Source organism: Myotis myotis, unplaced genomic scaffold (genome assembly GCF_014108235.1).
Source record: "Myotis myotis isolate mMyoMyo1 unplaced genomic scaffold, mMyoMyo1.p scaffold_m19_p_3, whole genome shotgun sequence".
In the NCBI taxonomy this organism is placed as follows: domain Eukaryota; kingdom Metazoa; phylum Chordata; class Mammalia; order Chiroptera; family Vespertilionidae; genus Myotis; species Myotis myotis.
Window position 1 is genome coordinate 100255758 of NW_023416335.1, and position 62088 is coordinate 100317845.

At 44.9% G+C, this 62088-nt stretch overlaps 2 protein-coding genes and 1 long non-coding RNA gene across 10 annotated transcripts; 1 reads left to right on the forward strand and 2 right to left on the reverse strand.

Annotated features, from left to right (window-relative positions):
- Positions 1-26920: 26920 nt before the first annotated feature.
- On the reverse strand, positions 26921-52495 carry CCDC115 (coiled-coil domain containing 115). 8 transcript variants are annotated; one of them, XM_036297433.1, is made up of 7 exons: positions 52352-52495; positions 52172-52275; positions 52002-52084; positions 50647-50778; positions 32197-32318; positions 27410-27560; positions 26921-27164 (listed from the first exon to the last, which is right to left on the reverse strand). In XM_036297433.1, the coding sequence occupies exons 1-6, from the start codon at positions 52460-52462 to the stop codon at positions 27456-27458; spliced, it is 657 nt and encodes a 218-aa protein (XP_036153326.1). In that variant the 5' UTR covers positions 52463-52495; the 3' UTR covers positions 26921-27164; positions 27410-27455. The 8 variants fall into 8 exon arrangements, with proteins under 8 accessions (XP_036153326.1, XP_036153331.1, XP_036153327.1 ...); XM_036297436.1 differs by lacking the exons at positions 26921-27164; positions 27410-27560; positions 32197-32318 and adding exons at positions 47564-48596; positions 50379-50503; XM_036297438.1 differs by lacking the exons at positions 27410-27560; positions 32197-32318.
- LOC118649911 lies at positions 41944-45762 on the reverse strand. Its single transcript, XR_004965798.1, has 2 exons — positions 43025-45762; positions 41944-42925 (listed from the first exon to the last, which is right to left on the reverse strand). It is a non-coding gene; the product is annotated as an uncharacterized LOC118649911 (long non-coding RNA).
- Positions 52496-53072: 577 nt separating the features above from the next.
- On the forward strand, positions 53073-57061 carry IMP4 (IMP U3 small nucleolar ribonucleoprotein 4). Its single transcript, XM_036297430.1, has 9 exons — positions 53073-53229; positions 53371-53479; positions 55090-55173; positions 55859-55968; positions 56046-56178; positions 56265-56419; positions 56502-56596; positions 56717-56790; positions 56873-57061. Exons 1-9 carry the CDS (start codon positions 53227-53229, stop codon positions 56983-56985), a joined length of 876 nt encoding a protein of 291 aa, XP_036153323.1. The 5' UTR covers positions 53073-53226; the 3' UTR covers positions 56986-57061.
- Positions 57062-62088: the final 5027 nt, after the last annotated feature.

Here is a 62088-nt window from a genome sequence, read left to right on the forward strand (position 1 = left end):
AATGACTACTGGCGGAAAGCTGATTTCAAAGGAGCCACCTTTTGGCCTCTTGACCTTTTCTGGGAAGGTTGGCTAGCAAAAGGTGTAGCATTGAAATGCAAATTAACATTCCTAAAGATGGCTGCTGGCGGGAATTGGGTTACCTGCATGCTAGGGGAAGGGCGTGTCTACCCCCCCCTCCATTAAAAAAAGGGTGTAGCTTTAAACTTTTTAATGGCAAGAAAAGAGACCTTAAACTTTCAGAGCTTTAAATCTTAGGTAGAAAATTAAATACTTAGCATTTTTCAAATCAATACTTTTACATTTAAGGATACATTTCAAATAAAATATAAGGCATTTTCAATTAATAGATTAATTTCTATCATCTAGACTTCATACTAGGCATACTCAGATCAACATTTCAGTGTTATCAACATCTCAATACTTTTAGATGATTTGAACTTAAAAGTTTTAAGTTTCCAGCCAATAAGCCTGGCATAGCTGCTAAATTTCAAAATGGTCACAATTTTCCTGCTGGGGAAGTCAAGAAGCAAACCCATAGCTATTCACATGTAAACTTGACTATCAACTTCCTGGTGGTACTTGCCTCAGGGCGGGAAATTTCAAAAGAGCTACTTTAAATCGCCTTGGGAAACCAGCCTGTATTTCTTTCTCAGGTTCATCTCCACCATTTTTAAGGCCAAAACAGTCTTGGGTTTTTATTCTGTACACAGCAAAAGGTCAAGTTCAGCTCAAAACTATGCGCACTCGTTTTTAAACTGGCCTTTTCCCTTTACATGTGCACAGAAATCCCGGATGCATTTATGAATTTGTAAAAGCTTTAAGTCATTAGCTGGAAAAAAAAGGATAAAGATGGTGAAGATGAGGCAAAAAAGTGACTTTCTTGGGGAGTGATGTCCATATTGGATGACCATGTGAGCTTCTTTCCTTCCTTTCCCCCACATCCTGCTTTGGGGGAAGTTTCAGCAAATGACTCAGATGGTGTATTTGTTCCCAAAGTCATGCTTAATAGAAAAACAGATTTTAAAAATTTTTTTCCCTTTTCACTTTCCAAAGTAATAGCTAGCACCCAAGGTGACCTTGTCTAGACTTTGCAATTCCCGACATGTTCTCAGGTAGTTTTTAAACAGAACATTAAGTAATCTCATTGTGGGAGAGCTTATTGCTCTGCGCTCTCCTGCCACCTTTGAATCTCTCCGAACCAGAGAGAGATTTGGCAGCGGGGTTTCATTTCTTATTACAGATAGAATCCAAATACAAATTAAGATTTTAATTTGATTAAGAAAACACATTAAGATGACCATGGCACTATTTTTTCAGCCTGATCTAAAAGAGTACCTTTTTCAAGAAAAACAAAGATTATATTCTATAACAACATGCAAAAACTGTAAAAGATTACCTTCTAAAATTTTAATACTTTAAACATGCAAATCAAAAGCCTATAATAAAGTTTTTTACCTTTTTAAAAGCCAAATATACCTTTTTAAAGCAGAATCTAGCCGAAACCGGTTTGGCTCGGTGGATGGAGCGTCGGCCTGCGGACTGAAGGGTCCCAGGTTCGATTCCGGTCAAGGGCATGTACCTGGGTTGCGGGCACATCCCCGGTGGGGGATGTGCAGGAGGCGGCTGGTCGATGTTTCTCTCTCATCGATGTTTCTGACTCTCTGTCTCTCTCCCTTCCTCTCTGTAGAAAATCAATAAAATATATTTAAAAAAAAAAAAAAAAGCAGAATCTACTTTTTTAAAGCCAAATCCTGCCCCGTTTGTTAGCCTGGTTAAGAAAACGTTCTCAGTGTACTTACAGACCTGGGCTTCTGTAGTTGATTCTGGGCATTGCGTGTGGTAGAATTCCCCTCACCTTTTTTCGGTGAGTTTTCCACACCTTTTCGGTGAAAACTTCCTTTTCTCGCTCCAGCGAGGCCTGCACTTCCAGATTACCCGTCGGGCACCAGATGTCGAGTAAGATTCTCTCCACGTTCTGCTTGGAGTAGGGTTCAGTATCTGAAAGAGGAGCCGCACAACAAATGAGAGAAAAAGACACGAGATAATTTTGCAATATTGGGGGACCAGGCGGGCAAGTCCCGAAGGACTTCCACCACTGCTCAGGCTGCTCCAATCTTTTATTGATCTGGAGTAGCCCTTAGGGTAAGGAGGTTTCAATGACACACGGATCAGCAAACAATTTCCAGGAATAGACAAAGTATCTGATTAGCTCATCAATAGATTTCCAGGAGTAGGCAGAGTATCTGATTAACAATAATCAACAAGGGTCTACATAAGTATCTAAGGAATTAAGGGAACTAAGGTGGGGATGCTTCAACTATTATTACCTAAATTAACTGGGTGGTGCACAGTTCTGACCTTTGCTAGGACTTCAAATGTTACTAGCTTTTGGGGGGTCTCTGTCTAAACTCAGCTAGTGAAGACAATGAATGGACTCCAGCAGTCTTGTAGGATTTTTATGGTTTCCCGTTTTACATTGAAGTCCGTTAGCCATTTTGATATTGTTTTGGTGTATGGTGTAAGTTGGTAATATAGTTTCATTTTTTTGCATGTATCTGTCCAAATTTACCAGCACCATTTATTAAAAAGACTGATTTGACTCCATTGTTTGCTCTTGCCTCCTTTATAAAATATTGAGCATAATGGCTTGGGTCAATTTCTGGGTTCTCTGTTCTGTTCCATTGGTATATATGTCTGTTCTTGTGTCAGTAGCAGGCAGTTTTGAGAACCATGGCTTGGTACTATAGCTTGATACCTGGTATTGTGATCCCTCCAACTTTGTTCTTCTTTCTCAGGATTGCTGTGGCTATTCAGGGTCTTTTGTTATTCCAGATTAATTTTTGGAGAGTTTGTTCTAGATCTTTGAAATATGCTGTTGGTATTTTAATGGGGATTGTATTGAATCTGTAGATTGTTCTGGGTAGTATGGGCATTTTAATGATGCTGATTCTACCAATCCATGAACATGGTATGTTCTTTCATTTGTTTATGTCTTCCTCTATCTCTTTTTTCAATGTCTTGAAGTTTTCCAAGTACAGGTCTTTTACGTCCTTGGTTAAGTTTATTCCTAGGTATCTTAATTTTTTTGGTGCAATGGTAAATGGGATTGTTTTTTTCATTTTTCTTTCTGTGAGTTCATTATTGGTGTATAATTTCTTGGTGTATCCTGCTACATTGCCAAATTCATTTATTAGGTCTAGTAGTTTTTTGATTGAGTCTTTGGCATTTTGCACGCATTTCTCCCTCCAGCCTAGATCCCAGATCTCACATTTCCCTAGGCGATATCTGACCTCTACTTAATTCGCCAATTCTGGGTGTATATTAATCGATTCAGCTGTTCCTTCTCTCTGCTCTGTGAGAAGGCGCAGGGCTGGTCCGCATATTCGCACCACTTTGTCTCCTTCTAGACAGACTTTCTAGGCACCCGCGGTTGGAGAGGCTGGAGTCTTGGTATTCCTGGGTTCACAGCTGAGGCAGCTCGTCCCTGGGGGTTGTGGTTGTAGGGTCCCGGGAGGTATCTGAGGTCCCTGGTTGAAGGTAAGGCTGGGCTTCAGATTACTGACACCCTCCCTTCAAGATGGCACAGTTTCTGCGGCGGAGCCGGCTGCTCTGGGAGAAATTTCAGCAGCAGTAGAGGCTACCCGGCCAGGGGAACCTGGTCCGGCAGTCCCCAACAATTCCTTGGAATATAACTGCCCCTCACTCACAAATACAGACACTCCCCGCACATCTACACACACTCTTTTCGTTCTTTCACTCACTCACTATCTTGCAGCTTGCCGTCCTGTTGGCAGCCATATTGGATCCTGCACATTTTTTAGATTGGATTGTTTATCTTTTTTTTGTTAAGATGTATGAGTTCCCTATAAATTTTGGAGATTAGGCCCTTATAGGATACTAGGGGCCCAGTGCATGAATTTATGCACCTCAAAAGGAACTGGGGGCCTTGCAAGGCTGTGGTGGGCACAGGGACAGGTCTCAGCCCATCCTCTGCACCCCCACTCAGCCCCTCCCATCATTGCCCACAGTTCTCTGTCTGTTGGCAGCTGCGTTCCCGCCACCACCACAGCTACTGCAAGGTGCTGAGAGCTCAGGTCCTGCTCAGCCCTCAGGAGCAGGGGGAGTTTCAGAAGCCCTCAGGGGCTATCAGGGCCAGCAGCCGCCACTTGCACCTACTGATGGCGCCAAGTGATAGGGACTGGCGCCAGGCACTGGAGGTGGATGTGAGCTGTGGCTCCGATGCTGGCAGCTAGTGTGAGTGGGGCTGGTGCAGACAGCAGGAGAAGGCACCTGGCGAAACTGTAGTGTGCAAAGCAAAGAATTTTCAGTAATCACCGGAGGCTAGCCCCAATGACAGTTACTGGAGCCCTGCCTTGGTCTGGCACTCCTGCTAACCTGCTCCACCATCCCTCTGTGGCTGATGCCACGCTCTGCCGCCTGCTGCCAACACCCACCACGTTCCACGTCTGCCCCCTGGTGGTCAGTGCACATCATAGCGACTGGTTGTTCAGTTGTTCTGCCTTTCGGTCTATTTGCATATTAGCTTTATCTTATATAGGATAACGTTAGCAAATATGTACTCCCATGCAGTGGGCTTTCTTGTAGTTTTGTTGATGGTTTCTTTTTCTTATTTTTTTTTAAGGTGGGTACATGGATGTTTATTTTCTTGCTAAATTCTTTTTTTTAAATTAAATCTTTATTGTTGAGATTATTACAGTTGTTCCTCTCCCCCCTCCAATAGCTCTCCTCCACCCAGTTCCCACCACACCCTCTGCCCTTACCCCTCCCACTGTCCTCATCCATAGGTGTACGATGTTTGTCCAGTCTCTTCCTGAATCCCCACACTTTTTCACCCCAAGAATTGTTAGTCCACTCCCTTTCCATGCCCCTGGTTCTATTATATTCACCAGTTTACTCTGTTCATCAGATATTTTATTCACTTGATTTTTAGATTCACTTGTTGATAGATATGTATTGGCTGTTCATAATTTTTATCTTTACCTTTTTCTTCTTCCTCTTCTTAATGAATACCTTTCAGCATTTCATATAATGCTGGTTTGGTGGTGATGAATTCCTTTAGCTTTTCCTTATCTGTGAAGCTCTTTATCTGACCTTCAATTCTGAATGATAGCTTTGCTGGGTAAAGTAATCTTGGTTGTAGGTTCTTGCTATTCATCACTTTGAATATTTCTTGCCACTCCCTTCTGGCCTGCATAGTTTCGGTTGAGAAATCAGCTGACAGTCCTATGGGTACTCCCTTGTAGGTAACTGACTGTTTTTCTCTTGCTGCTTTTAAGATTCTCTCTTTGTCTTTTGCCCTTGGCATTTTAATTATGATGTGTCTTGGTGAGGTCCTCTTTGGATTCCTTTTGTTTGGGGTTCTCTGTGCTTCCTGGACTTGTAAGTCTATTTCTTTCACCAGGTAAGGGAAGTTTTCTGTCATTATTTCTTCAAATGGGTTTTCAATATCTTGCTCTCTCTTCTTCTGGCACCCCTATAATTCGGATGTTGGTACGCTTGAAGCTGTCCCAGAGGCTCCTTACACTATCTTCGTATTTTCGGAATCTTTTTTCATTTTGCTTTTCCTGTTGGGTGTTTTTTGCTTCTTTGTATTTCAAATCTTTGACTTGATTCTTGGGATCCTCTTGTCTGCTGTTGGATCTCTGTATATTATTCTTTATTTCAGACAGTGTATGCTTAATTTCTAGTTGGTCTTTTTTCATATCCTCCAGGGTCTCACTAAATTTATCGGTGGTTTCCATAAAATTCTTGAAAAACCTTATAAACGTGGTTTTTAACTCTATATCCACTCGTTTGCTTTCCTCCATTTCTGTCATTTGTGACCTGTTTCTTTGTCTCTGCATATTTTATGCTTCCCTGTGTTGGTAGAGTGGCTTTGTGTGCTAGGTGTCGTATAGGGCCCAGTGGCTCAGCCTCCTCAATTTCCTGAGGTGGACCCTCTTGGTGCACCCCTTTGTGGGCTTTGTGCACAGTCTTGTTGTAGTTAAGCATTGATTGTTGTAGGTATCACTGGGAGGAATTGACCTCCAGGCCAATTGACTGTGAGAATCAGCTGTGTCTGCAGTGGGATAACTTCTGTGCTGAAGACACCCTTCTGGGGCAAGACTTGCTTCAGTGGGGCTTTGGTGCTCACTGAGTCTGCCCCTGACTGTGTCCCTTATGGATCTGAGGAGTTGTAATCTGGATGGTCCCACTCTGACCACTGGGTACACTGGCTCTTGGATCTAAGGAGGTGCTAATTTAGCCTCTGTCTGAGGTTACCCAGCAGGAGCTACGAAGAGATCTGCAGATTTCCCTTCCTTTTGGGGGGTTTGGAGGTGCCCAAGTGAGGCCCAGCTGTGAAGCAATGCAAGCTGCTGTGGGGCCTTGGGCCTTCTCTTGGAAGTTCTGGGTCTGTCTGGCCCAGCTGCAATTTGTTAGGTAATTTTCAGATTGCAAAGGGCCAGGGCCTTCATATGCAAAAGCCTCTGCCGCAGCCTGGGTGGGGCGGGGTCTCAGGGAATCAACAGGGTGAAGCAAGCAGCTATGGCTCATCCTCAGCCCTGCCCTAAGGGGCCCTGCATCTCAGTGTCCTGGTAATTGCTGAAAGCATCTCTGAGGAAAAGCCGCCCTCAAGTTCAGAGTTCTGCCTGATGCCAGAAAGTCCAGTTTCTCCCCGTATGAGTCCTGGGTCCCCAGAGACTTCCCGGAACTGGAGTTCAGAGCAGTCGGGAGCTTGTGACTCCCTCCTGATTAAAAAAGACAGCCGCGTCCTCAGGTTCCAGGCCCTTTCCATGCGCGCTCGAGCTTCCGTACCTCTGCATTTTACTTCCGCAGCTCCTCTGAGTCTCAGTGTACTTTTCTCTTTCCTTCTAGTTGTAGAATTTCCACTCAGCCAGCCTTCCTGTAGTTCTGGATGATGTCCGTTTTGCCTTTTCATTGTATTTTTGAAGTTGTTGTGGGAGGCAGCAATTTCCAGTGTTTACCTATGCCGCCATCTTCGTTTCTCTCTGTTGATGGTTTCTTTTGCTGTGCAGAAGCTTTTTATTTTGATGTAGTCTGATTTGTTTATTTTCTCCTTAGTTTCCATTGCCCTAGGAGCTGTATCGGTAAAGATATTGATACAAAATATGTCTGATATTTTTCTTCCTATGGATTCTTCTTAATTTTTTTCCTGTATTGATTAAGGTATTACATATGTGTCCTTATCTCCCCATTGTACCACCACTCCACACCCCCCACTCATGCCCTTACCCCCCTAATGTCTGTGTCCATTGGATAGGCTTATATGTATGTATACAAGTTCTTTGGTTGCTCTCTCCCCTTTACTCCCACCCTCCCGTACCTTCCCTCTGAGGTTTGACGGTCTGATTTGTGCTTCTCTGGATCTGCTTTTGTTCATCAGTTTATGTTTTTATTATATTCCATAAATGAGTGAGATCATGTCATATTTATCTTTCTCCAACTGGCTTATTTCACTTAGCATAATGCTCTCCAGTTCCATCCATGCTGTTGAAAATGGTAAGAATTCCTTCTTTTTTACTGCAGTGTAGTATTCCATTGTGTAGATGTACCACAGTTTTGTAAACCACTCATCTTCTGATGGGCACTTAGGCTGTTTCCAAATCTTAGCTATTGTAAATTGTGCTGCTATGAACATAGGGGTGCATATATCCTTTCTGATTGGTGTTTCTAGGGATATAGTCCTAGAAGTGGGATCACTGGGTCAAATGGGAATTCCATTTTTAATTTTTTGAGGAAACTCCATAGTGTTCTCCACAGTGGATGCACCAGTCTGCATTCCCACCAGCAGTGCACAAGGGTTCCTTTTTCTCCACATCCTTGCCAGCACTTATCGTTTTTAATTTGTTGATGATAGCCATTCTGATAGGTGTAAGATGGTACCACATTGTTGTTCTGATTTGCATCTATCAGATGATTAGTGACTTTGAGCATGTTTTCATTTGTTTCTTGGCCTTCCTTATGTCCTCTTTCAAACAGTATCTATTTGGGTCTGTTGCCCATTTTTTGTGATAACATTGGCAAATATGTTCTCCCACGCAGTGGGCTTTCTTGTTGTTTTGTGTATGGTTTCTTTTGCTGTGCAGAAGCTTTTTATTTTGATGTAGTCCCATTTGTTTATTTTCTCTTAGTTTTCATTGCCTTAGGACAGTGATGGCGAACCTATGACACGCATGTCAGAGGTGACACGCGAACTCATTTTTTGATTGATTTTTCTTTATTAAATGACATTTAAATATATAAAATACATATCAAAAATATAAATCTTTGTTTTACTATGGTTGAAAATATCAAAAAATTTCTATATGTTACACGGCACCAGAGTTAAGTTGGGTTTTTCAAAATGCTGACAAACTGAGCTCAAAAGGTTCGCCATCACTGCCCTACGAGCTGTATCAGTGAAGATATTGCTTCAGCATATGTCTGAGATTTTTCTGCTTGTGGATTCCTGTAAGATTTTTATGGTTTCCCATCTTATGTTTAAGTCCTTTATCCATTTTGAGTTTATTTTTGTGTATGGTGTAAGTTGGTGGTCTACTTTCATTATTTTTTTTTTCTTAAATCTGACCAATTTTCCCAGCACCATTTAATGAAGAGACTGTCTTGATTCCATTGTATGCTCTTGCCTCCTTTGTTAAATTTTTTATTTCTTCTTTGATCTCTTTGGCAACAAAATCATTGTTTAATAACATGCTACTTAGCCTCCAAATGTTTGAGTATTTGTTGTTGTTTTTATTGTAGTTTATTTCTAATATTCTGCCATTGTGATCTGAGAAGATGCTTAATATAATTTCAATCTTCTTCAATTTGGAGATACTTTGCCTGTGTCCCAATATGTGGTCTATCTTTGAAAATGTCCCATGTGCACTTGAGAAGAATGTATATTCTGTAGCTTTGTGGTGGAATGTTCTGAAGTTGTTGATTAAGTCCTTCTGACCTAGTGAATCATTTAGGATTGCTGTTTCTTTTCTGTTATTTTGTCTAGAGGATTTATCCAGTGATGTCAATGAGGTATTAAAGTCCTCTACTATGATTGTATTGCTTTCACTCTCTCCCCTGATATCTTCCAGATGTTTTTTTTTATGTATTTGGGTGTTCCTGCATTGGGTGCATATATGTTTACCAGAGTTATATCCTCTTTTTGTATTGATCCCTTCAGAATTATGAAGTGGCCTTCCTTGTATTTTGTTATGGCCTTCACTTTGAGGTCTGTTTTGTCAGGTATATGTATTGCTACCCCTGCTTTTTTTTCATTTCCATTTGCCTGAAAAATATTTTTCCATCCCTTCACTTTCAGTCTGTGTGAGTCCCTTGTTCTGAGGTGGATTTCCCCTAGACAGAATATATATGGGTCATGTTTTTTTATTCATTTAGCTACTCTATGTTTTTTGATGAGAACATTCAGTCCATTTACATTTAATGTTATTATTGATAATTACTTGTTTGAAGCCATTTGTATTCTTTTTTAAAATTTTACATATATATATATATTATTGATTTTTTACAGAGAGGAAGGGAGAGGGATAGAGAGTTAGAAACATCGATAAGAGAGAAACATCGATCAGCTGCCTCCTGCACACTCCCAACTGGGTATGTGCCCGCAACCAAGGTACATGCCCTTGACCAGAATCGAACCTGGGACCCTGGAGTCCACAGGCCGATGCTTTATCCATTGATCCAAACCAGTTAGGGCACCATTTTTATTCTTTTTGCCTGTGTTTCTTCTTCCCTTTCTATTTCTTCTTTTTACAACAGTACCTTTAGCATTTCTTGCATTGCTGGCTTGGTAGTGATAAACTCCCTTAGCATTTTTTTTTTTGTCTGTGAAGCTCCTGATTTCACCTGCAATGTTGATTCATAGCTTTGGTGGATAGAGTATTCTTGGATTCAGTCCCTTGCTATTCATCACTTTTTATACTTCATTCCATCCCCTTCTGGATTGATGATTTCTATTTAGAAATTATTTGATAATCTAATGGGAGATCCTTTGTAGGTACCTCTCTGTCTCTCCCTTGCAGACCTTAAGATTTTCTCTTTGTTGTTAACATTTGCCATTGTAATTACAACATGACTTGATTTGGGTCTTTTGGGGTTTGTCTTGTTTGGAACTCTCTGTGCTTGTGTGACTTTTCTTTCTCATATCAGGGAATTTTTTTGTCATTATTTTTTCAAATAGGTTCTCTAGTCCGTGCTACTCTTCTTGTCCTTCTGGAACCCCTATTATATGTATGTTACTTCATTACATGTTGTCCCAAATCTCCCTTAGGCTATCCTCCTGTTTTCTAATATGTTTTTCTCCAAAAAAATGTTTAGATTGGGCTTGCTTCTCTTCCTTATCTTCTCACTCACTAAGTCGGTCTTCTGCTTCTTCCAGCCTACTGTTGAAACCTATCGTGTTTTTCTATTGTAGCTATATCACTTTTGATTTATTTCTGATTCTTACATAGGTTGTTGATTTTTTCATCCATCCAGTTTATGAACTGTATGACCATTACTCTGAATTGTTTTTCTGACATATTATATGCCTCCAGTTCATTTAGTTCTTTGGCAGGGGGGAGCGATTCCTCCTTTCCTTTCCTTTGGTCATTGTTTCATTGTCTCCCCATTTTGCTATCACTGAAGTGTCCAAGCACCCATTTGTGGGTGCCTGAGATGTGGTGGTGGGCTTGGTGGGGGCATCACACACCCTGAGAATCATGGGAGAGCTCAGGCACTGAGATACCTGGCCATGGTGGGTCAGCAGGAACCCCACGTGTGTCTGAGAGGCAGACTCACGGGTGCTCGGGGCCATGTGACGAGGCTGCAGCATGTTAATAGCAACCTCATGCACCCATGCCTAGAGGCAGAGTCATGGGTGTGCTTGGTGGCAGATGTTGTGGCCACCATGCTTCGACAGCAGCCCTGTGCACAGATGCCGAGAGGCAGAGTCATGGGTGCTCGGAAGCAGGTGGTGCAGATGCTGTGAGTTGGCAGCAGCAGCCCCGTGTGTGCACCAAGAGGCAGATTCATGGGTGCACTTGGGGACGGGTTGGCCGCAGTCCCGTTTGTGTGCTTCAAGTATCAGAGTCATGGGCACTTGGGGCCCAGGTGGAGTTGGTGGCACAGCTGCTGCACACCTCCTGTTGGCAGGAGGCCCGCTCATTCACCATGGGATGTGCGGGACATATTCCACTGCAGTGGATCAGCAGGAGAGGAACGTGTTCTGGGATTCACTGGAGCCTGTGGCTGGGATGGCTGATGTCTCGGTGTCCGAGGGTCTGCAGCTGTGGTAATAGGTCTGTCCAGAGAGGCTGTAGGGTCCTGGTTTGCGCCTGAGGTCAGTCTGGCTGGTGGTGAGGCTGGGCTCCCAGTCACAGCAGCTCTGCCCTTAAAGATGGCATGGCTTTTGTACCAGTGCCGGCCACCAGGGAGTGCCTGCAGCAGCAGTGGGGTCTTGCCATCCAAGACAGCCCAGTTTTCCAGCCCTCGAAAGTCCTGCAGGATCTATTTGTTCCTCACTTTCACACACACACACACACACACACACACACACACACACACACACACAATCACACACACACCCCACATGTCCACACACTCCCCTTTTATTCCCTCACTCTCTCACACTCTCTTCCTCACTGCCATCCTGCCAGTTGCCATCTTTTTCCCCCCAGGATGTTATTTTTAACAGAATGATTCAAGTGTTTCATCCTAGCTGAGACACTTGTGTTGGACTTAAAAGTGAACATTTGGAATATGGCCTATAGAAAACAGGGAAACAAATCCATATAAACATCCATTTTGAAAGAGATGAAAGTTAAAAATGCTATGTTTCTAAGATCTAACAATGTGCATTACAAGGTGGTTTTTTTTAGTAGGAAGGAGAATGTTAAAGGACTCAGCCAAAGGAGTACAATCATTGTAGTAACTGACACATCCTCTCCTTGCAAGATATTCATCCATGCTAAGTTTCAGAAGTCAGCCTTCTATAGCCACAGGTACCACATCCATGGATTCAACCAACACCAGATTGAAAATTTGGGTGGGGGGGGGGCGGAACCACAGGGAGGACGTTTTGTTTTTGCTGATGTGTACTAGGTAGTTAAGCCTCAGATGGTTGTATCTCTTTTGATGGCTACTTAGGACTACTGTAATGGAAGTTGTCTGGGTTTTACTTTTTAAAGAGCTGTGGAATGGAAACATATTTTTAAGGTGGGGAAGGTATGTGATCCTTTAATCTTTTAAAAGGAGCAGTGCTATCTTAAATGAACAAATTTAAAATCTCCCCTCATTTTATAGAGTTTTAACCCAATGAAAGAAGCATATCGGTGGCAAACTATTTTCCACAGAAATCCTGAATTAATGCTGCATGCTTTAGTTTCTTCTTTCCTTTCAGTATAAGAACCTTAAAGTAAAAGTTTGCAATCTTTCTTTGGATATTCATACTTTTAAATAGTACCTTTTAAGTAGCAGTGTGGGACAAGGCTTATAAATATTTTGTCTAAATGTTCCATTGTCACCTTGTGTGCATTTATCATTCTTCTAAATTTAACTTTGCACAAATAACCCACGTAAAAGATGTATATTTTTCAAAACTTGTAAATAAAAATAACCTTAAAATAAATAAATAAATAAATAAATAAATAAATAAATAAATAAATAAATGAATAAAGTGTACAGTTCTATGTTGCTTAGAGGTCACAGGGTTAACTATGCTACCACAATCTATCCCACTATTATCAGAGCTAAGTTTGATCATCTGGTTACAGTGATGACCGCAAGAGAAGACAGACATTTTAATTTCACAAAGATTTATTGAGCTCAATGAGCCTAACCCTGCATGGGGCACTAGACTCAGAAAGGTAGTAGAACTGAGCATTTAAGTGCAGCCCCAGTGGAGTGGTGTGGATCAAAGTTAAATCCCTTGGAGAAAGTGGGTGCTGGGGAAGTGGAGCTCCCACAAGACAGACTTAATTTGTGAGGTCTTAAAAATCATAGGAATGCAAATGGGCAACCAGCACGCCTTTCCTCTCCCTTCCATATACCTGTGTCTTGTTCTCTGTCCCAATGCTCATCTCTTCTAGCCTCTAACACTGTGGTTCTTTGTTTGTTCAGAGCAGTTTTACAGACAATCTCAGGAAATCTGAAGACCTGATGAGGGAATGAGAGGAAACCAGTATTTGCTGAGCATCAACCCCATGCCAGGCCCCAGCATGGGCTTTGCTCAGGTTACCTTGTTTAATCCTCACAATCACCCTGTGAGTTGGGTATTTTATAGAAGAGCAAACAAGTCTGCAGAGATTAAGTAATGTACCCAACGTTATACAGCAGGGGTTTTTTGTACATGAGACTTAAGTCTAAATATCAGTTTTGAGGAAGATGGCAAGGTTTTTCCTGTTCCCCCACACCCTCAGTCCCTATTCTTGGTCCTCCTAGGGGTCTTCAGTCCCTGGAACCCTTCTTTATTTCTCCCAGTCTCACAGCCCACAGTGGCCTCTCTTCCTTCTCTACACAGCCTGAATTCAAGGTTGGTCACATGGACCCTCATCAACATTGAGCCAGGCAGGCCATCTCTACTGATAGGGTTCTGGACTCTGGTCTTGATTACATGGATTCACCTGAGGTCAGTACATAAACAATGCACAGTTCCAGGAAATGCCATCAGTACTGGAATCTATGTGAACAGTGCTTCCTGACATTGTGCAGCACATAGCATAACACCTGAATGCCAGGTCCCAACTGAGGTTCCTTCCTCCCTCCCTCCCTCCCTCCCTTCATGCCTTCTTTTTTTAGTATGGAACCAGCAAACAAGATCTGGACAAGAGATATGTGAGATCAGGGTTATAGTCAATGCGATTAGACCTGGCTACCCGATGAATCCTTGTTCCTTATGGAGGTACCAGAGGCCCGGTGCACAAAAATTTGTGCACTTGGGGGGCGGGGGTCCCTCAGCCTGGCCTGTGCCCTCTCACAGTCTGGGACCCCTCGGGGGATGTCCACCTGCTGGCTTAGGCCCGCTCCCCGGGGGGGGGGGGGTCGAGCCTAAGCTGGCAGTCAGACATCCCTCTGGCAGCCTGGGAGCCCTCAGGGGATGTCCACTTGCCAGCAGGGAGCAGACCTAAGCTGCAGTCAGACATTCTTAGCACTGCTGGGGAGGCGGGAGAAGCTCCTGCCACCACCGCTGTGCTGGCAGCCATCAGCCTGGCTTGTGGCTGAGCAGAGCTCCCTCTGTGGGAGCACACTGACCACCAGGGGGCAGCTCCTGCATTGAGCGTCTGCCCCCTGGTGGTCAGTGTGTGTCATAGTGACCAGTCATTCCCAGTCATTCTGCTGTTAGGGTCAATTTGCATAGGATAGAGGCCTGGTGCATGGGTGGGAGCCAGCGGGTTTGCCCTAAAGGGTGTCCTGGATCAGGGGTCCTGCTGGGGTTCCTGGACAGCCTGGGTGAGGGGCTGAGGGCTGTTTGAAAGCTGGTAAAACCCCCCAGTGGGGACCCTCACCCCATGGGGGTGTGGCCAGCCTGGGTGAGGGGCTGAGGGCCATTTTCAGGCTGGCCACAGCCCCTTCAGGGTGGGGGGCCCTACTGGAGTGCTTGGCAAGCCCGGGTGAGGGGCTGAGGGCCATTTTCAGGCTGGCCACAGCCCCTTTAGGGTGTGGGGGGGTGTCCCACTGGGGTGCCTGGCCAGCCTGGGTGAGGGGCTGATGGCTCTTTTCAGGCTGCCCACCACCCCTTCAGGGTGGGAGTCCCTACTGGAGTGCCTGGACAGCCTGGGTGAGGGGCTGATGGCCATTTTCAGGCTGTCCACGCCCTGGGCTGGAAGCAGGTATCTGGGATTTACTTATCTTCTATAATTTAAACTTTATAGCCTTGAGCAGAGCTCAGGCCTGGCCAGAGCAGGCAGGAAGCTTGGCTTCCTCCATCACCGGGGCAATCCAAGCTCCCTGTTCACTCCAGCTCCGTGGCCACCGCCATCTTTGTGACGTAGTGAGGGAGTGACGGAGTGAGAGAATGACTGTTAATTTGCATATTACTCTTTTATTAGATAGGATACCTGAGATTCATTATTCCCAGCTATGTACATAGGAGTGAGAAATCTTCCAGGCCAGAGGTACCCATAGGCATAGATATACTGCTTTTTATACTGTTGTTAGGTTAACAGATACCAGGAACTCAGAACCTTCTCTTTTATACAAATCTCTAGTGGATCTACCTGTCAGTCAAGGTTGTGGTGGCCAAGCCATTCCTAAGCTGGTATAGTTCACCCTTAGCACTCCAGAAGGTTGGAATGTGTAGGTGTGTTTCTCTCAAGAGCCTCTGTTTACTAGGTAAGGACCTGGCTTATGTTTGCCTGATAGTCTCCTTGAAGTGTGCCTTAGCATGATGTTGTCTGTTTCCACATAGTTCTTTGAATATCCCTAGTCAACCCTCATAGAATGGGGCTCACCAAGTCACATCCTTCTGGCTCCCCCACTACCTGTGGGGGGTTGATGCCTATTTCAGGACACTATTGTAGCAAGATTATCACCAGGAGTAGTATGGGACACCCAGGGAGGTCCTTCTCCCCGCTCCCTGACATTTGATTCTCTGGGGCAATATATTTTTTTTAATTAAATCTTTATTGTTCAGATTATTACATTTGTTCCTCTTTTTTCCCCCCATAACTCCCCTCCTCCCAGTTCCCACCCCACCCTCTGCCCTTGCCGGGGTCCAACCCCAGCAGGTCCAGGGGTTCCCAAAGGTGTGGACGGAGTCGGCGAAGAAGGAAGGGCACGGAGACAGTGTTCAGTTGATCAGCAGCCTAGCCAGGATCTCCAGCCAGGATCTCCAGCCAAGTTCTGGTCTGGATCTCCAGAGAGGTTCTGCTTAGGATCTCCAGCGAAGTTCTGCTGTTTATTGTTTTGTTACATCCCTATTTATACCAGTTGATTTTAATCCTGTCAATTTCTATTACAAAGGTTAGGGCGTTTCTTATCTCCATTCCAGGGAGTAAAGATTATGTAGCTTAAGCATGATTGTTTGTAGTTAAAGTGATTAACTACCCGCCTGGCACTTAGTTAAGGAGTTTCAGCCCCTCCCTGACTTCAGGGAAAAATCCCTACCTGGGGAAACAACCTTTCTCAGAGACCTTGGTTAAAACACATAGTGCCAAGAAGGTGAGCAAACATATTAAGAACAGTATGCCATATATGCCAGGTCCCTTGAAACAGCAAGGATGGACTGGCTCCCGGCAAATTCCCCCTTTTTTATTTTTTAAAGGCAGGCATTAAAAAGAAAAACCTCAAATGCTCTCTTGTATCCATTTTAAGAGTAGGATTGGCGCTTTCCGCTATTACCCGAGTCCTGATCTATCACCCCAGGGAGAGCTTGCCAATCCTGCACTTTCCCAGGGTGGAAAGGCTGCAGTGGGGTTAAGGATAAGGCTCCTTGGGCCTACCTTCTCCCATGCCTTTACATTTACCTTTCCTTCCTTAGAAAAGCATGGACATACTTCTTGTATAAAACGTTCTGACTGGGAGTAACCTTAATTCCTCTGCTAGCAAGCATATGTGTTAAAAGATCAATACAGAGTCTATTTTCTTTAGACTCAGTATGACACATCTTCTTAATCTAAAGATCAATACAGAGTCTTCTTTCTTTGGACTCAGTATGGCACATCTTCTCAATCTAAGTTCTGTACTATCCACCTTCTTACCCTACTTATCCTCTATAGGGGGGTTTGCAGCACCCTGGTGGAGTCCTATCCGTCCCGAGTGTGGGGGTTCTCAATGGGGGGGGGGGGCTTACCTAGGGGAATCCTGTTCCAGGGCTTCCCAAAGGTGTGGATGGAGTCGGAAGACTATCCACCCTCTTCCTACGGTGGAGTCCTATCCATCCCGAGAGTGGGGCTTGCCTAGGGGTCCCTGTTCGGGCGCCAGATGCCGGGGTCCAACCCCAGCAGGTCCAGGGGTTCCTAAAGGCGTAGATGGACAGAGTTGGCGAAGAAGGAATGACACGGAGACAGCGTTCAGATGATCATCATAGCGAGGTTCTCTAGCCAGGTTCTGTAGCCATGTTCCCTCGCTAGGTTCTGCAGCCAGGTTCTGTCCAGGTTCTCCAGCCAGGTTCAGTCACCAGGTTCTAGTCAGGTTCTCTTGCCAATTTCTGTAGTCAGGTTCAGTCCAGGATCTTTTGCCATGTTCTCTCCAGCAAAGTTCTTCTGTCTGTAGGTTCTGTGTGGGTTCTGTCTTCTAAGTTCTGTGTGTAGGTTCTGTCTTCTAAATTCTGTCTTCTAAGTTCTGAGTTGTTACATCTGTATTTATACCAGTTGATTCCAATCCTATCAATCTCTATTCCAAAGGTTAGGGCGTTTCTTATCTCCATTCCAGGGAGTAAAGATTATGTAGCTTAAGCATGATTGTTTGTAGTTAAAGTGATTAACTACCCGCCTGGCACTTAGTTAAGGAGTTTCAGCCCCTCCCTGACTTCAGGGAAAAATCCCTACCTGGGGAAACAACCTTTCTCAGAGACCTTGGTTAAAACACATAGTGCCAAGAAGGTGAGCAAACATATTAAGAACAGTATGCCATATATGCCAGGTCCCTTGAAACAGCAAGGATGGACTGGCTCCCGGCAAATTCCCCCTTTTTTATTTTTTAAAGGCAGGCATTAAAAAGAAAAACCTCAAATGCTCTCTTGTATCCATTTTAAGAGTAGGATTGGCGCTTTCCGCTATTACCCGAGTCCTGATCTATCACCCCAGGGAGAGCTTGCCAATCCTGCACTTTCCCAGGGTGGAAAGGCTGCAGTGGGGTTAAGGATAAGGCTCCTTGGGCCTACCTTCTCCCATGCCTTTACATTTACCTTTCCTTCCTTAGAAAAGCATGGACATACTTCTTGTATAAAACGTTCTGACTGGGAGTAACCTTAATTCCTCTGCTAGCAAGCATATGTGTTAAAAGATCAATACAGAGTCTATTTTCTTTAGACTCAGTATGACACATCTTCTTAATCTAAAGATCAATACAGAGTCTTCTTTCTTTGGACTCAGTATGGCACATCTTCTCAATCTAAGTTCTGTACTATCCACCTTCTTACCCTACTTATCCTCTATAGGGGGGTTTGCAGCACCCTGGTGGAGTCCTATCCGTCCCGAGTGTGGGGGTTCTCAATGGGGGGGGGGGCTTACCTAGGGGAATCCTGTTCCAGGGCTTCCCAAAGGTGTGGATGGAGTCGGAAGACTATCCACCCTCTTCCTACGGTGGAGTCCTATCCATCCCGAGAGTGGGGCTTGCCTAGGGGTCCCTGTTCGGGCGCCAGATGCCGGGGTCCAACCCCAGCAGGTCCAGGGGTTCCTAAAGGCGTAGATGGACAGAGTTGGCGAAGAAGGAATGACACGGAGACAGCGTTCAGATGATCATCATAGCGAGGTTCTCTAGCCAGGTTCTGTAGCCATGTTCCCTCGCTAGGTTCTGCAGCCAGGTTCTGTCCAGGTTCTCCAGCCAGGTTCAGTCACCAGGTTCTAGTCAGGTTCTCTTGCCAATTTCTGTAGTCAGGTTCAGTCCAGGATCTTTTGCCATGTTCTCTCCAGCAAAGTTCTTCTGTCTGTAGGTTCTGTGTGGGTTCTGTCTTCTAAGTTCTGTGTGTAGGTTCTGTCTTCTAAATTCTGTCTTCTAAGTTCTGAGTTGTTACATCTGTATTTATACCAGTTGATTCCAATCCTATCAATCTCTATTCCAAAGGTTAGGGCGTTTCTTATCTCCATTCCAGGGAGTAAAGATTATGTAGCTTAAGCATGATTGTTTGTAGTTAAAGTGATTAACTACCCGCCTGGCACTTAGTTAAGGAGTTTCAGCCCCTCCCTGACTTCAGGGAAAAATCCCTACCTGGGGAAACAACCTTTCTCAGAGACCTTGGTTAAAACACATAGTGCCAAGAAGGTGAGCAAACATATTAAGAACAGTATGCCATATATGCCAGGTCCCTTGAAACAGCAAGGATGGACTGGCTCCCGGCACGCCCTCACTCCCCACCCACTGTCCTCATCCATAGGTGCACGATATTTGTCCAGTCTCTTCCCCCATCTCCCACACCCCTTCCCCCCCCAAGAATAGTCAGTCCATTCCCTTTCTATGTCCCTGATTCTATTATGATCACCAGATTATTTATTCACTTGATTCTTAGATTCACTTGTTGATAGATGCATGTTTGTTGTTCATAATTTGTATCTTTACCTTTTTCTTCTTCTTCCTCTTCTTAAAGGATACCTTTCAGCATTTCATATAATACTGGTTTGGTGGTGATGAACTCCTTTAGCTTTTCCTTATCTGTGAAGCTCTTTATCTGACCTTCAGTTCTGAATGATAGCTTTGCTGGATAAAGTAACCTTGGTTGTAGGTTCTTGGTATTCATCACTTTGAATATTTCTTGCCATTCCCTTCTGGCCTGCAAAGTTTCTGTTGAGAAATCAGCTTACAGTCCTATGGGTACTCCCTTGTAGGTAACTGAGTTTCTTTCTCTTGCTGCTCTTAGAGTCTCTCTTTGTCTTTTGCTCTTGGCATTTTAATTATGATGTGTCTTGGTGTGGTCCTCTTTGGATTCCTTTTGTTTGGAGTTCTCTGCGCTTCCTGGACCTGTAAGTCTATTTCGTTCACCAGGTAGGGGAAGTTTTCTGTCATTATTTCTTCAAATAGGTTTTCAATATCTTGCTCTCTCTCATCTTCTGGCACCCCTATAATTCTGATGTTGGTACGCTTGAAGCTGTCCCAGAGGCTCCTTACACTATCTTCGTATTTTTGGATTCTTTTTTCATTTTGCTTTTCCGGTTGGGTGTTTTTTGCTTCTTCACATTTCAAATCTTTGCCTTGATTCTTGCGCTCCTCTGGTCTGCTGTTGGGAGTCTGTATAGTATTCATTATTTCAGTCCATGTATGCTTAATTTCTAGTTGGTTCTTTATCATAACATTGAGGGTCTCATTAGAGTTCTTGAGGATCTCACTACATTTATTGGCAGCTTCTAGACAGTTCTTAAGAGACCTTAAAAGTGTGGTTCTGAACTCAATATCCACCATTGACAGTTTTGTCCTGTTTCTTTGTCTCCGCATTTTTTTTATGCTTTCTTGGTGCACCCCCTAGTGGTCTTTGTGTGCAGTCTTGTTGTAGTTAAGCCTTTATTGTTGTCAGCAATACCGGGGGTGATTTGACCTCCAGGCTAACTGGCTATGAGAGTCTGCTGTGTCTGCAGTGGGAGAGCTTCTGTGCTGGATCTCTAGGGCGGTGCTAATCTAGCATTTGCCTGAGGCTATCCGGCAAATGGCTCTGGGCAGGGCTTGGGCGGGGCGGGTCCCCGGGGATCTACAGGGTGGGCTGGAGCGAGCAGTTATGGCTGCTCTCAGTTCCGTCCCTAGGGGCTCTGCCTCACAGAGTCCCAGCAACCGCTGCAAACCTCGGAGAGAAAGCTGCCTTCGAGTTCCAACTGAAGCCAGACAGTCCCGTTTCTCCCGTTTGAGTCTGGGTCCCTAGAGACTTGCCTGGATCTGGAGCTCAGAGTCTGAAACTCCCTCCCGATTGAAAACAACAACCGTGCCCTCCGCCTCCAGCCCACTCCATGTGCACTCCGCACCTTAGTATTTCACTTCAGCACTGCGCCTCCTCTGAGTCTGGGTATGATATTCTCTTTCCTCCTAGTTGTAGAATTTCCACTCAGCTAGCCTTCCTGTAGTTCTGGATGATGTCCGTTCCGTCTTTTAGTTGTTTTTTGAAGTGGTTGTTCGAGGCAGCAATCTCCGGCGTTAACCTATGCCGCCAATTTGGTTTCTCTTTCTGGGGCAATATTCTCTCTGGTGGCTGATCCAATTGCCTTGCAGCAATTTTACCATTAGATTTCAACTCACATCATCCTTGATCTTTCTCAGCCACCTATCCTATATTCTCTCAATTCTCTGAAATTACCAGACTCCACTTAGTTCCCCTTTTTTTGTGTCACTTATTCGTTGGATATTGGTTTGGCTGAGGGCAAAAGACATCCAGAAGAATGTTGACTTAAACATTGTATTTCTTTTGCATGTAAAAGTTCAAATAGATATGGAGGCTCTGTTTTATAAAGCCATCAGCAGGCCAGGCTTCTTCTATCTTTTTATTGCACCATCCCTGTGGGAAGATCCTCCTCTGTGTCTGGGTATGGCATTTCCACCAGTGGAAAGGGGAGAAAGTAGTGGGGAGGGAGAGCCATTTCCATTTGAGGGTATGACCAAGAAGGTGCACACCTAACTTCTACTCACATCCCCATGACAGGAAAGTTTCAAGCTACAAGAGAGGCTGGGAAATGTGGTCTATTCAGATCATCTATATGCCCAGCTAATAATCCTAGTCCTATTGAAAAAGGGCAGTAAAGCAGTGCCTGCCACAGTGCTTTCAGAAGTTCCATTTCCATAGGTCATGGTTTGGGGGCTGGTTGTGAAAAAATACTCCCACTTATTTCCTATGGTCTGCATATGTCTCCTCCCACTATCATCCCTTGTGGGGCTGGAATTCAAGATTTGCCCAAACCATTCTAGGGGAAAGGAAACTTTTTTTTCCCCATCTCTCTTTTTTTTTAATCATTTTTTTTACAATATACAAAATAAATCTATTACCAGATTTTATATACAAAATAATTAGCCATTTACATGCAATAAACATTAATATATTTCAAGAAAAATTATTTAAAATATAATAATACTAGTAGCCCTGAACACGAATCTGTGCATGAGTAGCTCCCATAGCTGGTAGCTTGCTGCCCTGCCCTCCTGTAGCTCTCCGCCCACTGCCCTGCCCTCCTGTAGCTCTTTGCCCACTGCCCTGCCCTCCTGTAGCTCTGCGCAGCTTATAGATTGGTCATGATATTACAGCATACTGGCTAATTTGCATATTCCTCTATTATTATATTAGATTACATGCAATAAATATTAATATTTCAAAAAAATATTTTAAATATAATAATATTACCAAAACTGTACTAACATAGTAAAATATCGCAAAAGTTGTAGGAAATATTTAAAATCTGCAAATAACAGGATTACTTCTATGATATTCTAAAATATTTTTTTCCTTTGGCTCTATTTTTGTTCATCAGTTTATGTTGTTCATTATATTCCACAAATGAGTGAGATTATGTGATACTTATCTTTCTCAAACTGGCTTATTTCACTTAGCATAATGCTCTCCATGTCCATCTATGCTGTTGCAAATGGAAAGAGTTCTGGGGAAAGGAAACTTTGAGGTAATGGGATACTATGGTCTGTCCAGAATCCACATTCCTTCAGACAGGATGCTGGGCCTCAGCTTCATAGATCCCATAGTCATGCTGCTGAAATGAAAACAGAAGTACTCAATGGAATAATGTACACATCTACCACATGTCTACCCCTCCATGTTGAGCTGCATTAAGGAAAGGTTGAATTGAGGATACTCCTCTTTTCCTATTGATAGCTCCTATATGCTCTTCCTGCTTTGGTAGACAGCATGTCCTCTGACTTAGAGTGGGAGTGGTTGTGTGTATTTGCTTTTCTGGAAGTTTATTCCATCTTTTATTTACTTCTGCTGCCTCCTATAGATGGTATGATATGGAGAAAGTCCAGGTTGTGTCCTGAGGGAGGGCCAGTCATACACATCAAGAATGGTGACATGAGCCCTGGCCGGTGTGGCTCAGTGGATAGAGTGTCGCCCTGCAGACTGAAGAGTCCCAGGTTCAATTCCTGGTCAGGCACATGCTTGGGTTGCTGGCTCGATCCCCATTGTGTGTCATGCAGGAGGCAGCCTATTGATGATTCTCTCTCATCATTGATCTCTCTCTCTCTCTCTCTCTCTCTCTCTCTCTCTCTCTCTCTCTCTCTTCCTCTTTGAAATAAATAAAAATGTATTTTAAAATAAGAATGGTGACCTGAGTTCTTCCATCAGAGTAATAGTTGTGGTTTCCCACATGCTAACCCATGGTCATTGTTAAGGACCACAAAAGTTGGGGCAGCAGTATCTATTTAAACAAGACAGTGATGCCATGACATGAAAATGGTCTCTCTCAGTTATGGCCTATTGTTTGCATATATCATGCAGTTATGATATATTGTTGCTCACACCTACCAAATAGCTATGAGACCTATACATTATCATTAGTCAGATGAAGGCCCATTTGGGTTCTGGCCTTATGGGTGCATTATGAGGGTAGAACAACATCCAGGGTGTGTTTTGGCACTGTCACTGCTTTATTCTTTAATGTTGGATCATGATCTTATGTCCATAGCAACATGGTGACATACCTTCAATGTCCTGATTCTTTATAAATCATCAGTTGTCCAGGTGAGATGATCCACCTGGATATTTCAGTTGCTCAAGGAGTTGTCCTTAGTAGTGAGTATCAACTGGTTCTCTAATTTGGGGTATTGATTAGCTCCTACCCCACAAGGAATTCCCCTTGATGATCCACCTCTGAGTCTTCTAGACCCCAGATCTTTATTATCCCCACTGTGATGGCCCTGGAACTTTGAGTTATAATTTTTCTCTTGGCTGATGCTTCAGAAAATACCAACTTAATGTCTGGGGCCTCCATTTGTCAGGGTATATCCTTACTTACTCTTTTTGTTTTAAATCCTTACCAGAGGATATGTTTTCACTGATATTTTTTTAGAGAGAGACAAAGGGAGAAAGAAAGAGAGAGAGAAAGAGAAAGAGAGAGAGAGAGAAACAACAATGTGAGAGAAAAACATCAGTTGGTTGCTTCCCATATGTGCCCCAATCAAGGATTGAACTGGCGACCTAAGTATGTGCCCTGACTGGGAAGTGAACTTGCAACCTTTTGGTGTATGGGATAATGCTCCAACCAACTTAGCAACCAAGATAGGGCATCATTTACTTACTCATTCAGCTCCTTTAGGCCCTGGTAATACAGAGAACAAAATAGTCCTAAAGTGAACTAGTGTTACAAACTCCCTGCTCTTTTGTGTCTCTTCAAGGTGTATTCATGAGTGTTAACCACCTGGGTAGGGCAACTTGAGGGTTTCCAGGATGTCTTCCTCACCACACAGTGTAGGCCCCCACTCTGACACTATAAACTAGTACCACCTCCCCCAGGTACCCAGAATATCCACCTCTGCTGCTTTTTGGCTGGTCTGCTTCTGAGGGAGTTGCCCCTCTCTGTGCTCAGGCTTATGTGCATACCTCCGGAGTGAAGAAGTGAAAAAGTGTCCTCTAAAACACCTACTCTCATCAAAGGTTGGTCTTGAAATTGTGGTAGACAGTAAGACATGATCAGAGTACAGAAGACAATAGACCAGGTACAGAAGGTCACCAGGGCAGAATGCACCAGGTTCATAGCAAAGAACAATTGTAGGGTGGGACCTTTCTCTTAGGGCAGTGGTTCTCAACCTTGGCTGCACATTAGAATCACCTGAGAATCTTTTTAAAATCCTGATTTCTGGGCCTCATCCTCCGGAAATTCTGTTTCTTTGTTACTAATGTTGTGGCCCCACCCCATAACAAAGAAACAGAATTTCTGGAGGATGAGGCCCAGAAATCAGGATTTTAAAAAGATTCCAAGGTGATTCTAATGTGCAGCCAAGGTTGAGAACCACTGTCTAAGGGTGACTTTTCCTCCCCTAGCATATTTCTGGCATGCAGTTTGAACCCCCTGACCTTTTCTCCCTAGAGATAACATCTATGCCTCAGTTGTATTTCAGCTCAAGCACAGAAGAGCAACAAAATCTACCACAGCTGACCTCAGGACTAGCTGCATTGAATAATGACTCCCTGCCCTGGTGCCAACCAATCAGTGGAGAACACAATCCTGAAAGGACACACCTGGAAAGCTACTGAATATTCTTTTGAGTTCTTCCCCTATCTAAGGGAATACCTCTTTTAAATGAGAAGACCATAAACTGTGTTCAGCTGCCAGCCCTGTCCTTGTAGGTCAGTGGTTCCCAACCTTGGCTGCACATTAGAATCACCTGGGAATCTTTTTAAAATCCTGATTTCCGGGTCTCATCCTCCGGAAATTCTGTTTCTTTGTTGCTAATGTTGTGGCCCCACCCCATAACAAAGAAACAGAATTTCTGGAGGATGAGGCCCAGAAATCAGGATTTTAAAAAGATTCCAAGGTGATTCTAATGTGCAGCCAAGGTTGAGAACCACTGTTGTAGGTTGTCCTGATGCCCTGAGAGTGCTGTTAGCATTTAGTTCTCCCAAGTTGGGGATGCTAACCAAATGACCAATTCATAGAAAGCTCCTCCCAAAATGCAAAGAGCACACCTGATGAGAGCCCAGCACCTACCAGTCTGCTCCAAATCAGCAAGCTGCACTCTAGGAAAGGCAGCCCTGTGAATGTTCCCCCACATCCCATGTGGTTCAGGGTTCAGGATCTAGAAGCGGGGCCGCACGCAAATGAAAGAGACGAGACAAGAAATAATTTGGAAATATTGGGGGCCAGACAGGCAAGCCCAACTCAAGGGGAAGAACTTCCACTGGTGCCCAGGCCTCGCCAGCCTTTTATTCAATATTGAAACACATCTAGCTTTTAGGCAGGTAATTGCGGTAGCAGACAGACTATCTTAAAGGTCAGTAAATATTAGAAGGATTTACTCTGAGACTTTGATCAGGAAATAACTTGAGCCTCCATTGTCTGGACTAGACAATTGGTGCATAACACTGGCCCTTGCCATGGGTTCAAGGTTCACCAGCATTCCAGGATCCTCGTTTGCACTTCTCTGCTAGGGAAGACAATGGGCAGCTTCCTGCACAGCCCCTCCCTATTCTTTAAACCTCAGCTCATCTAAACTTCTGGGTCTAGTCCAGCCCACGTTGGGACACTCCCACTGGGCCCACCTCTGAGGGCCTTATCAGACCATCTCTGTGACAGGATGTTACAGGCTTTTGCTCACCTAGAACTTTCCTTGTTCCTGTCTTGAACCACAAGGTCTTTCTTACAAAATCCTGCCAACATCTTCCAATTGGGACCTGCCAGCCCAAAGGCTGGGCTGGCTTTGTTGAGAATTATGACAAAGTTGTTTTCTCTTCATTATATTGTCAATGCAGTACCAATGTTGTACAAAGGCCATTCACGAGGCCAGGATAGAAGTGGAGAGGGCGTTTGGGCTCCCAGTGCCTTCCTTGCTCCTGATAGAGGAACTCTAGAAATTCCATGGTTGTGGTAGCCTTAGGGAGGGAGGAACACACTAGGTCATATCCTCTGCCTCCTGGTTTCTGTAGCCTTCTTCTAACTCTCTGGACATTTGTCACTCTTCCTTTGTGCATTTTTCTCCCAGGCCCAGTATCTATGCAGACCTGGGAAACTGTCTGGCTGGGTGGTAGAAAGCAGTTGCTTTCGTTTGTTTGTTTGTTCTTTTTTTACTTTTTAAAAAAATATATATATTTTATTGATTTTTTTACAGAGAGGAAGGGAGAGGGATAGAGAGTTAGAAACATCAATGAGAGAGAAACATCAATCAGCTGCCTCCTGCACACTCCCTACTGGGGATGGGCCCGCAACCAAGGTACATGCCCTTGACTGGAATCGAACCTGGGACCCTTCAGCCCACAGGCCAACTCTCTATCCACTGAGCCAAACCAGTCACAGCTTTATATTTTTTTATAAATATATTTTATTGATTTTTTACAGAGAGGAAGGGAGAGGGATAGAGAGTTAGAAACATCGATGAGAGAGAAACATCTATCAGCTGCCTCCTGCACATTCCCCACTGGGGATGTGCCCGCAACCAAGGTACATGCCCTTGACCGGAATTGAACCTGGGACCCTTGAGTCCACAGGCCGATGCTCTATCCACTGAGCCAAACCGGCTAGGGCCCTTTTTTTTACTTTTATTTTTTTCATTGAGCAAGGTATAAGGGTGATTTCTTTCCCAGGTCTTGTCCAGATGGATTCAAAGAATGAAGCCACAGACAAAAGGTGATATGTGAGAAGTATAATAACTTTATTGCAAGCAAAAGAAACTTTATTGCAAGTAGATTAGGAAATCCCCAACTGCCACTGGGGACAGCGGGCATCAATTGTTCTGGCTATTTCCTACTGGACAGGGGTGATGATTGGGGCAGCAGTCAGGGTCCCATCAGAGGTGGGCGACTAGGAGTCCAAGGAAGAAGGAATCGGTGGCCTCCATCTGTGGTTTCATTTCCAGGACCATTTGCAGTTTCAGGGTTTCTAAGTGGTAGGATATGAAATATACCAAAAGGTTAAGTAGGCAAGGGCTAAAGATGAGTAATAAGAATAGTATATACAGAGGGCCAAGAAAGGGGGATATAAGTAGGAGTATTTTATGGTGTTTCTGTGTCCTAGAAGGGTAGAAAAGGTCTCCTCCAGGTACCAGCCTAGGGTTTCAGTGACACTCATAAAAAGACAGAATAAGAACTATTAGGAAGATGAAAATAATGATTATCCAGAAATACCAGAGCATGTTATTTATCTGACACTCGTCGACTCTCTAGGATTCTTTCAAAAGAGAAGTTTCCGGTCCTTCAAAGTCTCACACAAGTAGAAGTCCCATGATTCAGATGATGGCAATACAGCTCCATCCTCCTCCTGTGCTGGCGTCCAGGGCTTTATTCAAAACAGATGGATATTATTAGGTCCCATCCCAAAGTTAGTTTAACTGTCTCAGGGATCAGGAGAGCGATGGCTGCCACTGCCCATAAGTAGGAGGGCCAGTCCTTAGCCATAATATTAATTTCCTTACTTAGATATCCTATGGCTGTTGGGTCTGTCCTCTAAGTTGAGTCAGGACTCCCAAGGCTACCCCCCTTTTTGTTATATATAGGTTGAATTCCTGGCCTGTTGGGAAACTTAAAGCTGGTGTCTGTAAAAGGGCTTTTTTTTTTTTTTTTTTTTTTTTTTTAAGTTGTTTAAAGGCCTGTTTGGCCTCAGGTTCCCAGACTAAAATAGAGAGGCTGTCCTTCTGTGCCTCTTCAATTAGTTGGCACAGTGGACGTGTTCATTTTCCATAGCCAGGGGTGCATAGTCTTCAATATTCAGTGATGCCCAAGAAGCCTCTCAATTGCTTTAGGGTCCAGGGCTGAGGGAAGCTGAGACTAGGGCCTATCTGGTCCTCTCCTAAAACTTGTGTTTTCTTTGATAGATTAAGGCCAAGGTATTTAACTAATCAGAAACACAACTGGGCTTTGTCTTTGGAGACCTTATAGCCTTTTTCCACCTGGAAATTTAGTAAAGCCTTAGTCCCTTCCTCAGAGATTTCCTCCAATGGGGCACATAGTAAAAGGTCATCTACATACTGGGGGACCTTAGTGCTAGGGAAATTAAACTGCCCAAGGTCCTTTGATAAGGCCTGCCCAAATAAATGAGGGCTATTCCGAAAACCCTGGGACAGCACTGTCCATGTTAGTTGACTGTCCTGATTATTGGGATTTTCAAAGGCAAATAGAAATTGTGGATCAGGATGCAGGGGTACACAGAAAAAGGCATTCTTGAGATCTAGTACTGTAAACTACTCTGTGTGCTCCAGAATTTGTTTTCTGACATTATTAGGAAGGCATGGGAGAACAGCTCATCCCAGTTATACCCTAAAGGTTGAGATAAATATTTCTTTATTGGCCTTTCAGACACATCTATAATGGTTATTGCCTCTGAAGATAATTGACTAGGGTTAGAGAGAAGTATGGAGAAAGTGGTTCCTATGTCGAGGAGGAAATTAATTTTCTTTCCCTCAACTGTCAGGCTTACGTGGCTCCTGGGTGAAAATGACAGTCCTATGAAGAGCCAGGTAGGGAGACCCCAGGCCCTTTAGTCCTGTTGGGCCAGCTAGGTTGCTGCCCTGCCCCAAAGGACCTTCATCTCCAAGGGCAGTCCAACTTCCAGTGGTTTCCTTGACAGACAGAACAGAAATTGGGGGGTTCACCATGCCCCTTGGGGCAACCCAGCCCTATGTCCAATCTGGCCATAGTTGTAAGAGGTGCCTGGGACTGACCACCTGCCTCTTGGCTCTGACTGGGGGCCCTTGTTCTCCTGAATCATGGCACAAAGGACTTCAGTTCTTGTCTGGTTTCTTCTGTCCTTTCTGTCCTCTTCCTCCTGGTCTCTATTATAGAACACAGAGGTGGCGACTTTCAGGAGATTTCTAAGGTGCTCTTGGACCAATAACCAATTTTTGTAGTTTTCTCCTGATGTCTGGATCTGATTGAATGATAAATTTATCTTTTCTTAAAAACATTTTTTTAAATATATTTTATTGATTTTTTTTACAGAGAGGAATGGAGTGGGAGAGAGTTAGAAACATCGACGAGAGAGAAACATCTATCAGCTGCCTCCTGCACACCTCCTACTGGGGATGTGCCTGCAACCAAGGCACAAGCCCTTGACCGGGATCGAACCTGGGACCTTTCAGTCAGCAGACCGATGCTCTATCCACTGAGCAAAACCGGCGAGGGCTAAATTTATCTTTTAAAATTAACTGCCTCTCTAATGAATCTGGGGTTATATTGGTGTGCTTAATCAATGCCTCCCTGAGTTTTTCTAAAAATGTGCCGGGGTTTTTATTTATCTCCTGGATGATGGTAGTTTGTCTGGAGTAATTAATAGGCTTAGACTTGCTTCTCCTGATGCCTTTTATTATGTACTGGAGGCCCGATGCATGAAATTTGTGCAAGGGGCTCAGCCCTCGCAGCCATGGCTTTGTCTGGAAGGTCGTTTGGCTGTTCGGTCTAATTAGCATATTACCTTTTATTATTATAGAAGCCAGACAGTGTCTAATTTTCCACATGTTAACATCAGGATCCCACTCTGGGTCTGCAAGGGGAACTGCCTGAGACCCTGTCAAGTATTTCTCTTTCTCTTCAGGATTTGTGATGTCTTGTACACAAGAAACATAATAATTATTGCCAAAGTTTGGAGCCTCTGCCAAAATCTTCTCCTCTGTGTGGGACAAGCTTTGCTCTAGAAGGAGTATTAAGTCCTGGTAATATAGGTCAAATATTTGATTTAGGCTCTGAAAGACCTCAATATAACTATCAGGACTATGTGAGAATTTACCCAGGTTTTTCTTTATTTAGCTCAGGTCCTTAAGGCTGAAAGGGGCCTGTACTCTGATACACCCAAATTCACCCACTTGTTCTATAAGGGTGTAGAGGCCTCCTGGGTGATTCTGTGTAGGGACAGTCTTGAGTGTTAGCTTTTATGCTGGTGGAGGCACTTTTTCTGAAAGTCCAAGATAAGGGAGACGAAATAATTCACATGGGGATTCAGATGGAGGGCAAAAGGGCTCTGGTGGTACTGGAGCCTTTTCATTCTTCTTTTTTTCCTCTGGTGGGTTTTGGGTTACTATTGCCAGGAGGGAGTGATCAAGTTTATAGTTCGTATATAGATTTGGCTTTTCCCTTAGAGCAAAGGAAGCCTGGACATATGGGACTTCTGACCATTTCCCTCCTCTCCTACAGAAAAGATCTAACTACAGGATGGTGTTATACTTAAGGCTTCCCTCTGGGGGACAACACTCCCCATCTGAAAGATGATACTGGGGCCTGGCCTGAGTGCAGAACATCTCTTCTTTAACGTTTGTGAGTAGAAATCATCCCAGTTCTTAAGAATACACCCTAAGGGTCTGTCTTTATGCAGTGTGGACAACACACTTCCCATCTATAAGGAAACACACAAAAGGACATTCAGCATCCTTTGTGACTCTCCCTTTGCCCTGAGGGGGATGCCCCCTTCCTGGCTAAGGGTACAGGGAGTTCCCACTGGCAAGGAGTAAAAGATTGACTCACTATGTAGGGTCGCAGATGAGGGTCAGGCAGACTTATCCATACTTACTCTCTGAACATAATTATTATGTTTCTTGTGTACAAGACATCACAAATCCGTGCCCATGCCGAGCCATCCTTTCTACTCTCCTTGTCCTGAGGGAAGTGGTGCATATCCAAGTTTGCTTTCTGCTGTGTGCCCAATGATAGGAATATTTCTCTAACACCCTCAGGCCTTCTTGTAAGGCTGATATTAATATCTGCTGCATGCAGATTACTTGGAGTTCCAACCCTAGAATTCCAAGGGGTCTGGAGAGCCCTTCTGAACTTAAACTAACCCCCACCGGGATGCTCCCATCAGAAGGCATTGGTCATTAACCTCCTGCAGGATTGTGCCTTTATCATGCCTAATGAATCAAGTACCCTCTTCCACCTGAGGAATTGGCCCCTCAGGTGCAATAAAACCTCTAATTCTGTACACAGTAAAACTGCCCGGGAAAAACCCGCTTGGACTGAGAGTAAATACTTAAAAGACTAAAACCTTCATAGGGCTAGTGGCAGAAATGACAGAGACCTGTAATTAATTCCTGGTATGCCTGCCGAGAAGATTCAGGGCCAGGATCACATGCTAGGAGTGGGAAGAAGATGGCTGCCCCCCAACTGATGTCTTGGGGAATATTTACCTCGCCTAGGAGATTTCGTAGGACTCTGACTCCCTCTATATCAAAGAGGCTTGTACAAATGGAGACTGAGAATTTAGACTTAGTTGGGTCTGGACCGAGGAGACAGTGGTCATACTGGGGGCCCAACTGGTTAGGAACAAAGGGATCCTGGCTGGACCTAATACCACTGATAGAAACCAGAAGAAAAGGCTGAGTGGGATTGTTATGCCCAGATTTCAAGATCCCCCAAAGGACATCACCAGGGAGCGCCAAGTCCGATGCAAAAGCATAGAGTCTATTCAAGCCCGGGGCTTGGTCCCTCTGCCTCCCCTACCAATGCAGCAATAGGGTGCGAGAGAGCCCGGAGTTCCAAGAGAACAAGAATTTATAGGGCTTGGGGTCGGAGGGGGGGGGGGGGCACACTCTGACCACTGATTTGGCCGATTGCGGTTGGTTGAGTGAGGGCCATGGGCTAGTGACGCAAGGGCAGGGTGCAGCTAGGGTCTGGTTACACAAAGACGGGGGGGGGGGCAGGGGGGGCTAGTATACTTTTGGCCTTGGGCTAGTTTCCCCCGCTTTCCCATTGGCCGAGATAAGGGCAGGCTGAGTAACTGATACATTCTGCGGCTTTTTCTTGGAAGAGGGGTTAGGGACACAGCTATCAGTCCTGTTCTGTCCTTTCATTCCCCCCTTGTCTTGGAACTTCTGGCTCAATCATGAGATGGACTGAACTATCAACTGAACTACTCCTATACACTCCTTGACAAATTGGACTAGTCTGTTAATAATGCAAGGGCCGAAAGTCAACAGCATCAGGAGGATTACAAGAGGTCCACCAAGGTCCGCTGTCTTCTTGAGGGTGATCTGCAACGGGTGTGTCTGGTCAGAGGTCATCTTCCAGTCAGGCTCCTTGCTGTCCTGGGCACAGAAGGAGCTGGGCTTGTGACCTGGCAGAGACAAACTATAACAAATGGTCCGGTGGAAGGGAAAGAAACCATTTTAGTTTTAACAACCTCTATTGAAATAGGATTTTTCTTCTTAAAATTCCTCTATGGCTATCAAAAAGCCAAATTAAGACTAATTTATCTACTGTATTCAATTTGGCCTGATGTTTGCATAAACACAACAAGAATGGTAACTGACTACCTTTGCTGGAATTTTATAATTGAACTAGAGGCCCAGTGCACAAAAATTTGTGCACGGGGCGGGGGGGGGGGCGCGGGGGGGGGTCCCACAGCCAGGCCTGTGCCCTCTCCAAGTCTGGGACCCCTCGGGAGATAACAACCTGCTGGCTTAGGCCCGCTCCCGGGTGGCAGAGGGCAGGCCCAATCCCTAGGTGCAGCCCCTGGTCGGGCTCAGAGTAGGGCCGACTGGGGAGTTGGGGCGCTGCCCCCTGTCATGCACAGAGCAGGGCAATCGGGAGGTTGTGATGCCATCCTCAGTCACACTCAGGGTAGGGAAGATTGGGGGGTTGGGGCACCGCCTCCTGTCACACTCAAGGCAGGGTCGATGGGGAGGTTGCAGTGCCACCCCCTGTCATGCACAGAGCAGGGCCAATCAGGTGGTTCGGGCACTTCCCCCTGTCACTCACAGAGCAGGGCCAATCAGAGGGTTGGGGTGCTGCCCCCTGTCATGCACAGAGCAGGGCGCATCAGGGGGTTGGGGCGCCGCCCTCTATCACCCACAGAGCAGAGCTGATCAGGGGGTTGGGGCTCTGCCACTCTCACACTTAGGGCAGGGCCGATGGGGAGGTTATGGCTCTACCCCGTCACACACAGAGCAGGGCCCGTGGGGGGGGGGGGCGCTGTACCCTGTCACACACAGAGCCGCAGGGCGATCAGGGGGTTGGGGAGCTCCCCCCTATCGGGCGCCTTCTCCTGTCACGAACAGAGCAGGGTGGATAGGGAGGTTGTGGCCCCACCCCCTGTCACACACAGAGCCGCAGGGCGATCAGGGGGTTTGGGCGCTGCCTCCTGTCACCCTGATCCCGGTGCCAGGAGGCCTCATGGCTCTGCTGATCCCGGTGCTGGGAGGAATATTACCCTTTTACCATATAGGGTAGAGGCCTGGTGCACGGGTGGGTGCCGGCTGGTTTGCCCTGAAGAGTGTCCTGGATCAGGGTGGGGGTCCCCACTGGGGTTCCTGGCCCACCTGGGTGAGGGAATGATGGCTGTTTGCAGCTGGTCACACACCCTTCAGGGTGGGGGTCTCCACTGGGGTGCCTGGCCAGCCTGGATGAGGGGATGATGGCTGTTTGCAGCTGGTCACACACCCTTCAGGGTGGGGGTCCCCACTGGGGTGCCTGGCCAGTCTGGATTAGGGGCTGAGGGCTGTTTTCAGGCTGGGGGTGACTGAAGCTCCCAACCACTCCTTGTTTTTTTTTGTTTTGTTTTGTTTTGTTTTTATTCTGGGCCAGCTTTAGCTTTGAGGCTTGGCTCCAGCTCTTAGGCCTCTGCTGCTGAAAGTAGGTTTCTGGCCTTTGCTTACAATGTTGCGATCCTGCTGGTTGAACCCTGGTGGACTAAAGCAGGTTTCTGGGGTTTTGTTTAGCTTCTATATTTGTTACATAGTTGCTTAGAGTTGCAGCTCAGAGGCCTGCAGCGGCAGGCGGGGAACATTGGAGTCCTCTGTCACTGAAGCAAGCAAGCCTCATGTTAGTTTCAAGCTGCCTGGCTGCCGCCCGCCATCTTGGATGGCAGTTAATTTGCATATCGCCCTGATTAGCCAATGGGAAGGGTAGCGGTCGTACGCCAATTACCATGTTTCTCTTTTATTAGATAGGATCTTAATGTGCCCCGTAGGGCCAGGAAGCCAAGCCATCCAGATGCCATCAGGCCTGCCTGCAGTATCTGCTGTGTTAGGTGAATCTCTCACCTGAAGCAACTCCACCTGAACCCACGCTCTAGGCTTTAAGGCCCATCTCAGTAGCCCTCCTACTCATTGCGGCCCAGAGTGTGTGGGGTTCCACAGGGATGCAGAGGCATCCTTATTGCTCCCCTTCTACTCTGACCAACCGCCAGTGATGGTAGGGCATGGGCCTGACGCTCCAGCACCAGCCATCTTCAGGGCTCCTAAGTAGGATACCAGGCTTTTCCCGTGGCACTCTTATTGGCTTCAAGTCTTCAGAGTCCAGACAGGTCTCTTTAAAACATGATACTCCAGTCAAAATTTTCCGTTAATAAAACCACTATTAGGAACTAGTCTTATTGAATATATGCAAAGAAATGTATTGCCATGATTTACTAAGCATTGCCAAATTTCAGAGGAATTATATAAGGAGAAAAACATACTGATCTGCTCTAAGATTTTCTGATTTTGCTTGCCAGTTTCTTTTCATGGATTCTTCAGAGTTATAACAAAACAGTAACTGTTGGATTTCTTTTATCAGTCCCCCCTAAGTACTTTGGCATAACTATTTACCCTCTGTTTAGGGAGGCAGAATGTAAATTATTTACTCTCTCTGGCTTACTGGCTTGTACTATTCGATTAATTTCTTTTTAACATTTCTTTTTTCCTTCTTATTACGTACACAACCTTTATAAATTTTATACTTTTAAACCAGCCTTTAAACCTTCCCTCCATGTCCTTCAAAAATGCACAACCATACCTCAGACCTTCTATTCCAAACAGGCCTTTCCCAGCTCTCTACAGCCGAGGTTTGTACCACCCCTGACATGGGCATGGGCATGTTCATGCAGGCCCGCAGGACAGTACACAGGCTGCCAACTGTCAACTGTCTCTCAATAGAGACCAAAACTTGATGGGTATTCTTCTTTGCCCAGTTGGGCACCTGCCCTCTCGGCAGCTACAGCTACATTCAAACCTATAAGGGAATTGAAGGTTAATACAACATATTAATACAATGAAACATAATATTGGCACCATGGCCAGTTGAGGCAGCTAAATCTTCTGCTACTAAACATGAGATACGGTAGGGCTATACAAACATTTTAGGGAGGTGACTAAAGTCTACTCTTGACCTTCCTTTATAGGGCAAAATTGTCGTTGTCTCTTTGGAGCCATGTCCATGAAGATGCAGGCATCATTTAAGTTTATTATACAGTTTTCTGCAGGTTACTGTCAGGGCTGTGCACTGCGGCCAGTTCTTCTTTCTAGCTATAAACACAGTCTGTCCAATTTCCTTAAAATGTATTCTGGCACAGGAGAAAGCTGCTTTGCTGTACACAGGCAGCTTAACCCCTATACAACTGGGCTTGGACCTCTGCCCAGCAAACCGCAGTCTACAAGTTCAATACGCAGCCTCCGGTTCTCCCAACCCAATGAGGCCTCGGCCAGTCCCCGAGCCAGACTCCTCCTCTCTTGGAGAATTTCAAAGTTCTGATGGCTCCCAGGTCCAGGGAGAGTGCCCTTTTGTTAACCCTGTTTATCAGTTACAGGGCCCTGCTTTTTCTGCCTTCTCACCAGTTCCCTTTGTGGCAGAGCAGCAACCAGGCCTCTTCCAAGGGAGTGCACTGGAAGAGGATATCAGCCCCTCCTCTTCCAGCAGCAACAGGTACTGAACCCTTTCAGTACATTTGCAAACAGGGAGCGTTTGCTAGCTCTATCCACAGCTTTCCCTACTTTGCTTGCTGCTGCTTCTTCTTTCAGGGCCCTAGCAGCTCAGCTCAGGCATCCAGCTCCCCCTTCTTTGACCTGGCTCTCAGGGGCTGAGTCTGCCTGGCAAACAGTTCTAAATCACCAGGGTCGCTGCAGACTTCAGCTTTGTTCCTCCTCCGCTTTTCTCCTGGGAGTTTAGTTGTTTTTAACGTATTAGAATTTTTTATTCTTAGAAACCTTAATCTTTTAATGATTACCAAAAGTGAACAGTCAGCAACTTTAACACTTATGAACACATTTTAAAGTACCTTCACTTTTAAGATACATCCAGACCTCCTGTGACAAAACCAAGAATAGGCATCGGTCTAATTTAGCATTTGAAGGGCTAAAAAGAACAAACCAGGGCAGAGAAAGACTAACTGTGCTTACAGTTACTTTTTGTGACCTTGAAGTTCATTGATAAGACCTGCTAGGTCTGCAGTCAGTAGCATAACTCCCAACACCCCTGCCCCCTTCTCTCAGCCCAGTCCGATTGCTTTTAGTCGGCTTGGAAAGATAACGGGTGCACAGGGAGGTCCCTTGCAGACAGAAAGCCTGGAGACCATCTGAAATCCAGTTACAGATGCTTTCAGAATCAGGATGAGGGAGGAAGGGAAAGACCAGGCCATGTCCTCCATGAGGATTCCAACAAACAACTGAAAACGGCAAGTCAAATAAAACACGTCATAGGCAGAGCTAGGGCCAGTAAATCTCACCACCCTGTGGAGCTGTAAGCCCTTTGTGTTCACCAAAGAGATAAGAAAATCATAAATAACAAGTTCTTTGAAATTTACTACTTTGTTAATTTGCTAAGCAAACAGTTAACTTGAAAAGACTTCTCTCTTGCTTTTTGTACAAGCAATCTCAGAACTAAGCAATCTTGGAACCTAGCCAGCCTTTATTTTAGCCTTTAAATCTACCCTAGAATTTCAAAATTTCAATTTAATACAACAAATTTACAACCCAGGTAAGAGCAACTGATAGACAGAAATTTATATTAACTAAGTGGGCTGATTCCCCTTTAATAGTGAGCAAAAGACTCTGAGAAAAAAATAATTCTCACAGCTGCTAAGAGATTTTGCAAACTATTTCGGGGTCCAGCCCAAACGTTCAGCCAGATGAATTAACAGAAATGCAAAATAAATCAAAGTAGCTTTCACTTCACACAGACCAGTAATGAGCAGCCAAAATAGACAAACACTCGTATTCACACTCTCTCAGTAGACTAGCCCAGACTGGAGCTGAGCAGATAAACAGAACAATGCCCAACTCCCCAGACGGGCGTGGGGGCACTCCTGGCACCCATGTCCCAGAACAGAATTCTCGACCAACGCCTTGGTAAGAACCTACCGGAGGAGTTAAGACTGCATCCAGTCCCCCCTCTCGGTAGCAAATTGGCTAATCCCACACAAACAAACAGCTGTTCACTAATGCTTCCTCAATGTTTCAGCATTAATTCCAATTCCATAATCTCTACTGTATCCCTTTAAAATTCTCTAACATGTAATTAAGAACAGTAGGTTTACTTTGTCCCAACCTCATGATGATCGGTGACGAGAGACAGACAAGGGAGGGGGTGACCTGTTTTCACAGATCCTCACTCAGATGCCCACCTGACCGAAGTCGTGGAGCCACACAAAGGAGAGGAGAGGGCAGGCCCCCTCCTATCCACACTCACATACTTTCACCAGACATTCATTCAGCAAAGGCATTTAGCTACCACAACACACAGTTTTCCCCAATTCAATCAGAACCTTAAACTTTTAGCTGGCAAGTCAAATATTCAGCATTTCTCAATCAGTAACATTTTTAAGAATAAACTTCAAAAATGCAAGACATAAGTTTTTTATCATTTGAATTCAGTAAGCTTCAAGGTCCCAAGTTCCCAGCGGTTTTGGAAAACCACACCTGAGGCTGGCAAGCAGGTTTGGCCCAGCCCTTGACTTTAAAACGACCATAATGCTTAAAGGAGTAGTTTGAGTCTGTCCCATAATGTCCGTCCAGTAAGTCCACAGAAAACAGGAAAAAAAAAAAAAAAAAACACAAACACAGACAAATACAGTCTTCCAACTCTATGGAAGCAAAACCAAAACAGCCTTCTGACTCTGCGGAAGCAAAACTACAGATTAGACGATGGCCATGTGCCACTCATCTCAGATTCTCGAGGGGAACCCACTCCCCCTGTGAGGGGTTTCCGCGCCTCTCCAGATGGAGGATCGGAGAGTCCTCCGACTCCTCCAGCCCATGGTCCCCCAGTGCGTCCACCTAGACCGTTTCGGGAACTACAGATTTCAGAAGTGAGCTCACACAGAACAGAACATACAACACACAGAACAGAAAGGACAACACACAGACACTTACCGCGGTCAGTCAGACTCTCCGGATCAGGGTCCCTTGTGAGTCTTGGGGGTCCCGCACGAGCCCCCAAATGTTATGCCCAGATTTCAAGATCCCCCAAAGGACATCACCAGGGAGCGCCAAGTCCGATGCAAAAGCATAGAATCTTTATTCAAACCCGGGGCTTGGTCCCTCTGCCTCCCCTACCAATGCAGCAATAGGGTGCGAGAGAGCCCGGAGTTCCAAGAGAACAAGAATTTATAGGGCTTGGGGTCGGATTGGGGGGGGCACACTCTGACCACTGATTTGGCCGATTCTGGTTGGTTGAGTGAGGGCCGCGGGTTAGTGACGCAAGGGCAGGGTGCAGCTAGGGTCTGGTTACACAAAGACGGGAGGGGGGGCGGGGGGGCGGGGCTAGTATGCTTTTGGCCTTGGGCTAGTTTCCCCCACTTTCCCATTGGCCGAGATAAGGGCAGGCTGAGTTACTGATAAATTCTGTGGCTTTTTCTTGGAAGAGGGGTTAGGGACACAGCTATCAGTCCTGTTCTGTCCTTTCAGGATCTGGGTTGGAGAGTGGACTTGTGTTGTGGGTCCAACTGTGATTTCACATATGTGTCTTGGTTTCTCTCCACAGCTCTCTAGGACACCTGTGAGGGCCCAGAGTGCTAGTGACAAAATTAAAAAAAAAAAATACTTTTATTGATTTCAGAGAGGAAGGGTGAGAGTTAGAGAGATAGAAACATTAATGATGAGAGAGAATCATTGATTGGCTACCTCCTGCACATACCCTACTCGGGGGGATCAAGCCCACAACCCGGGCATGTGCCCTTGGCCAGAATTGAACCTGGGACCCTTTAGTCCACAGGCCAACACTCTATCCACTGAGCCAAATCAGCTAGGGCAAGTGAGTGACCAACTCTTATGTGTAATCCCCGGTGGGCCAAAGTTTAATTACAGTTGTATTCCTATGAGGCCTCTGCTGGTCTTAGAGATTGACCCCAGGCACCCCCACTTGGCCCTTACATAAGGACATTCAAAAGGGAGGACTTGCTGCATTTGTTTTTCAGTGCTGGATCCAAGCACTCATTTAATCAATGGCCAGGCTTTGTCTTGCAACTGGTGGGAAGCCTAATACTCTAACCTGACCTATCACCAGTTTAACCTCCCATGGGAGACTTTTTATGTGGCTCTTAATTTGACTGACCCATGCCCTCTTTAATTTGGCCCTAGAGGTGGAGCGTGAGTATGGGAGGGAGAATAAAGGAGAAAGGAGAAATACCGGCATAAGATGGCAGCCAGGTTTAAGTGGCTGGCAGATGCCTAATAATATCTGCAAAATTATAAAGGGATAGCAGAGGAAGGGATAGAATCCGTGGGTCCTTCATATGCTCACTGTTTGATATAAAGAGGTCAGCTTCTAAGTTCCCAGCCAATGCACCAACTAATTCCGGGTTTTTATTGAGCAGGGTTACAGGGGTGATTTCTTTCCTGGGTTCTTGTCCAGATGAATTCGAAGAATGAAGCCATGGACAAAAGGTGGTAGCGAGAAGTACAGAAACTTTATTGCAAGCAGAAGAAATTTTATTGCAAACAGATGCTATTTTTAAAACCCTAATTCTAATTCTAAGACTGTCTCTCCTGGCATGGAGAGACAGGGTGTGGTGGGGGGTCCCTTAAAGAGGGTGGCCACTGCTTTATTTGTCTTAAGGCATTTATAAAAGCTGTAGCTTTTTGTGTTTTTTTTTTATGACCCTTTTTTTTTTTTTTAAAATATATTTTATTGAGTTTTTACAGAGAGGAAAGGAGAGAGATAGAGAGCCAGAAACATCGATGAGAGAGAAACATCGACCAGCTGCCTCCTGCACACTCCCCACTGGGGATGTGCCCACAACCCAGGTACATGCCCTCGACCGGAATCGAACCTGGGACCTTCCAGTCCGCAGGCCGACGCTCTATCCACTGAGCCAAACCGGTTTCGGCTTTTATGACCCTTTTTAATTGGACCCTTTCCCAACTTAGGACCTCCGTGCTTTCCTCATTGGTCACTCTGCTAAAGTCAAAGCCCACATGGTTCTCCCCTCTTTCTTTTTCTTTATTTTGTAACATTCCTCTATTCTCTGTGAAAATGTTTCATTTTCCCCAATATCCTGTGACTTTTTTTTGTCCTTCACATATCCAACTTATTTGTTTAAGTTGGAGTTATTATTTATTTATCTTATTGTACCTAGCAACCTTATCCTGCCAAGCCTTGAGACTGAAACTGCTGTCTGCTGTCTTCTCTGCTCAAAAAAGTAAAATAGCCTTTTTTTTTTTTCCCCCCCAGAGATGTTTTATTACCCCTATAACTGTCCTAGCTGCTCAGGCCAGAAATACCTCTGTCCTTGGCTTACGGTTGTTTTAATTCTTCAGGTCATGATGCTTCTATCCTCTCTAGACCTTATCCCTTCCAGTATTAAACTAATTACTTAACCCTTTTCACAGTTAGGGACCTGGAGCATGAATTACCAAGTGGGATAGAGAAGGGAGGGATTAGGGGCAACTGCATTTATGAAATTGCTGATATTGGATCATTTTTTGACCTCCAAAACAGTCATTTCATCTGGTTCACACTAAAACATAAGAAGTTGCTTCAGTAGGGACCTTGTGCAACTATACTTAAAACAAGGGTATTACAAGCTTAGGTATCTTACACAAAGGTAACAATAAACAATTAAATTAGAAAAAGCTCCTCTTTAAATCTAGCAACATTGTGCCCTGTCCAGTGTGGTTCTGTGGTTGGAGCAATGTTCCAATGCCAGAAGGTGGTGGGTTCGATTCCTGGTCAGAACATATACCCAGGTTTCATATTCAATCCATAGTCGGGGCACATGCAGGAGGCAGCTGATCGATTTCTCTCTCTCACATTGATGTTTCTCTCTATCTCCCTTCCTCACTCTTTAATATCAATAAAACATATCTTTAAGAAAAACTAGCAACATTGCAATTCCATAACATGGTGAGGTGCTGGAGTCTCCTGTGAAATTACATACAGCCAGGCAGTATACTGCAGAGAAGTTTATAGATGATTTACAATCCCCTTGCTATTGTGAGAGAACAATGGTGCAGCAAAGCTCAGGACCTCTGAGACTGGGAAGACTGTCTGAGTAGTTTTTCAGAGTAGGCCTTGAAGTTCCACCATTCTGTTACAGGACATGGGCTGGCCCACAGCAGGTCTGCCTCAGGCCAGCCTATAGTGCGTGGGTTCTTAACTTTATGTAGGAAAGATTTCTTAATACAAGTCCAGGTGGGTTTGAGTATGTTTATCAGCCCTGGGGACAGAGAAACAAAGGAAGAAATTAGGGTAGAAGAAATAACAGGGGGAGCCCAAGTGGTGCTCTGCTTTGGCTTTCTAGGAAAGAAGTGAGCCAAGGCTGGGCTGCTTTAAGTCACTGGGAAGTGAGAGAAAAGGGGGCCTTAGAAACAGGATCAGGGTGTGATCTCAGGTCAAGCTGCACTGCCCAATGCTATCCTGGCTGCAAGTCTCCTGGACATCCTTAGAATTTAGGAAGAAATAAAAAGTTCACGCCTAGGATGGGGCATGGGCCTTCTTTAGAGTGAGCATTGAATCTTTGAACTGAGGTGGTTTTTCTTCTTCTTCTTTCTCTCTCTCTCTCTCTCTCTCTCTCTCTCTCTCTCTCTCTCTCTCTCTCTCTCTCTCATTTTCTTGCAGATGAGACTCTTAGGGGAGGGTTTTGGTAGAATATTCTTCAGCTTGCCAGGTGCATTTTTAATATGCTGAGACCTCAAATGAGTGTATTGGGAGTTTTTTAAATTATTCTTTGGTCTGTTTTATCTTAGGTTTGTCTGGCTTTAACGGGATTTTTATTACTTGTTTCCCACTGTCCTCTGTCCTTGGGTTTAGCTGGCACAAATGTCCTTAATTGGGTCTTTGTTCTCTAGATTCCCAGGCCAGGGTGATTTAAGCTATGTATTTTCTGATTATGGAGGAGGGTATAAACCATTTGCTCTCAAGTGTCCTTGGTTGGAGAAGATAAGGTCATGTGATTCACAAGCTGGCTATAAGTTGCCCAAACTGTTTGGCCTTGTTTAATTTTGTCTGTTTCCTTGTTCTACTTCGCCGGGGATTTTCCTAGCTTCTTACTATCCTGCTACAATTTTATGGGTCTGCACAGCAGGCTGAAAGGAAGACTAGCAGCTAGGATCTTAGAAATAGAATTGGTGAAGACTTGGTACTTCCCAGGTAAGCCCAGATGATTCTCTGAAGAAACAAAGGGCTGATATATAAGGAAGGATCCATTGGAGTGCAGAGGGTGAGATGCTAATGCCTGTGGGATCTTAATCAAGTCAAACACCAAGCCTCATTATCATCTATAAATGAAAATGACAATACTTACCTGTTAACACTGTTAGTCTGCTGGGCTGCTGTTACAAAATACCATAGATGCCTTAACAAATGCCACCTAGTCTAAAAAACAGAAACTCATTTCTTTATAGTCCTGGAGGCCAGAAGTTCAAGACAAAGCTGTTGGCAGGTTTGGTTTCTGGTGAGACTTCTCTTCCTGGCTTATAGATGGCTGCCTTCTCACTGTGTGCTCACATGGCCTCTCATATATGTGGGTGTCTGGAGGGGACAAGCACTCATATTTCTTCCTCTTCTTGTAAGGACACCAGTTCTATCAGGTTAAGACCCACCCTTATGACCTATTTGAACCTTTATTACCTTCTTATGGGCTGCATCTCTAAATATAGTCTCATTGGTGGTTAGAACTTCGTCAGATAAATTTGGGATGGTGGCACAATTCAGTCCATAGCAGATTTCAGGACATAGATTATCCTCTGAAAATGTTAGCTCTTTTGATGTGGGCCATAGCAGAGGTCAAGCAGGTTACAGAGAATCCAGCTGATAAAAAAATGCTCTGAACAGATCAAGACAAAAAATATCCCCAGATCCTTGGTGAAGAACTGAAAGGCAACACCACACCCCTACTGTCTATTACCAATATTTTGCTACATTTCTCATTATGCTTAAATGAGCTCTTTAATAAACTAGCTCTTTAATAACCTAGGATTCTCTTTTCTCAATGTCACCTTGTCCCTCACTTCCTACATTTATTTATTTTAATGCCCTTGACCAGAATCGAACCTGGGACCCTCCAGTCCACAGGCCTACGCTCTATCCACTGAGCCAAACCAGTCAGGGCTCACTTCCTACATTTAATCAGCCACCAGATGTCCCTTATGTACATTCTCCACTTCCTATTAGTTCAGGCCTCCATCCTTTATAGCTTAGGTGTTAACAGTAGCTTCCTATGTTCATTTGTCTACATTCATTCTAATCTACTCTCACACCACAGACAGGCTGATCATGTAAAATATAAAATAGATCACGTCACCTCCCTACTTGAAATGTCTTAATGACTTCCTATTATTTTTAATATAAACCCAAATTTTATAACAGGTCTCTTCTGAGAACTGTGGTCAAGATTCAGGAGGCCATAGTGGGAAGATCAAGTTAGCAGCCCCTCCTAAAAGTCCCACTATAGCCAGGCTCAGTGCCTCTGCATATGCCTCCAGTTACCCTTACATCTGCTCAAGACTGACGGCTGCTGCTCATTTCTTTGTTCATTTCAATTGAGACAACTAAAAAGGACACTATTCTTAGAGACTATTACACCAGGCTGCCTGCCAAGCTTAACCCAGGTTTCTTTACAACTTTAGTAATGAAACATTGTTTAAACACCCAGTGGCTGACTTTTCTAAAGACAATAATTGTATCTTCAGTCTTGAATGATTTATTATTTATTTACCGTAAGTAAAGGTCAGGAATTGTTATCTTTTAAATTTTTTTTACTCTTTCACTTCATTACTGCTGTGTATGTGCTCCATGTCTGTGACGTAGGTGCTTATGTAGGTGGGTTCCGACTTACGGCGAAAATCGCGTTACGTCGCACCGTAGAAACGGATTTCCAATGTAACCCGAGGACCTACTGTATATACATGTATGAAGCAGACTTTGGTGCACAGCTTGGTCCTTCCTATACACACCCAGGCCCAGTAGAGGGAGCCACAAGCTGTGGATCGCTGATAGCTCCAAACAGGTTGCCCAGAGGCAGTCACAGACAGCATTTGACACTGGCCTGCACCAGGGCCCCACCAAAGAGGCCCAGAACTATTACACCCAGTGACCAGTTCTAGACAACAGAGCCGGATCCAATAAGCTTCACAAACAGTATATCCACAGGGAGATTTCAGCAGGCACAGAACCATCCTGAGGCGAATTCCACTTCGTATGATCAGCACCTGCGTAGTAATTTTCATGCTGTATTGGGGGTTGAGCTTCACTACCAGCCAGCTTGAGTGTTGATCCCACACACAAATGGACCAACAGCAATCAAGACTGAATTATGACAGGAGGGCCCACATAACATGCACAAGGGACATTCTTAGAGTACCCAGCTCATGTGATCAAGGAGACTACACCACTGGGTCCCACAGGTCGCTGACTACATAAAGCCACCCTACGAAAACAGGGAGCCATAGCAGATCTACTTAAAACATAGAAACAAACACAAAGAGGCAGCTAAAATGCAGAGACAAAGAAACAGGCCCCAAATGAAGGAACAAGAGGATTCTCCACAAGAAGTGCTAAATGAAATGGAGGTAAGCAATTTATCAAATAAGAGTTCAGAGTAATCATTATAAGGATGCTCAACAGCATGACAAAGGATATAGAAATCATAAAGAAGACCAGTCAAAAATGAAGAACATCAAATCTGAAATCAAGAATACACTGAAGGAATAAACAGAGTGCTCAGTGAAGTAGAGGATCAAATCAGCGATTTGGTAAACAAAAAACACCCACTCAAAGCATAAAAAAGAAAAAATAATTTTTAAAAATGAGTATAGTTTAAGGGACCTTGTGACAATGTGAAGTGCAACAAAATCCATGTCATAGGGATACCAGAAGGAAAAGAGAGAAAGCAAGGGATTGAGAACCTATTTGAAGAAATAATGACTGAAAACTTTCCTAACCTGGTGAAGGAAAAAGACATACAAGGAAACACAGAGTTCCAAACAAGATGAACCCGAAGAGGCCCACACCAAGTTACATCATAAATAAAATGGCAAAAGTTAAAGACAGAGAATCTTAAAAGCCACGAGAAAGGAATCTACAAGGGAGCTCTCATAAAACTGTCAGCTGATTTCTCAACAGAAACATTTCAGGCCAGAAGGGATTGGTGTGAAATATTCAAAGTGATAAAAAACAAGGACCTAGAACCAAGACTACTTTACCCAGCAAGGTTATCATTTAAAATTAAAGGAGAAATAAAGAGCTTAAGCTAAAGTACTTTCTTACTAACAAAACAGTATTTTTAAAAAACAGTATTTAAAAAAAAATGTTAAAGGACTTGAAGAACAAGAAGAAAGAGGAGGAAGAGGAGAAGGACAAAGAGAAGGAGAAAGACAAGGAGAAGAGGAAGGAGAAGAAGACTAAGCAAGGAAAAGCCCAGCCAGCGTGGCTCAGCGGTTGAGTGTCGACCTATGGACCAGGTCACAGTTCAATTCCCAGTCAAGGCATATAGGTGGCAGCCAATCAGTGATTCTCTCTCATCACTGATATTTCTATCTCTCTCTCCTTCTCCCTTCCTCTTTGAAATCAATAAAAATATATATATTTTTTTAAATAAAGAGAAGCAAAGGAGAACAAGAAAACAAAGCAAAACAAAACCAGGAACATAATTTAAAAAATAAAATGGCAATAAATATATACCTATCAATAATCACTTTAAGTGTAAAGGCTTAAATGCTCCAATCAAAAGACATAAGATAGCTGAATGGATAAGAAAATAAGACTCGTGTATATGTTGCCTTCATGAGGTCCACCTCAGAACAAAAGATACAGACAAAAAGTAAAGGGATGGAAAAAGATATTTCATGCAAATGGAAAAGAAATAAAAGCTTGGGTAGCAATACTATGTAAGAAAATAGACTTTAAAACCAAGGCTATAGTAATAGACAAAGAAGGACACTACATAATGATAAAGGGAGCAATCCACCTACAGGATATAATTCTTGTAAACATTTATGTAACGAACAGTAAGAGCACCTAAATATGTAAAGCAAATCTTGATGGACATAAAAGGAAAGACAGTAATACAGTTATAGTAGGGGATTTTATCACCACATTGACATCAATAGAAAGATCATCCAAATAGAAAAATCAACAAGGAGACAGTGGTCTTAAGTGACACACCACACCAAATGGATTTAATCAATATCATCAGAGCATTTCACTCCAAAACAGCAGTATATACATTCCCTTTAAGTGTCCATGGTACATTTTCTAGAATAGACCATATGTTAGGATATAAAACAAGTCTCAATAAATTATGACTGAAATCTTATCAGGAATCTTCTCTGACCATAATGCCATGAAACTTGAAATCAATCACAAGAAGAAAACTGAAAAACCCACAAAGATATGGAGACTAAATTACATATTACTAAACAATGAATGGCTTAACAATAGATCAAGGAAGAAATCAAAAGATACCTTGAAACAAATGAAATGAGAACACAACAACCCAAAATCTGTGGGTAACAGGGAAAACAGTCCTAAAAGAGAAATTCATAGCATTACAGGCCGATCTCAAGAAACAACAAAAAGCGCAAATAAACAATTGAACTTTATACTTAAAGGAATCTGGAAAAAAAAAAAAAAAAAAAAAAAAAAAAAAAAAAAAGAAAGCCTAGAGCAGCAGGAAGAAAATAATAAAGATCAGAGTAGAAATGAAATAGCAGTAAGATCAATGAAAGCAAGAGCTGGTTCTTTGAAAAGAAACAAGATTGACAAACCCTTAACAAGACTCATCAAGAAAAAAATAGAGAGGATTCAAATAAAATCAGAAATGAAAGTAACAACTGACACCACAGAAATACAAAGAATTCTAAGAAATATACCAACAAATTGGAAATCTGGAAGAAATGGATAGATTTCTAGAAACATATAATCTTCCAAAACTAAATCAGGAAGAACCAGGGAATGTGATTAGATCACTACTAGTGAAACTGAAGCTCTGGCTGAAGTGGGGGATGAAGGGATTGAGAAAAAGAAAAGAGAACTTATGGACAGGGTCAACAGTGTGGTGATTGCAGCGGGGAGGAAGAAGTTGGAAGAGGGTATATGGGGATAAATGGTGATGAGAAAATAAAATGTAAAACAAAACAGGCTAAGAAACACAAGTTGGGTGATAGTTACTATAGCTTTCACCTTAATTATTCATTAAGCTTTTCAATTATTCTGTGTGGTTCTATAATGTAATGTTTTATTTTACAATAAAGTTATTTTTTAAAAAAACATTAAAAAAAACACCATAAAGTTAAAAAACAAACTAGGAAAATCACTCATATTGTGAACAAAGGACCAATTTTCCCCAAGCATAAAAATTAGCTCTTTAAAAACTGTGAAAAATATCCACAACCCAGTAGGAAAACGAAATAAGGACAGAGTTCCCAGAATAGCAAATACAATTGGCCTTTTAACAAATTACAAAAGGTTCAGCCTCACTACTGAAAAGACAGAAGGCAGGTGTTTCAAAACCTGAAAGGTCTTTTCCTATAGTTCATTTGAAAATCTAGGTTAGATCTTTTTTACTTTTTGGCTTAAAACCTGCCAAGGGCTGCCCATGTATGCAGGTAATTGTGTTTGTTATCAACGTGAAATCACTCTCCTGATCTGCTAGCCATGTATCTTTTTTTCTTTCCATCAAAATCAGTTTTGAGGATCTAGTGAAACTGAAGCACCTACTTCTTGTCCTTTCTGCCACTAGCTATGCACTACTTCTTCTGCAGTGATTTATGCATGAGATTGCTCTGTTGCTCCCTAATATAAACTAACCTAACAGCTTTGACCCTCCCCATATGAGTGTGTCCTAGAACAAGGACTGGAAGTGGTTTCATAGTAGTGACTTTGAACATTACTCAGTTTACCTCTTTAAACTTTCACATATAACAAAGTTGGAAACAGCAAACTGGAAAAATTTTAAGGTGGGGGTGATTAGCTGTCTGGGATGGGGTGGTAGTGGTAGGGGCCGAGCAAGCTGTGAAGGAAGAAGGCCTGAGATAAAGCAACCACATCAAAGAACAACTGAACTCATGATCTTCTTCTGTGGCCACAGGTTAGGCAGCCCCAAGCTCAAGCTGCTTGAGTTTCTCCTGGAGCCCTCGAAGCTGGCTTCGACCCCAGTTGATGTGGATCTGGAGACTGGCCATATCTACAGCCAGCTGCAGGCCTAGAGGAAGGGGAGAAATTGTCACCATGGTATCTGTAGTGTGACACATGACTTAAGGGAATCTGGGCATTCCCAGGCATTGGAAAGGCGCTAGGCCTCTATTATTCCTAAAACATTCCAGGTACACTCTTGCAATGGCTGCTCCAAACCTCACTGGACCCACACCCTCACCTTCTTCAGGTCTTTGCTAAAATGTCACCTCCTCAAAAGACTTTCTTGACCCCCTTCTATCACCCACCAGGAACTAATAATCCACAGATCATTACACACACTGTCTCATGCTCTTATTTTCTTCCTTCTTTTCTCCATTACCACAGTCCCTCGTGGCTTTCACCCTCACTCCTTCCACCTGTTTTCTCTGCCTCCAACAGTATTCCACACTCTGGATCCACATTTAGGTGGCTTCTGCTTGATGCCTCTGCTGGAATAGCTGCTGCCAAATCCTCTGGGCCTCGATGCCAACCAACGCACTGGCCAGTCCTGTCTTCAGCCTACCTATCCAGCAGCAGAGCTGGCCACACATCTGATCAACTCCATCCAGGAAACACATTCTCCTTTTGGCTTCTGGGACACCTCACCCTCTAGGTGTTACTCCTGCTTCACTACTGCTTCTCAGTCTCCTCTAATGGTTCCCCCCTTCCTCTCCTTCACTTCCTGTCCACCTGCTGATTTTACTCCATCTTAGCTTTAATGCTACATGTGTCAGAAACTTAAGAATTTAAATACCAGAGTTATGAGGTGGGCTCTGAAATCTCTCTCCAGCTGAAGCCTCTTCCAAACTCCAGATGCATGTGTGCAACTGCCCACAGAATCTCCACCACTAGGAACACAACCATACCCTTTCAGCTGATGCTTTGCATTTCTCCCACACCTGGTGAGGGCAGCTCCATCCTCCCAGGATTCCTGGCTAGCCAGTGGGCTCATCCTTCACTCCTATCCTTCCCTTATTCCCAAATTGATTTGTCAGCAAATCCTGGGGGTTCTATAGAAGGATATTAAGAAGCTAAGAAGATTCCAGTGCAGGAGGAAACTGAGACAAGAAAATTAAACAAGGCCAAACAGCTTGGGCAACTTGCAGCTAGTCTGCAGCAAGATCTTATCTTTCCCAGCCAAGGACACTTGAGAACAGATGGTTAATACCTCTCCTTCCTAACCAAAGAATGCAGAAAAGGAGGGGGAAGGGAAGGGGAGAGAAGGGAGAGTTTATCTTGCCCACCAAACAAAGAAGTCAGTCATTTGGAAGAGGAGAGTAGAGGGAGTTTTTCTCAAAAGACAGAGAAAGTCAGTAGTCTTGGGACTTGTCAAGATAAAATTGCCAGATGATTCTCATAAATTCTGGGAAAGCCATAAAAAAGTAAAAGGGAGGCCTTGAGATCTAGTATGTACCAACCTCTACCTGCATCTTAAGCCTGGCTGCTCCCTGGTGGCTACTTAATACCTCTGCTCATCTGTTCCCACGCAGAATCCACTGGATTCCTGTCAGGCTGCAAGTCTACCCCATTACTCCCAAAGTCCTCAACAGGGCCTATTCAGCCGTCAAATTATCGGAGCCTAGAGCCCTCTAACCACAGCTCCTGGCTCTCTCTGCTGCACCAACTCTAGTCCACTGGCCTCTTCTCTGCAATGGCCCACACAATCTTGCCTTTTCACCCCAGTTGGCCCCTCTGCTTAGAACACTGTTCCCCCAGATCACCTTCATAAAACAGTTCCCCCAGACCATTCCTGTCCCACTTCATCAACAACACCCTATCTTATTTTTGCATAACAATTTTCATTCCTTACTTATTTGCAGGTTGTCTTTCTCCCCTCAATAGTATAACATTCTATGAGGATATTTGTCCCTTTCATTTCCTGCTGTATCCCAGCACTGATCATGAGCCTAGAACACTGCCAAGATGCTGTAAATGCTTTCAGAAAAAACAGCAGGCATGTAACAAAAGTATGCAATGGAGAAAACCTGCAAAACCCTTTGTAGACTAATCCCAGTCCTGGCATTAGAGGGTCCAATTTTGGCTTAGAGCCACACGGTCAACTGGCAGAGTCCACTCACCCTCCTGGAAGCTGGCTTGGGCTTGCCGTAGGCTATGTGGAACCAGGATTCCAAACCAGTTCAGAGGGTTTGGGGAGGCTGAGAAGACCTCGGGCTCTGGAATCCTGGTAAGGCCCTTGCGCCTTCGAAGAGCTGGAGAAAGAAAGGGTAGAAGTTGGAATCTTATTACCTGGCCCTTAACTTCTGGGTGACAATATTGAACTCTGAGCTCATGATCCTGGGAAATACTGATGGTTGCAAAATCTCTGCAACCTTTTAAGATCCAAAAAACAGCTTACCACAAAAAAACCACCGTTCCCCACTTGTGATTCAAATGTGAGACTGTCCATGCATTCTCAAGACTCTCATAAAACCAACCCTTGTTTAGACAGTCATACACTGACTGCTGGAAGCTATCCATTGTCTACACCAGTGGTTCTCAACCTTCCTAATGCCGCGACCCTTTAATACAGTTCCTCGTGTTGTGGTGACCCCCAATTTCATTGCTACAAATTAAATATAATTAAAGCATAGTGACTAATCACAAAAACAATATGTAATTATATATGTTTTCCGATGGTCTTAGGCGACCCTTGTGAAAGGGTGTTCAAGCCCCAAAGGGGTCGCAACCCACAGGTTGAGAACCTCTGGTCTACACTATCATGAAAGTGCAAACAGGGAACCCAGAAGGCTGATGGATCTTGAGCTTTGGCAAGGGCTAAAAGCTATGCACCAGTTGTTCTGTTGAGACAATGCTGGCTCAAGCAATTTCCTGATGTAATAGTCTCAAAGTAAATATTTACTAATATTTACTGACCTTTAAGATTGCCTGCCTGACTAAGGGCAAGATGTGTGTTCTAAAATTAAATAAAATCTAACAGGGCCTGGGCCCCAGTGAAGCCTTTCCACTAGAGAGCGGTTCTCCGCCAGACCCTCATGATTTCCAAATTCTTATTTCTTGTCTAGTCTCCTCATTTGTGCGTGGCCCTTCTCCAGATCCTGAACCCTAGCCGTGCAGGTTGTGGCTTTCACAACTGAACTTTCCCATTTTGCCTGAACATTCTGAAAGGTCAGACAGACCCTCCAACTCCCTGTTCTTTATGAATGACTAGCTGAGATTGAAAGTTTGTCCTTCTGAAAGAGATAAACATTTTCTTTCCAACTGACTGAGACTTCCTGTAACTACAAATCAATCCCAACTGTAAAAGACTTCACCTATTTCTCCCTATAAAAGTCTAAGGCCAAAATCACTATGCTGAGACATTTTGATCTTCAAATCTGGGGCGCTCTATCAAAGCAACTTGAATAAAATCACCTCCTTAAAGGTACTTTGTCTTTGACATCGGGAGGGGTCCCTGATGGGAAGCGGGGCTCACCTGCTTCACGGGGCCCCACCTCCTCTGGACTCTGGGCGCCGGCTCTTACCACACGAAACTTCTGGAGTCCATTTTGCGCCTCGCTTAAGAAAGAGAAGGGAGGATGGATCTTTGACAGCCCCACCCTGCGCATTCCCCACCCACCCGATTCAGCAGGCAAGACTCCTCACCTGGTGCAGACGCAGACCTGGGGCTCCATGCGGGAGGCATATTGCAGGGGCCCTACCGACTTGGCACCCATGGCATAGCGAGCTTTGGAGAGCGAAAGCCAGCCCTGCGGAAAGAGAGAGGATCAGTAAAACTAGGTTTACCTCGGCGTGACCCCCCGCCCGCCCGCCCCTGGCTCCCACCTCCTCCACCCGGGCGTTCAGCGCCACCCGCTTTGACTCCAGCTCTTCCAGGTCCCAGAGCAGCTGCAGCAGCAGCGAGTCCAGCTCCGCCCGTAAATCGGCTGCGGCCATGGCCCACCGCGCTCTAATCTGGAGCCAGTCTCCTTCTAGGTCGCCCAATCACCGCTCACCGTGCCGGTAGTGTAGCCAATGGACGTTCGAGATCGGCCGTCGCTGTGGGCCCAGCGATCACGTAGTGGAAGCCGTGGGGTTGAAAGCCGTGGGAGTCTCGGCTTCGAAGGGCAAGCGTCCTCAGAGCAGCAGCATTGGAACCGAGTAGTCGCTTTCTGCGCTTAGCATCCGAAGCGAATAAGCCAACCGGAAAGTTGGCGAGAGCTGTGGGGTTCCGAGTCGCTTCTGGAAGCGGCTGCATTTTAAAAGTAGGGCTATCGCTGTGGCGAAGGAAGGAGGCGTAGCAACCATTTTAAGAAAGAAACGGCTTTAGATTTAATTCCAAAAGGAGCTGTTAATCAATCCTGCGGCCTACCGTTGTGCTGGCTTTACAGCTGCTGCACTATTTCAAGCCGCCAATGGCATAATAACTAGCGGTACATCATCTTCAATTTGGGCATTCTGCACAGCCGCGACAAATGGTGAAGCCAAAGAAGACATCTTTATTAATGGCAGCCCCAGGCCGCCTAACATCTTGACATTTCTTCTGCCTATTGGTAGCTCCAGTGAGCATGCGCTTCTGGGCTGGCCAATCGCCTTGTGATTCCCATCAGCAGCGTTTAGTGAACCTCTACCCTTTTCTTGGTTGAGGGCGGAAGCGAGGGCTGCGTAGTGCCGGCAGCTCTCGCAGATTCTCCGAAACCCACGTGGGAGCGGCGCCCAGGATGGTAGGGATGTTTGAGCTTCTGTTTTGGAGGTTGGGGGTTCGCGGAGGCCTGGGGATGAGGTCTGTGGGCTCGGGATGGGTGGTCCCCCGGGGCCGAACGTGCATGGAGAAAGAGGCGCTCACCCGACACGCTGTTCCCTAGTTGCGCCGTGAGGCGCGCCTTCGCCGCGAGTACCTCTACCGCAAGGCCCGCGAGGAGGCCCAGCGCGCCGCCTACGAGAGGAAGGAGAAGGTGCGGCGCGCGCTCGAAGGTATGGTCCCCGCTGCCCGGCGGCGTCACCCAGCCTTAGAGAGACTGCGGGTTTGCATTTTAAAACCCAATGGAAAAACCAAGTGACTTAATTAGCATTTCTTTGGTAGTATAGTTGGGCATCTTTTCAAGTATTTACTGGTCATTTTCTTTGCCTGCTGGGTCTTTCTGTTGCTTGCAAGTGCTCCTCCAGATGATGGTATGAATTACTTGTCATTTATGCTACAGTATAGAGATTTTACAGCTTGTCTATTAATTTTGCTTACAGTGTGTCTAGTTCTTCTCAAATTTAAAATTATCCCTATGGTCCTTGTAGACGTTCCACTCCTCGTAGTTTTTCATCTCGTTATCTTCTTTAGTACCAGGTACTAAAGCATATCTTGCTGTCTTTTAGTGGTATTATGAGTCCCTTGCATTTTTAAACTGTTAATCCGTATATAATTTAATTTTAGTTTTGTTGTAAATTAGGGTCTAATTTTGCAATGTTTTCCCCACTTTACATTTGCCATACTAATGAAGAGTTTGTCACACATGTCTAATTAAAAATGACATATTTATTCACCCAGTTGTGTTAGTTCTTGTGAAGCTTTGTTTCTTATCTGAAGGTACACCAACTCGGTATCTGATTATTTTAAATTACTTAGATGTTCCTAGTTATTAGGTATATACATATCTACATATACATATGTGTGTGTATGTTTATGTTAAGCATAATGTTAAACAACTGTAATCTATCCGCCCATCTTAAGAAATGGAAAGTAGTCAGTATACATGGGTTGGCAAAAGTAGGTTTACATTTTTTTGTATGGAAAGACATTTCAGGTTATTATTACAATAGCTTTATTAACTCAAAGAATGTTACAATGCAACTATAAACCTAGTTTTGTCCACCCCTGTATTGAAATTCAGGAATATTTTCCACAACTTAGGTAACCACAGTATTGAATATTGTTTAAAAATAAACTGTTTCCTTGGTTTTTTTGTGTGTGCTTATATGGTACTTATTTGTATCCCTAAATCATATTGGTTGATTTTTAGTTTTAAAGGTAGTATTAGGTTATATGTATTCTTTGGCAGTTTTATGTTTTTGTTCAGCATTGTTTCTAAAATCCTTTGAGTATAGTGGAGATTTCCTTCAGGTGAGTATCTTCCATGTGCAAGAATTCCACCAGGGCACGCTAACAAGTGCTGGTTCCAGGAGCACAGTCATGTATAGCCCTATACTCCCAAGGTGGATGTTCCCACAGCCCAGCCCCTATGCCAGGTCAAGCTTTAGTTCACAGAGGAAACTTCTGACCTAGAGCATCATGATTAGCAGCTTTGTTGTCAGAGAGTTTCAGGATTTCTGGTCCACCTTTATACAGAAAGAGCAGCCTAAAAACCTTCAAGCCATGAGACTTAGGAACTGTAGCAAATTGTTTCCTATAACCATTGTTAACAGGTTAGCATGTAGATAGAAATAGTCCCCAACCTCTCACCCCCCCCAGTATCATCTCTGCTCAGAAAGGAGTAAGAAAGGTATTTTTTCCATCAGGTTTGTAAGCCATAGTGTTGTATTAACTGAGACCTTCATCTGTATATCTCACTTATCCCTCTGTCTTTCCCCTGCAGAGAACCGCCTGATCCCCACGGAGTTACGTAGGGAGGCTTTGGCCTTACATGGTTCCCTGGAGTTTGACGACGCTGGTGGTGAAGGTGACCTTCCCCAACACTGGGGCCCACTGGCCTCCATATCTTTCCTCAGACACCTTGAGGAAAGGCTCTGCAACTCATGTTCCTGGAACTGTGCCCCAGAGTCTTCATGGTTCTGCCCTGATGGCTACTCAGAGGAGCTCGTCCTGAGTGCTCCCAATTCCAATTAGAGATACATGTGATACCACCCAACTTACTCTCTGTTTTGCTTTGGTCTCCCTCACTGGAATGTGAATTTTGCTGGGACAGGATAGTGTCCATTATGTTCACTGCCATTTCCCGAGCTCTTAGCACTTCATTGGCACCCAAATGTTTTACTCATTGTGTTAGTCAACACATCTGAAAGGAATCACAAATGATGTAAATATTTGTTAGGAGAAATAGGAGTCTGTTACTTTTGGCCTTATTAGAATCTGTACTTATGCTAACACAATAGCCATTAGCCCTGTGTGATTAATACAGCTTAAATGAGTGAAATTAAATCAAATTAAAAAATTCAGTTCTGCATTAAACTTGTGCTTGTAGCCAATATGGCTTGGTGCCACCCTATTGCCCAGTGTGGGTGTGGAGCATCCTATCACTGAAGATATTGTCAGATGGTGCAGCTCTGAATGGATTCTGCCACTCCCAAGTTAGTATTTCACTTCCCAAGATAATCTCATGTTCTTGCCCCTCATGCATCTAACAGGTGTGACCAATCATGTGGATGATGAATATCGATGGGCAGGGGTTGAGGATCCCAAGGTCATGATCACGACTTCCCGAGACCCCAGTTCACGCCTCAAGATGTTTGCAAAGGTATCAAAAGAAGCAGGGAGTGGAAGATGCTCAGGTACCAGTGGCCTGAGTCCTAACTAGTGTGTGTACACGTGCAGGAGCTGAAGTTGGTGTTTCCCGGTGCCCAGCGTATAAACCGTGGCCGACATGAGGTGGGGGCACTGGTGCGAGCCTGCAAAGCTAATGGTGTCACCGACCTGATAGTTATCCATGAGCATCGTGGCACACCTGGTAAGGCTGGTGGGAGGGAGCAGGGTGTTTGCCGGGTTGGCCATCTGAGAGCATATAGTCTCTGACAGCCTATCTGGCCCCACCAGTGGGGTTCATTGTCAGTCACCTGCCCTTTGGCCCCACTGCTTACTTCACACTATGCAATGTGCTTATGCGGCATGACATCCCTGACCTGGGCACCGTGTCAGAGGCCAAACCTCACCTCATCATTCATGGCTTCTCCTCCCGTCTGGGCAAGCGGGTGAGTCTGGGATCATGGGACTAGGGCTGGGGGCAGGCGATGCCAGGCTGGGCATTCCCCAATTTTCTTCCCTCTGCCCCAGGTGTCTGACATACTTCGTTACCTGTTCCCTGTGCCCAAAGAAGACAGCCATCGGGTCATCACCTTTGCAAACCAGAATGACTACATCTCTTTCCGGTGTGTCCATGGGCTGGGCTCTGGGATTGTATCCTGACCTTTGTGTCCCTATACTATTGGTTGTTGACCTATAGCTGCTCCTGCCTCCTCTCACTCCTGCCCTGCCTCCCCTTGCCCCAGACACCATGTGTACAGGAAGACCAACCACCGCAATGTGGAGCTGACCGAGGTTGGCCCTCGCTTTGAGCTCAAGTGTGAGTTTGGACTTTATCTCAGGTCTGTTGGTGGGGAAAAGCTGGCTGTATAGTTGATAATGTCTCTGTTCCCCTCTACCAGTATATATGATTCGCCTTGGCACGCTGGAACAGGAGGCCACAGCAGATGTGGAGTGGCGTTGGCATCCTTACACCAACACTGCACACAAGAGGGTCTTTCTAAGTGCTGAGTGAGCCCATTCTGTTGTCAGGATATGGGCTTGGACCCCGGAGGTGGGGGCGGTCAGAATAAAGTCTGTGTGCCACACCACCCCATTTGCCTCTGTTTGGTTTGGACAGACCAGATGTCAGGGTAAGCATAAAGGATGATGTCCATGGGGTCTTCTTAGCTGGGGACCTGACAGCTTGGGGACATTCTCAGGCCTGGTGTTGACATTGTGTGTAGGACAAAGCAGACTCAGCATGTTGGCTTCCTCTTGAGTTATTAGGACGGTTTGGCACTGTCCCTGGGAGAGTTGGAGCTGCTGTTTCTCATCTGCCCATCTGGGAGGATGATGGGCATGGGTAGCAGGGCCTGTCACATTTGCTCCAAGTAAGCATCAGACTCGAGGGGCTGACACAGAGGATGGGACCTAGTCAGTGCTTCCCAGGATCCCTCTGCCTACTTCAGCACACAGGCACACCTTTCCATTCACTAGGGACACATTGACACTTTAGAGACTACCAGCTGTGCACACCACCTGCTCTCTTGTTAGGGAAGGGTTTATCTGAGGTCAGGGCACGGTCATGGCTGCTCAGGAGATTCTGGGATCTTTACTTGACCTATCCACAGTCATTTGCTTTGCCCTTCCTCTCTCCCCACTTCTCTATTATGTATTCAGAGCCCTGGTGTCACACAAAATGGATGACAAGATCCTACATAATGCACACAGGTTGACAGGAAGGAGAATGATAGCAGTAAGAAAGATATCTATCATGCCAGGTGCGAACAGGGCTATGAAGAAAAAAGTCAGACAGAAAAATGGAGAGGGAGAGGCCTCTGCAAGTGCCCTGAGATCTACATGATGGCATGAAACAGCAGGGGCCACCTAGATGGTCCATGCAAACTCTTAGGTAGACAGTCCTCATAAGGGTCTCAGGACCAGGAGCAGCCCAGTAGGAGAGGGGTCTTGAGGGAGAGCAGGGGACCCATAGGACCAAATGGGCCATGGCATTCAGGGAGAGGAGGGGATGGGACATCACAGGATGTCTATAATTCTAACTCAACTCAACTCATGAGTCCAGTTAGTTCCTTCTTCAGGGCTTTTCTGGAGCCTCGTAGCTTGCCACAGCCTCACTTCACAAATGAAGAATATGCTATTAAAAATTTTTTGCAAGTTATGGAGATTTCAAAATACATACAAGAAGTAGAGTAGTATGATCTGTGTTGGTTTCCTGGGGCTACCATAACAAATTACCACGAACTGAGTGTTTGTTTATCGGACGGATGTAGAAGATGAAGGTGTGAGCTCTACCCACAAGCCCTCCATTCCTTACCCCTTCCAGCTTCTGATGGCTGCCAACAATCGTTGGTGCTCCTTGGCTTGTAACTACATCATCCTAGTCTCTGCCTGTGTCTTCATATGACCTTGTACTGTCTGTGGTCTCCCCCCCTTTTTTTAAAAATATTTATTCAGATTATTAGAGATGTTACTCTTTTTTCCCCCCATAGCTCCCCTCCACCCGGTTCCCACCCCACCCCATGCCCTTATTCCCCCTGACCCCCGACTGTCCTTGACCATAGGTGTAAGATTTTTGTCCAGTCTCTTCCCACACCCCGCACACCCCTTCCCCCAGAGAGTTGTCAGTTCACTTCTTTTCTATGCCTTTGATTCTATTATATTCACCAGTTTATTCTGTCCATCAGATTTTTTATTCACTTGATTTTTAGATTCACTTGTTGATAGATATGTATTTGTTGTCACTTTGTTGTTCATAATTTTTATCTTTACCTTTTTCTACTTCTTCCTTTTCTTAAATACCCTTCAGCATTTCATATAATACTGGTTTGGTGGTGGTGAACTCCTTTAGCTTTTTCTTGTCTGTGAAGCTCTTTATCTGACCTTCAATTCTAAATGATAGCTTTGCTGGGTAGAGTAATCTTGGTTGTAGGTTCTTGCTATTCATCACTTTGAATATTTCTTGCCACTGCCTTCTGGCCTGCATAGTTTCTGTTGAGAAATCAGCTGACAGTCATATGGGTACTCCCTTGTAGGTAAGTAACTGGTTTTCTCTTAGTGCTTTTAAGATTTTGTCTTTTGCCCTTGGCATTTTAATTATGATGTCTTGATGTGGTCCTCTTTGGATTCCTCTTGTTTGGGATTTTCTGCACTTCCTGGACTTGTAAGTCTATTTCTTTCACCAGGTAGGGGAGTTTTCTGTCATTATTTCTTCAAATAGGTTTTCAATATCTTGCTCTCTTTCTCCTTCTGGCACCCCCATAATTTGGATGTTGGTACGCTTGAAGTTGTCCCAGAGACTCCTTACACTATCTTCATATTTTTGGATTCTTTTTTTCTTTTTGCTCTTCCAGTTGGATGTTTTTTGCTTCCTCATATTTCAAATCTTTGACTTGATTCTTGGGATCCTCTAGTCTTGTGGGAGGCCGCCCATTGTCTTCACTAGCAGAGAAGTGCAAACAAGGATCCTGGAATGCTGTGAGTTATGCACCGATTGTCTAATCCTGATAATGGGGGCTTAAGCTATTTCTTGATCAAATAGTCTCAGAGTAAATCCTCCTAATATTTACTGACCTTTTAAGATAGTCTGTTACTGCAATTACCTGCCTGACTAAGGGTTTTATGCTTAACCAAAGTGAATAAAAGGCTGGCGAGGCCTGGGCACTGGTGGAAATCCTTCCCCTTGAGTTGGACTTGCCCACCTGGCCCCCCAATATTTCCAGATTATCTCTTGTCTCTTCTCTTTCATTTGTGTGCAGCTCCTCTTCCAGATCCTGAACCCTGAACCACGCGGGACATGAGGGAAATAAACATACACAAGTCTGTTAAATCTCTGTATATTACTCTTTATTTCAGTCAGTGTATTCTTAATTTCTGTCTGATCCTTTTCCATTTATTTTTGTCATTCTCACTAAGTTCCTCGGAGGTCTCACTAAGTTCCTTGGAGGTTTCTAGAACATTCTTGAGAGATCTTATAACTGGTTTTGAACTCTATATCCAGTATTTTGTTTTCTTCCATTTCTTTCATTTGTGACATGTTTCTTTGTCTCCACATTTTGGCTGCTTCCCTGTGTTTGTTTCTATGTATTGGGTAGCTGCTAAGTCTCCTTGAGTTGATAGAGTGGCCCTGTGTGGTAGGTGTCCTATAGGGCCCAGTGGCTCGGCCTCCCCAATCACCTGAGGTAGACACTCTTGGTGCACCCCTTTGTGGGCTATGTGCACAGTCTTGTAGTTGAGCCTTGATTGCTGTTGGTATCACTGGGAGGAATTGACCACCAGGCCAATTGGCAGTGAGGACCAGCTGTGTCTACAATGGAAGAGCTGCTGTGCAGGAGACACTCTTATGGGGAAGGACTTGCTTCAGTGGGGCTTTGGTGCTTACTGAGTCTGCCCCTTGAGTGTGTCACTTAATGGATGTGAAGAGTTGTAATCTGGTATGGTCTCACACTGACGACTGGCTACACTTGCTCTTGGATCTCCAAGGAGGTGCAAAGTCAGCCTCTGCCTGGAGTCACCCAGCAGGAGCTACAGAGAGATCTGTAGATTCCTCCTCCTTGTATTGGATTTGGAAGTGCCCAGACGAGACCCAGCTGTGAAGTAAGGCAGGCTGCTGCTGCCAGCCTTGGGCCTTCTTTTAATAGCTTTGGGGCTCCCTGACCCAGCGGCTGCCTGTTTGACAGGTTTTAGGCTGAGAAGGAACAGGCTATTCATATGCAAAAGCCACTGCACACAGTTTGGGTGTGGTTGTAAATTGGGTGGGGCGCCTGGTGATCTCAGGAATCACCAGCAGGGAGCAAACAGTAATGGCTGTCAGTTAGCCCTGCACCTTTGAGGTTCCAGTGCAGGAACAATGACCATTGCAAGCACCTCTGTCAGTCTCAATGCGCTTTCTTCACCTCTCCGGTTGTAGTACCCTCACTCAGCCAGTTTTCCTGTGGTTCTGGATGATAGTTGTAATTTTGATGTGGTTGTGAGAGGCAGCAAGTGCAGGTGTTTCCCTTTGCTGCCATCTTGGTTCTCCCCCATTTATTGTATTCTTCATTTCTGATTGGTTCTTGTTTGTTTTCTATCTTCTTTTTTAAACCTTTATTATTGAGATTATTACACATGTCCCCCTTTTCCCCCCATAGCCTCCTTCCACCTGGTCCCCACTGTGCCCCAAGCCTTCACCACCCTATTGTCTGTTTCCATACATAATGCATATCTACACTAATAAAAGACAAAGATGCTAATTGACCATACCTTTGTCACGCCCACCAGCCAATCAGAGCAACTATATGCAAATTAACCCAACCAAGAGGCGGCCGGGAGCCACAGAGCTGGAGCAAGCAGGAAGCTTGGTTGCCCCAGCGATGGAGGAAGCCAAGCTTCCCGCCTGCTTTGGTGGGCTGTGGCCTCCACAAAAGGCAACAAAGTTTCAATTATAGAAGCTAAATAAATCCCAGATACCTGCTTCCAGCCAGCCTCCAATGGGAGCTTGGGTGGCTGGGGCTGTGGCCAGCCTGCAAACAGCCATCAGCCCCTCACCCAGACTGGCCAGGGACCCCAGCAGGACCGTCCACCCTGCAGGGGATGTGGCCAGCCTGAAAACAGCCCTGAGCCTCTCACCCAGGCTGGCCAGGCACCCTAGTGGGACCCCCACCCTGATCCGGGACACCCTTTAGGGCAAACAAGCTGGCCCCCATCCATGCACCAGGCCTCTATCCTATATAATAAAAGGTTAATATGCAAATTGACCCTAACAGCAGAATGACTGGGAATGACTGGTCACCATGACACACACTGACCACCAGGGGGCAGACGCTCAATGCAGGAGCTGCCCCCTGGTGGTCAGTGTGCTCCCACAGAGGGAGTTCTGCTCAGCTACAAGCCAGGCTGATGGCTGCCAGCACACCGGTGGTGGCGGGAGCCTCTCCCACCTCCCCAGCAGCGCTAAGGATGTCTGACTGCAGCTTAGGTCTGCTCCCCGCTGGCAAGTGGATATCCCCCGAGTGCTCCCTGGCTACCAGAGGGATGTCTGACTGCCAGCTTAAGCTCAATCCCCTGGGGAGTGGGCCTAAGCCAGCAGGTGGTCATCCCCCAAGGGGTCCCAGACTGTGAGAAGGCACAGGCCAGGCTG

Coding starts and splice junctions, on each gene's coding strand:
- CCDC115 (XM_036297432.1), bottom strand. CDS start 52,462: ATGGCCGCAGCCGATTTACGGGCGGAGCTGGACTCGCTGCTGCTGCAG. Junction 50,779..52,001: donor GGTGGGGCCCCGTGAAGCAG/GTGAGCCCCGCT, acceptor TTCTTTCTCCAG/CTCTTCGAAGGCGCAAGGGC. Junction 32,319..50,646: donor CCAAGCCAGCTTCCAGGAGG/GTGAGTGGACTC, acceptor TGTCTCTGCCAG/GTCACAAGCCCAGCTCCTTC.
- IMP4 (XM_036297430.1), top strand. Junction 56,420..56,501: donor CCTCCCGTCTGGGCAAGCGG/GTGAGTCTGGGA, acceptor CCTCTGCCCCAG/GTGTCTGACATACTTCGTTA. Junction 56,791..56,872: donor CCCTCGCTTTGAGCTCAAGT/GTGAGTTTGGAC, acceptor CCCCTCTACCAG/TATATATGATTCGCCTTGGC.